Source organism: Rattus rattus, chromosome 5, assembly GCF_011064425.1.
Source record: "Rattus rattus isolate New Zealand chromosome 5, Rrattus_CSIRO_v1, whole genome shotgun sequence".
NCBI classification, from domain to species: domain Eukaryota; kingdom Metazoa; phylum Chordata; class Mammalia; order Rodentia; family Muridae; genus Rattus; species Rattus rattus.
Window position 1 is genome coordinate 63,503,502 of NC_046158.1, and position 71,310 is coordinate 63,574,811.

At 35.3% G+C, this 71,310-nt stretch overlaps 5 protein-coding genes and 1 pseudogene across 6 annotated transcripts; 3 read left to right on the top strand and 3 right to left on the bottom strand.

The window, feature by feature from the left end:
- Nucleotides 1-4,127: 4,127 nt before the first annotated feature.
- Nucleotides 4,128-5,087, bottom strand: LOC116900282 (olfactory receptor 8K3-like). Its single transcript, XM_032902036.1, has one exon. The coding sequence runs from the start codon at nt 5,085-5,087 to the stop codon at nt 4,128-4,130; it is 960 nt and encodes a 319-aa protein (XP_032757927.1).
- Nucleotides 5,088-8,487: 3,400 nt separating this feature from the next.
- On the bottom strand, nt 8,488-12,163 carry LOC116900283 (olfactory receptor 8K5-like). 2 transcript variants are annotated; one of them, XM_032902037.1, is made up of 2 exons: nt 11,240-12,148; nt 8,488-8,514 (listed from the first exon to the last, which is right to left on the bottom strand). In XM_032902037.1, exons 1-2 carry the CDS (start codon nt 12,146-12,148, stop codon nt 8,488-8,490), a joined length of 936 nt encoding a protein of 311 aa, XP_032757928.1. The 2 variants fall into 2 exon arrangements, with proteins under 2 accessions (XP_032757928.1, XP_032757929.1); XM_032902038.1 differs by lacking the exon at nt 8,488-8,514 and having other exon boundaries at nt 11,210-12,163.
- A 10,908-nt stretch (nt 12,164-23,071) lies between these two features.
- On the bottom strand, nt 23,072-23,998 carry LOC116900284 (olfactory receptor 8K5-like). The gene has a single exon (XM_032902039.1). The coding sequence runs from the start codon at nt 23,996-23,998 to the stop codon at nt 23,072-23,074; it is 927 nt and encodes a 308-aa protein (XP_032757930.1).
- Nucleotides 23,999-32,470: 8,472 nt separating this feature from the next.
- On the top strand, nt 32,471-33,306 carry LOC116900285 (annotated as a pseudogene).
- A 15,119-nt stretch (nt 33,307-48,425) lies between these two features.
- LOC116900286 (olfactory receptor 1052) lies at nt 48,426-49,364 on the top strand. Its single transcript, XM_032902040.1, has one exon. The coding sequence runs from the start codon at nt 48,426-48,428 to the stop codon at nt 49,362-49,364; it is 939 nt and encodes a 312-aa protein (XP_032757931.1).
- A 4,707-nt stretch (nt 49,365-54,071) lies between these two features.
- LOC116900287 (olfactory receptor 8K3-like) lies at nt 54,072-55,019 on the top strand. Its single transcript, XM_032902042.1, has one exon. The coding sequence runs from the start codon at nt 54,078-54,080 to the stop codon at nt 55,017-55,019; it is 942 nt and encodes a 313-aa protein (XP_032757933.1). The 5' UTR covers nt 54,072-54,077.
- The last annotated feature ends 16,291 nt before the right edge of the window (nt 55,020-71,310 follow it).

Sequence of the window (71,310 nt, forward strand, 5' to 3'; positions counted from 1 at the left end):
CTCCTGTCTGCAAACATAACAGAGTATCATTAATAGTGTTAGGAATAGGTACTTGCTCATGGGATGGGTCTCAGTTTGAGCCGGTTATGTGTTGACTATCCCCTCAGTCTCTTCTCCATGCCCTCTGTCCCCATATTTCTTGTAGACAGTATAAATTGGATTGAAAGTTTTGTAGGTTTGTTGATGTCCCTATAGCTCCACTGGGGTTCCTGCCTAGCTCCAGGAGGTGGCCTCTGTATCAGGTTCCATATCCCCAGTGCTGTGAGTAACAAGTAAGAATACTCCCATTGATTCTTGGACACCTCCCTTATCCCAGGTCTTTGTCTTGTTTCAGAGATGCCCCAACCCTGCCAGTATCAGTTGCAGATTTCCATTCAGTCTCATGATTATCTGACCATCCCTCCTGCCCCTCCCCACACTTGATCCTGAACACCCACCCCCCAATCGCCCTCCCCATCTCCTGTCCTATCCATCCCTCTGGCCCTTGAGACTATTTTATTCCCCTTTCTAAGTTAGCTTCAAGCATCCTTGCTGATGTCTTCCTTCTTATTTAGCTTCCTGGGTCTGTGGCGTGTAGCATGGATGTCCTATATTTTGTGGTTAATACCCACTAATAAGCAAGTACATACTATGTATGTCCTTTTAGAACTGAGTTACCTCACTCCAGATGATATTATCAAGATTTATCCATTTGCCTGAAAAATTGATGTTTTTGTTTTTAATAGCCGAATATTCCATTGCATAGATGTGGCTCCTTGTATTATGTTAATTTGGGTCCCCAAAATTGTTTGCATGAGAATCCACACATGTGCAAATAAGACACTAAGGGATCCTACCCTCAGTTGGTTCTGATTGACAAATAAAATTTCTGGCAGCCAATGGTTGGGTAGGGCAGAGAGAGGTAGGAATTTTAGGATTTTGGGGCTAGAGATTGAGGGATAAGGAGAGGGAGATCTGCCATGCTGGGCCTGAGAAGGTGTGGGATAGAGAGCATAGCCACTATGTAGGGGATCATGGCCCAAGAAGGCTGGAGGTCTGGGTTCAGCATAACGAAGATGGAATATAGGATTTACTAAGTAATAACTCGAGAATATCAGAGGGTGGTAGATTAGCCCTGTGGAGGCTAATGTGTGCTGGTGAAGCATCTTTTGGGTCTATGCCCAGGAATGGTATAGATGGGTCTTGAGGTAGAACTATTCCCAGTTTTTTATGAAAGCATCTAATTAATTTCAAATGTGGTTGTACAAGTTTGCAATCCCACCCTTAGTAGAGGAGTGTTCCCCTTGTTCCACATCCTCCCCAGCATGGACTATCACTTGAGTTGAGTTTTTAATCTTAGACATTTGGCCCACGTTCAGTTTTGAATGTTACAAATCCACCTGTATCAGAATCGCCAATGCTGTGATAACAGGTAAGTGTTCATTGTAATTCTCCTTGTTAAACAATTTTCTTGGTGGCTGAAGTCAATATAAAATTATTTAAGTCCAGACACTACGGAGAAAACTATGTTTCCTCTCTCTCTCTCTCTCTCTCTCTCTCTCTCTCTCTCTCTCTCTCTCTCTCTCTTTTTTTTCTTTTCTTCCTTCCTTCCTCCCCCTCCTCCCTCTCTCTCTCTTCTCTTTCTTCCTTCCTTCCTTCTTTCTTTTTTCTTTCTTCCTTTCATTTACTTATTTATTTTTGGTGGAGGAATCTTTATCTCTTATTTTCTCCCTGTGGAATTCCATTCTACAAATCCTTAGCTAGCACATTTATGAAAATTATCTTTTCAATCTTCTTTTAACAGAACTGGCTGAACATGAAAGGACAGAAATCAAGAAACTCTTCTTACCATTCCACCCCTCTCCCTCTTCCTTTTCCTACCTCATTTTCTCCTGTTCTCATTTATGCTTATGTTCTTGTTCTTTTTGTTCTTGTTTTTTTCCTCCTTTTTCTTGTCCACCTTCTAGGTCCCCGTATCTACCACCCCCTGCTCTTTTCTTTCTTCTCCCCCTCTTCCTTCTCCTCCCTTCCTCCTCTTTTTTTTTCCCTTCTCATTTCCCTTATCCCATTCCTTCTTTTCATCCTCCCCTCTGCCTTCCTCCTCTCCCTTTCTTCCCTCCTTCCTGAACCTCATCTTTCTTCCTGCTTCATTCTTCCCCTCTCCTTCTCTTTCTCCTCCTCCTTATTTTCCTTGGTATATTTCTTTTTGATTTTTTTCTAACTACTTGATGTTAAATTCTGCTAAAGCTATCTATTGTCCTTTTGACTTATGCTACTCAAGAATATTAACTGGAAGTCCTTGAAAGTTTGACTACCTTAAATATAATTTTAACTGTATCAATAATATATACTATTTGACTATATGGGATAATATAGTTTCTTTTTTTGCATTTTTGTGGTAACATGACTCTTTTAATTTTCTTTTAGTACCTACACAATTTTTAAAAATATTTATTATTTTTTATATATTTAAACGTGCTCAGATTTGTTTATATGCACTAATGTGTCAAATTCCTATGGAAGACAGGTGACTGGATCTAATATTACAAACAGTTGTATTCTCTTGGTATAATTTCTAGGAAACTGAACTAAGATCCTATGCCTGAGCAGTAAGAGTTCTTAACTGTTGCACTATGTCTCTAGTTCCTAAAATTATTTATTAATGAAGTCAAATAAAGAAGCAATACTTAGACAATTTTAAAAGAAACCACAGCTGGTGTGTGAACTAAGACATGTAACCATGGCCCTTGGAAGGTGGAAGGAGAATTGCTACATATTCTATGCCAATCTGTATACATAATGAGTTCTATGGGGAGCTGAGTTAGTGTGAGGTGCTGCCTCAATAATAAGAAAAATAATTTAAATTATAAAATATCAATTTGTGCCAGCCAATGTAACTACCTCTATTATTATTTATGCTAGTACTATTTATGTCTGTAAAAAGTATTGAATTAATTTGTTGTGTTACTTCGTAGCTTGAAGGATTAATATAATGTAGTAATTCTAAAAAATCTAGTTCTCAAAAATGTTACTCCACATGAAAAAAATAACTTCTTTTGGAAAATGTGGAAAATGACATTAAACAATTATGTGTAAAACAAAAGACAAATTCCTATTCATCAGACTCACTGTAACTCTGAGGAGCTAACACCATCAAAGGATAATTGAATAGATCAAGTAGAAATAAATGAAATATACACAATCACTTGATTTGCTATTGACAAGCTGAGAAATACACTGAAATGATCAATCAATTAGAATCAGCAAAATCATATTTATATATTGGTTAATGGTGAGACATATAAGCATATTGAAAGGATACAAAAATTATTTTAATATGGTCTTCTTACAGAACAATCTTAAAACATATACTCTAATAAGTGGTTATTATATCACTGTAGATAATTTTAAAAAGTTTTAATTCTGGGCATATAGTTAATAAATAAGACCAGCAAAGAAATACAAGTGAGCACCTCAGCTCATTTATGAACAGTTTAGAGTACTGATTTTAAGTGAAAGGTTCCCAAATGTGAAGAAAAATGGGTAGAGTGAGACAAGATCATGGGACAATAAGGATCTTTGTATTACTGAGCTAAAACTAACATTATACATTGAAATGAAAATATTGACAAAGAACTAATGTCATAAAAGTATTTGAGATAGTCATTTTGACAAAGTAATAAGAATTCCATTTTACACAAATATTATGGAGTACAAATAAAAATTACTACATTGAAAAATGAACATTAAGTTTGAGTGAAAAAAAACTATTACATAGACAAATGAATACAACAGGATTTTATATATATATATATATATATATATATATATATATATATATATATATATATTTCCCATGACACCTCATTGTGTCACTATCCTTAGCACTAGTGTGTGTGTGTGTGTGTGTGTGTGTGTGTTTGCGTGTGTGTGTGTTGTATTTAAGTGGTGGTATGTGACTGTATACTCTCTTTTGTATAAAAATCAACTAATTTTGGATAAGATTCTTTTAATTCTTTTGAATTTTTTTCACTATTAATCTATGGATAACAGTAAAAGTAATATAAATATAGTATACTGTTTAAATTCACATTGAAATTTTTTATGTTTTCTGAATGTACATGGAACAAGCATGCAACTTGGAAAATTTATATTTTATGAAAAGCCAAAGAAAATAATTTACACAAATTATTCAATGTCCTTTTCAGAGCAAATTTTACATCTTTGTTTCTTAAACTGTAGATCAAAGGATTCAACATGGGGATTACCAGGGTATAGAATATGGAAGCCACTTTATCACTTTCAAAGGAGTGACTAGAATTAGGCTGGACATACATGAATATCAAAGTCCCATAGAAGACAATGACTACTGTCAGGTGGGACCCACAGGTGGAGAAAGCCTTCCGCCTGCCCTCAGCAGAGTTCATCCTCAGAATAGCTATAAGGATGAGCAAGTAAGACACAAGGACAACAAGAAGAGAAGAAATCAAATCAAAGGCTGCCAAGATTAGAATTATCAGTTCAACTTCATGTGTATCTGAACACAACAGAGGCAACAAGGGGAGACTGTCACAGTAGAAATGACTGATGACATCGGAGCCACAGAAAGACAAAGTGAAAATCTTAATTGTGACTAGAAGAGAAACAAATGTGCAATAGAGATAAGGAATTGCCACTAGTACCCAACATAACCTTTGTGACATGATGACAGTGTAGAGCAAAGGCTTACAGATGGCCACGTACCGGTCATAGGACATTGCAGACAGAATAAAAAGCTCACTAACAATGAACACAAGAAAGAAAGAAAGCTGTGTGGCACAAAGTTTAAATGATATTGTATTTTGGTTCACAACAAAATTTACTAACATTTTGGGTCCCACGGATGTAGAATAACCAAGATCTGTAATAGCCAGATGTTTGAGGAAAAAGTACATAGGGGTTTGCAGCCTGGAGTCCACTGTGGTGAGGATGATCATGCCCAAGTTTCCCATCAGTGAGATCAGATAGATGATGAGGAAGAGTCCAAACAATGGGGCTTGAAGCTCAGGGCGGTCAGTGATGCCCATCAGGACAAATTCAGTCACCACTGTAACGTTGTGTTTCCCCATCCTGGTCTATTAAAAAACCTGTTCAAAGTATGGACACCAATATTATCAATAGCTATCTTATATGATCACCTGGCAGACTTTAGTATACAACATTAGTGTAAGCAATGCATATTCAATCTTAAAAAATTGTTTGATTATAAATTTATTGTTTTTAAATGACCATGTTTCATAGAGTTAGAGATGCATGAGTATTTTAATAGTGCATGATTTCATTTACCAAACCTTTTGACACCCCATATTCATTTTTATTTGTAATATGAATATTTTACTTTTAATATATAAGCTTCTATTACAACCAATAGATTGAGAACAAGTAAACTTCAATGTATCTCACTGTGGACAATATTTTTTCTCAATAATAGCAGATGATAATATTTTTCATTTTATGAAATACATAGACATTGTGAATAAATGCCAGAAACATATTCAAATAGATTACAGTTAGACAGATAGATAAGATAGATAGAGTAATGATAGACATATGGCAAACATAAGAGCTATGAAAATATAAGGTAAATGTTTGTAAAATTCCTAACAATACTCAGTATTCAACTGGAGGAAGCACATCTGACTATAACTTCAGGACATGGGAGGGTGATTGAAAGTCACTGTAAATCTGAGATCAGTTTGGGGCATATAGTCTAATCCTATCTCATATACTCTGAACTAACCCAAAAGAAAATGAAACAAGTACAAATGTTTCATATATTACCTCTCTTTTAGTCATGTAAAATTTATTGCTGTATATTTTAAAAATAAACAAAACCAACAATTTCAGCATAACTAACTGAAAATTCCTATACCTATTGTTTGTTCATGTCAATCATCAACCCACTGACTGATACTGAATACATGTATAAATAAAAGCAATAAACAATATCTCACAGCTGATCATTTTTATAAGAATGGGACAGTTTCAGAGGATTTTCTTATTGACATATTATCTGAATTGTTCTCCCTCTTCTCCTTTTATAAGACAGGATATCATTTTGCACCCCAACTGTACTCATACTTTTAACAAACCTCTTACCTCGCCTTCCTGAATTCAGTGTTTTCAGTTATATCTTGCCAACATTTGACCTTATGTTGTATTTCAAATGTAATTTTAGGAAAGTGCTTCAAGAACTAATTAAAATATATTATTAGCAATATTTACAAAATTCCTGGATATGATTTTAATTATTTTGTTACTATAGGCAATGAGAATTTCTTCACATTACGATAAGATGTGAGATAGGTTAGAAAAGCCTATAATTGATAAGATAGGGCTTAGCTGAATGCATAATGATCAGAAGCTGAACAGATTAGGAAGTAGGAAGCATGTTTATAGATGAGAGTTATTATTAAATTATTGAAATGATTATTTCTAATGCTCTGAAATGATGAAGGAAAATATGTTTGTGGTGAGAATTATAATAAAATCCAGGCCTGGTGAAACATGAACAAAAATTAAAACATAGAAATTAATATACATTATTTAAAATATTACTTTCCAGTTTATAAAACTGCTTTCTGTTTTCCTACTTTGTCTTCAGTATCACCAGTCTATTGTGTAAACATATGTACCAGGAAGCAGTATGAAATGAATATGCTCAAGGATTGTAAGAAGAAACAATGTAAGCCTAACTATTTGTAATTATTCAAAGCAAAATATTACATTTGGTATGAAAGTGACTACTTGCACATTTATCTTCATTAACTTTTTCAGTTAGTATATAAGTTAATGCATTACACTATGACATATTTAAACATATAAGTCATTATTTTCTGATCTTTTTTGCCATTCTTATTAGCTATCCTTCCGTCATCTCCATATAAAGCTCAGGAGGACCCCATTTTATTCTCTAATGTGTTCCCATTATTATGTGAGAACAGAAGCAGGTGTTGGTTTTCTTGTTAAGTCTGAAAACAGCAATGACCTTTCTTTCACCAGCTTTGGATGACTATGAGAAGAATTAGATATCTTTTGAAATTTATAATAGGAATTGGGTTACTGCTATGTTTTAGCTCTGTACTAACACTTTATCCTATGAAGAAATTCTAAGTTTGTTAGATCTCATTTGAAAATCAAGAATTTTTGGATATTCTATGTACCATAGTATTGGATTCTTAAAATATCTACTTCCCCTTAAATAATCATTGACCATTGATCCTTGTTTTTTTTTTTAAAACAGCAACATCTTTGGTATTATCAGAGACCACATGCTGCATAACTATTTGTAGGGAATTAAGAAAATTTTCATCATATCACTTTGGCATTCATGTTTTTATCGTTTACTGCTTTTTTACTCTCAGTTTTTGTCACCTTGAGATAAACATATACATACATAACATATTTATATAAGTAACAAAACAATGACATTTTAAGAATATATTTTAGTTTCTCCTTTAAAATATGTAAATATAAAAAGGCTCTTTAGAATTTATAGGAGAGAAGTTATATTGTAGGTACATTTGGTGACATGAAGCACTGAATAGTTAACAATAATTGGTGATAATTTTCTATGTCTTTGCTATTAAATTTAAACAATAGATATTTCACTGAAATATTGTGGGTGTGTGTGATACATGATACTCAATTTTTACCTGTAAAGAATCCTCTATCTTGCATGGCATGTCTTTCTCACATGGAAAAATTAACACAATTTATATATTCTCTCACCTTTTCATATTCTCCCTTGGGAGATGCCAAGCAATATTTTGAATAATCCCAGAACATTTCAGAGTATAAATAAATGCCTAGAGGATGTTCATTAAATGAGAGGAACTTATATTCATTAGTGTATGAAGATTTGCTACAAAAGTACACACACACACACACACACACAAAATGCATGCACACACACACACACACACACACACAGACACACACACACACACACAGACACACACACACACACACACACATATGTGTCAATTTGAAACTTCTTCTCGAGATAGCTGCATGTGAGAGAAGCCAGCCCAGACTAGAAGCCTGACATCATACATGAATTTATATTTTTATAAAATGAACAAAAATTATTAAGCACCTTAAAGTTTATTTTAACAAAACTTAAGAAAGTTACCACACCTTAGCAACAATCTTGAGTGCTTACTAAAGAAACGAAAACAAAACAAAACAAACAAAATGAAAAGAAAAACACCAAAAAAAACTTGCATAATATTTCAAGAATAGTAAGATTTATGATGATGTTATTTAATCTACTCACATTTAATGCTTCTAAGACGCAAGTGTCTAAAATACAAAGGCAGTAGCAGTGACAACCTAGTAAACTTTCAGCAGCTAACTGAGATAGAAGGCCAGCAATGACCAGCTTAAAGAAGCCATTTTTTTAAAATTTTTCATTCGATATTTCTTTACTTCAAGAAAATATTTCTTGAAATATTTTTGAAATATATTTCAAAGGTTATTCCCCTTCCCAGTTTCCTGTCCATAAGCCCCCATTCCTTCCCCCCTTCCCCCACATGGGTATTCCCCCAATACATCCTCCTTATTGCCATCCCCCATATTTCCCCATACTGGGGGTCCAACCTAGGCAAGACCAAGGGCTTCCCTTTCCACTGGTGCCTTAACATGGCTATTCTCTGCTACATATGCAGTAGGAGCCCTGGGTCAGTCCATGTATAGTCCTTCGGTAGTGGTTTAGTTCCTGGAAGCTCTGGTTGGTTGGCATTGTTGTTTTTATGGGATTGCAAGCTCCTTCAACTCTTTCAATACTTTAATTCTCCTCAAGGGGATCCTATTATCAGTTCGGTAGTTTGCTGCTAACATTGACCTCTGTATTGGACATGCTTTTATTATGGTTCTTGTATTCACCTGACTTTACTCATTTAATGAAAATAATTTTGTCACTGAGATAAAGAAAAATAAGATAATACAAATTTTCATTAGGTTGTGTAAATAGATATACACACAGTTATACACACATAAAATGTATGTGTAACAGTAATATTTAAGAAGAGTCAATGAATTTGAGAGGGTATCAGGTAATGGGAGGACTTGAGAAAGAGAGATAAATAAATAATACAAATTCAATTCACTCATAAAATTCTCAAAACATAAAAATGTATAAAAACAAAAAACATTAACTTTTTAAATTAATAAACTCTCTTTAATGCAAATATCTGGGGAAATAGCTAAGAAGGAAACTTAAGAAAATGTTCAAAGGGGTCTTTAGGAATTTTGTCATATTGATGAAAGATAGGTATTAAGGAAAGGTTTAGAGTATAGTAAGAAATCAAGATGGTCCAGCAAAGTAAGAATAGAAGATTCTCTTTTAAGGTCTATGACCTCACTAGCACAGAGAAGCAGACTATGCTTCCAGTATCAGAGATTGCTCCCCTATTGTTGAGTGGACCTTAACTCTATTTAGTCAGCAGTTGGTTGTCATCAATATGTGATTGTCAGGCATGGTTCAATTTTAAAAGAAAGCACATAGCTTGGTCTGCCTTTAGAGGACATGTTCCACTGTTATAGTGAGCCTGGCTGGAATACCCACAGAGGCATAAAATTAAGGTTTAAACAGATATGTCAGCACTTAATTTTTCTCAGCTATAAAGAAATACCATCCATAGGTCAACTTATAAGGAATAGAAATAATGTTTCCCATATTTAGGAATTTTTAACCTTGTGACCAAGTTGTCTGCTGGTATGATGTCTACTCAACATCCACCTCTCACAGATAAATGGCTAATTGTTTCTCTATTGCCTAAGACCAGAAGAAGAAAGCTATTTCCTCATGCACTATGTTTATCTCTACTGTGTAAGTGCTCTTTCTATCCAACTCAACTGGATCATTAAGTATCCACTTCTATTTTGTCACATTGGCTGTTGTTATCACTTTGGCTGTTGTCTTCATTACTTTACTGCTGAGAAAAAATACCACAACCAAGACTACTTATAAAAATGTTTATTGGAGATTTACATTTTGTGACATGAAGGTAGGAAGCATGACAGCAGACACACAGACTAGAGCAGTAACACAGAACTCACGTTTTCATCCACGAAAGGCAGAGAGCATAAAGTGGGAATCATATGAATCTTTGAAACCACAAAGCCAGCTCCTAGTCACACACCTCCTTTGATAAGGCCACACCTACTAATCCATTCCAAATAGTCCTACCAATGAGGACCAGGACTTTGTGAAACATTCTCATTAAAACCACCACAGATATTAATTGGAAATACATGAGTTTGGGAATATATCCGATATCAATAATGTTGATGCTATGATTTACAAACAGATACAAAAGACTGATTTCATGTTTGAAGAAATTTAGAAAATGTTCTTACCATTGGTTGACTTATGTTCAAACCAATGTACAAATATTCTATAGAGCACACACAAAATATAGAATTTCTGTCACCAAATTCACTAAGCAAATGAACAAAAGGCAATAGAAACAAAAATATAGCACTAAACCTAGTGGTGGTGGTGGTCTCTATGTAGAGAGATTCAACTCTGTGTATGTCAGGGGTAATATATTTGTATTATTTATAAACTGTTACAGTTATTATTCACTTATAAATTCTTCTGATGATCTTGTAAACATTCAGCAAAGACAAACAAAATTCTGAATGTACCATTGGACTTGAGGCGATCTTTTAAAAAATAACTGGAATTTCATGACTTCCAGAAAATAGAAACATACAGTATGTTTCATCCATCCTCTATAATTACTTTAGAAATAAACCATATTCTAATCAAATATAAAAGGCCTAAAGGACAGAAAATCAGACAATAAAGCATATACAGTATTCATGACAGTGATTATGCTTGCAGTAGTTTAAGTTCAAAATATAAAGTAGCAATCAAAAATTCCTGTGAACCAAACAACCAAGTTCATGCCACAGACATATAAGTAAACATTTGCTCCCATTTGTATAATATTTATTCAGTGGAACTGCTGGAAATATATTGAATCAATAGCAAGAAATGCTTAGTGAGAGGAAGTGACATTTATTGAAGTTCTGTAATTTAAGAACTATAAGGGATGCATTTGAAAGTTCTATATATTATTAAGAGGTTTTCTTTATGTCCATAAAAAGAATTATACTAATATAGAAAATTAGTATTGACTTACATTTCTTACATGTTATTAAAAACATTTCACATTAAATATTAAGTACAAAGTTTACATCGCTTAAAGACTCTTAACATGGCATTTTTCACCTCTTTGTTTCTAAAGCTGTAGATCAAGGGATTAAGCATGGGAATCACTAAAGTATAAAACACAGAGGTTAGTTTATCAGTTTCAAAGGAGTGGGTAGATTTGGGCTGTAAATACATGAAAAGTAGAGTCCCATAAAATACTACCACCACTGTCAAATGAGAACCGCAAGTTGACAAAGCCTTTTTCCTTCCTTCTGCAGAATGAATTTTATATATCGCGAGTAGAATAAGAAGGTAAGATACTAAGACTACAAAGAGTGAGGAGATCAAATTAAGTGCAGAAAATAATATGATCAACAGTTCTATATCCCTTGCATTTGAACACAGTAAAAGTAACATGGGGACATTGTCACAGTAGAAATGGCTAATGATATTAGAGCCACAGAAAGTCAATGTAAATATCTTACTAGTTATCATCACAGCTTGGAAGACACTGTAGAGATAGGGAATGCCCACCAGAACATGACAGCGCCTCTGAGACATGATTGCACTGTAGAGCAGAGGGTTACAGATGGCCACATAGCGATCATAGGCCATTGCAGACAATATAAACAGTTCACTGATGATGAAAACAATGTAGAATGCCATCTGCATGGCACAAGCGTAGTAAGAGATGACATTTTGTTCTATCACAAAATTCACCATCATCTTGGGGTAAATGACAGTGCAATTGCCAAGATCAATGAAAGCCAGGTGTCTGATAAAATAATACATAGGTGTGTGAAGTTGAGAGTCCAACTTGGTCAAAATGATCATGCTCATGTTGCCTATCACGGAGACACTGTAGATGAGTAAGAACACCCCCAAAAGCAGAAGCTGCAGCTCAGGCCTTTGTGTGATTCCAGTCAGAATGAATTCAGCGGGCACTGTTGAGTTTCTGTGGCTCATTTCAACCTTCTGAAAAGACAAAAAATTCTCAACAACTTATTCATAGATTCAATCAAGCAAATTCAAAGACAAGATAAAATGTTACATTTACGGTTCATAGAAAAATTATTTATCAAATAACTGTAACTCAGAGAGCTCCTAGCGACTAAATCTGGCTCCTGCTACATATGTGGCAGAGGACTGCCATACGTGGCATCAATGGGAGAGGAAGCACTCGGTTCTGTTGCCTCGGAGAAGTGGGATGCTAGAGGGGTGAGGATCGAATGATTGGATAGGAGAAAACAATTGTAGAGGCAAAGGAGAGGGGGGATAGGATGGGTATTTGCAGAGGAGAGACCAGGAAGGGGGTCAACACTTGAAAAGTAAATAAATAAAATCATTAATAGAAAAAGGAACAATGATTTTTAAAGTCTGATTCCAAATGTTGAAAAAGATTGGAAGCTCTACTTTCTAAATACAATCAGTTATTTAAATTTTTACTAGAAATAAAGACAAGATAAATTTGGCATTCTAATGGCTGAGAGAGAAGTGCTTTTAATATTTACTCAGTTTCTGGCAACACAATGGATAGATTCTTGTACAGAAATATTGGATATATTTTATCTTCACTAGAATACCATATTATTTTTATTAAATTTATTAAATTTTGATTTATGTGTTGAAAACAAAAACTAATTGAGTTTTGTGTTTGGACATTTAAGGTCCTGTGTAGGGCTTGTAATGATGGACTTAAAAAGTGCAAATACATCAAACTTGCAAAGCAAGCTATATGTTTGTTTAGTGCTGAGTGGTCGGCTCTGAAAACATACATACAATAACATTATACGGAATTAACAGTATATATTTAGGAATTATATATATATGTATAGTTATCATATATATATATATATATATATATATGCAATAACAATTACTAAAAAAAGAGGCCACGAATTTGAGGGAGGGTAGGGAAGATTATAAGGTAGCATTCTGTAGGAGGCAACAAACCGATAAATGTTGTAATTTAAAAGCAACAAATTACTAAGAAATATCACGAAACAAAGTTGTATACTTATGCATATATGATTTTAAACTATTTAGCTTGCAATAAGTGAATGTGAATTTGAAGTTTCATTAACCAAATTGCTAGATTGCCTAAGGGTTTATCTATCTTGTTGATTTTCCCAAAGAACCAGCTCTTCGTTATGATTTTTTTATTAATATTGTTCTCCTTGTTTCTAATTGGTTGATTTCAGATCTGAATTTGCTTGTTTCCTGACATCTAGTCCTCTTGGGTATATTTGCTTCTTTGTGTTCTAGAACTTTCAGGTGTGCTGTTAAGTTGTTAGTATAGGATCTCTTCAATTATTATATGAAGACAGTGCTATGAATTTTCTTCTTAACAGCTTTCATTGTGTCCCATAAATTTGTGCCTTTATTTTCTTTGAATTCTAGAAAGTCTTTAATTTCTTTATTTCTTCCATGACAAAGTTATCATTGAGTAGAGAGTTGTTCAGTTTCCATGAGATGTTGATTTTCTCTTTTGTTGTTATTGCAGTGCAGTCATAGTCTACGGTGATCTGAGAGAATTCAAGGGATTATTTTAATCTCCGTATCTGTTGAGGCTTCTTTTGTGTCCAATTATATGGCCAGTTTTAGAGAAGGTTCTGTGAGGTGCTGAGAAGAAGCTATAAATTCTTTTATTTTGAGGTAGAATGTTCTATAGATTATAACTTGGGATGCAGTATAATGCAGTAGCCATGAAGGGTAATCTGTGGTTGCTGACAACAATCCCAGGAATCAGCTCTCCACTAGTGTTGGGTTTTATTTTCTCACAAGAGCATGAGGCTTAGGGAAGAGGGTGGCTATACATTGTTGAGTTACCTGTGCACTTTCGTAGCTGAAGTTGTCTTTTGTTTGTCACTTTGTCCTACTCTGATTTAAAGACCTATCTTCACTCACAAATGACAAAGAAAACCCTATTTCTAACTGAAATCTTAATTTACAAGAAAATGACTATATTTTTGCATCATTATGATATGTATTGAAGTGAGTAAAATAATTAAGAAGCAGAGTAGCAATTTGTTTTTACTTTGATATTTTTAACTTGTTCCACAAATTCCTCTAGATCATTTTTCAAATCTGTCTTCACTTTCAGTGTCAGTGATTATGTCCTAATGAAAATTTCTAGGTATGTTAGCTTTTTAGTCTTCTTACTTTACAATGAAGATCTAGGTTTTTTTCTATATTTCATGTTATTGAGTATCAATGATACACAAGCAAAATAGTCTCACAAAAGATTAACCTTAGAACTCACAGAGGACAAAAGTTATGAAGAGGTAGCATAAAATTTTTAAACCATATGAATGATATAATATTTAAAAATTAATTAGTGTTCAGAATTTTCTCCACAGCTTCCTATCTCTTTAACATTGTTATATATTTTCATTTGCTTAATATTTACAGTGTTTAATACTAGAAATTGGTCAGAAGTTAAGCAGTATTTGGACACTACATCAAAGGATTAAAACCTGTGAACATTTGTCCAGGTGATGTTCATCAATAAATTAATTTTTACTTTATGCAATTGCAATGAAATACCATAAAATACTCCATTTTAAATTGGTGGTCTATATATTCATACTGAAATGATTTGTTAATTATAAAAATTGTAAAACATATGCTAATTTTTCTCACATTTACCTGAAAATCAAATGAAGCTCCATGTCTCATATTTTCATCTGGAAATCTGATATTAATTATTTTAACTGGTCAGATCAATGATAGAATTTCTTGTGTTCTTTTAATTTTATCTTCTAATTTCAATATCCAAATTTCACACTGAACTGTTAAGTTCATAGAATTTTATTTTTTTTCTTCAAAGAAAATAGTCATGTAGGTAATAACTGTTGTGAAATCAGATATTTAACTTCTGCAATATACTTGAGAGCTAAAGCTCTAGTGTAAAAGAATCATAGAAACAAAGAATCCAAGAACTGGTAAGAGAATGAATCATAGAATCTAAGTTAAGAAAGATTATAAGGCTCAAGTTGCCATAGACCTATAGCAATTTATACTCACAATTCACAAAGATTATGAATTCCTTCTCCAAAATTATTTTCTCTTTTGCTCCAGAGAAAAGGGATTTATAGTTTTCTCATAAGTGATGATGTTCCCAGAGGTGATAGCATATAATTTGTTTTGTTTATTATTTGTAAATTATCTGAAAGATTTTAAACAAAATTGCCTTGATGTCATACAACCTTTTCCCCAGTGAGAAAACAAAACCAGCACATAAAAAAATAAAAGCAACAAAAATAATCGGAGGATTTTCATGGGTACCAAAAGGGTTTATGGTCATTGATTGACTAAGTTACATAGTCAAGGATTGGGCCATTAATGGAGAACCCTGCGGTACCAGTTTATTTCTATAAAATAAAGAAGTATCCTACTGGTCATCACCTTTTCAATGGAGTTCTTAATACACAGACAATTTTGAATACATTTTATTTGTAATAAAATATTTAGTATGCTGTCTGTGTTGTTGGCTTGGGGGAAGATAAGTGTCCCATCACAGTATGATGTGTGTACTTTATCTTCAACTTCTTTTTAGTTTTAGGCATTTTATTTTATCAACAACTGAACAAAAATGCTAATTAAAAGAAAACCATCTCATTTTGTCTGCATTGCATGACTTTGGGTTTTTTAGTTGTGCATCGTACAAGAATATGATTTTTGGTGTTAGTGATAGCCTATTTTGTTGACTTAATTTTTAATTTAATAAAGTGATGATTAGAAACTATATAGTGCTGATCATTGCATTGTGTATAGGTGAGATTATCAACTTACTAATACATAAAATAATTCCAAGGAGATGTTGGGGACAATTTTATATGAATATATTCATAACTCATGACTTCATATCATCAAGTGTTTCACAAGCTGGAAGTACAAACTATAACTCTGTATATCAGCCTAATGTGTAAATGCTGACATAAACTCAAAGTATGCTCAGATGCGAGGCAGGACCAGTTGTTCCAGATTTAATGCAATGTTTGACACCTACTCCAGATTTCTTAACACAGCTCTCTGTGACTTGCACTGTTCTTTACTCTCACTCAGCATATTCACTTTCCATACTCTTTTATTATTCACCAATACAAACAGAATTCTTAGTAAACTGAATCATGTCACTTTTTTCAAATAAAATATTGATCTCTCTGAAGAAAGGCAGATAGTTTATTCATTCATTCATGTGAATAGACAAGAGCTATTTATAGAACTTTAGGCAAATATATGTGTAACACATTCATGCTTGCTACATGTCCAAGAAATATTCAGGACTGATGCTAACAATCACATTAAAAATAACTATCAAATGATTTTATATCATAATATTTAACATTTTAAGGACATGTGTCTTCATTGTCTATAATAAATCATAAGAATCAATGTGAATATATCAATATAAAACAGAAGTCAATTTTTCATTGTTAATGAACTGACTAGATTTCATTGGAAATACATCAATACCAACTCATCTGGCAGTGTAGAATAAAAGCAGGAGCAGAGTTCAGTTTGATAAACAATGACATTGTCTGACATGAAGAATAATAGAGTTATGTCAGAATCTGTTTCAGTGAATGATATTGTCTTAGATAAAATATGAATGGGTGTTCACTTTGGAGAATATGATAAATCATATTCAATCTCCTTAGGATAGAATCTGCAAACAGAGCCAACAAATGCAATTTATGAAAATGCTAATTAGAATGAGGCAGTCCGTTCCTTGGTGCATAGCTCTGCCTGCCTCCCAAGAAGCCTGCTGCTATCATGGAGAACTAGGTAAGATACCCAAGCCCAATTCCCTGACTGCTGGGACTCCTGCAACCCTAGTAAACCAAGAGTCTGCCTTGTCCTTTCTCTGTTCCATCTTCTAGTCCACGCCTATACTGGTCATTGTGGATCTGCACTCCACTCCACAGGGCACATTTCTTTCTTCCACCTAGGTGGTAAACTTTAGGGATAACCAGTTTCAGAGATCTGCTACTACAGGAGACTATCAGGTTGTAAAACACCAGAGACAATGAGATGGTTAAAGGCAGGATAAGAACACAATAAACAAAAGTCAGTGTAATATGACACCATCAGAGTTCAGCTCTCCTATAACAGCCAGCCTTGGATATCCTAACACACCAGAAGAGCAAGACAATGACCTCCAATCTCATATTAAGGAGATGATGGAAGCTTTTAAAGAGGAAATAAATAAACCTATTAAAAATACAGGAAAATAAAATGAAACAGGTAGACACCTTTAAAGAGGAAGCAAATAAATAAATGGAAATATAGGAAAATACAATAAAAACAAGTGAAGAAAATGAATAAAACCATTCGATGCCTAAAAATAGAAATAGAAGCAATAATGAAAACACAAATAAAGGCAACCCTGGAGATGGAAAACCTAGGAAAGAGAACAGGAATTACAGATACAAACATCACCCACCAAGAGAACACAAGAGACTGAAGAGAGAATCTCAAAGATAGAAGATACAATAAAATAAATTGATACATCAGTCAAAAAATGCCACATGTAAAAAGTCCCTAAGTTCAAACATCCAGAAATTTTTTGTGACACTATAAAAAAACAAATCTAAGAATAATAAGAATACAAGAGGTTGAAGATTTTCAGTTCACAGGTCCAGAAAAATTTGTTCTACAAAATGTAAAAGAAAACTTCCCTATCATAAGGGGAAATATGGCTATAAACATTCAAGAAACTTATAGAACACCAAATAAATTGTACTGGAAAAGAAAATCCTCTGGCTACATAATAAGCAAAGCACTAAATGTACAAAACAACAAAAGGATATTAAAAGATGCAAGGGAAAAAGGCCAAGTAATATTTAAAGGCAGACCTATCATTATTACACCTGAATTCTCAACAAAGACACTAAAAGTCAGAAGATCCTTGACAAATATCATCCAGACCCTAAGAAACCACAGATGCCAGTCCAGACCACCATATCTACCATATCTTTTAATCATGTAGATTGGGAAACCAAGATAGTCTATCACAAAACCAAATTAAACAATACCGTTCAACTAATATTGTCCTATGTAGGACTCTATTACAAGAAGGAAAACTACAATACAAAGAGTGTAACTATATCCTAGAAAACAAAATAAATTCATTATCTCATAGCAAAACCAGAAAAGAAAAACACACATACACCCACTAATACCACCAACATCAAAATAACAAGGATTAACAATCATTAGTCATTAATATCTCTCACTATTAATAGACTCCATTCACCAATAAAAAAACACATTCTCACAGTGGATGCATAAACAGGATTCATCATTCTGCTGCATAAAAGAAACACACCTCAGCAACAAAAATAGCCACTACCTAGAATAAAGGTCTGGTAATTGGTTTTCAAAGAAATGGACCTACGAAAGAAGCAAGATTATCTATTCTAATATCTAATAATATAGGCTTTCAACCAAAAGTTATCAAAAGAGCTGGGGAAGGACTCTTCATACTCATCAAAGGAAAGATTCCACCAAGATGAGATCTCAATTGTGAACATCTATGCCACAAATGCAAGGGCACCCATATTCATAAAAGAAATATTACTAAGCTTAAATCACATATCAGTTACATATTAATAGTGGGGGACTTTAACACTGCACTCTCAACAAAGTGACAGGTTGCCAAGGAAGAAACTGAACAGAGAAATACAACTACTCTGCAAATCAATTGGATGGTTTCTCAAAAAACTGGAAATAATTCTAACTAAAGACCCAGCTATACAGATCTTGGTCATATACCCAAATGATACTCCACCATAGGTCAAGGACATGTGATCTACTATGTTCATAGCAGCCAGAAATTGGAGATAAACCAAATGTTCCTCAACTGAAGAATGGATACAGAAACTATGCTTCATTTACACAATGGAACACTATTCAGCTATTAAAAACTTGGATATCATGAATTGTGCAGGCAAATGGATTCCATTTGAGGTCACCCAGTACCAAATGCATGTCATGTACTCACTTATTAGTGGGTGTTAGCTATAAAGTAGAGAATACACATGATACATGCCATAGATCCAAAGAAGCTAAACAAGAAGCCAGCTCCAAATGAAGATGCTTTATTCTCACTTAGAAAAGGAAATAAAATAGTCATAGAAGACAGATGGTGGGAGGGAACTGGGTAGGTGAGGGAATGAGGAGGGAAATGGGGTGGTTAAGTATCAGATGTGGGTAGAGACAGGACAGAGGTCTTGGAAGCCAGGAAAATTAACAGAGATCTGCAGTTGCTGCAGGTTGTGGAATAGTCTCATCTCTAGGACAAGTCAGAGACCTGGAATGGGCAAGCTTCCCAGGGGTTTATGGGGGTGACCTTAGCTGAGACTCATACAAAAAGGGACATGGAAAGTAAAGAGACTACCTCTTATAGTCAGGCGGGACTCCATAGTAGAAGAGTAACAGCCAGCCACACAAAAATTTTGACCCACATTTGTCCTGTCTATAAGAAATGTAGGGTGATGAAAAAGGGACTGGTAGAAGGGATAACCAATAACTTGCCCAACTTGAGACCCATCCCATGAGCAAGCACTAATCCCTGGCACTAGCAATGATACTCTGTTATGCCTTCAGATAGGAGCTTACCAAAACTGTCCTCTGAGAGGTTCTACCCAGCAGCTAACTGAAACAGATGCACAGAGCCAGAGCCAAACACTGGATGGAGGTCAGGGACTCTAATGGAAGAGTCGGGGTGAGGATTAAGGACCTCTAAGGAGATAGGAACTATACAGGAAGACCAACAGAGTCAACTAACCTGACATTTGGGGGCTCGCAGAGACTAAATCACCGACTAAAGAGCATATATGTGCTGGACCAAGGTCCCTGTGCATATGGAGAGCAGATGTGTAACTATTTCTTCATGTGGGTCCCCCAACAAATGAAGTGGTAACTGTCACTAAAACTGTTGCCTTTGAGTAGAATTTATTTCCTACATTGGACTTGTCTGGCCTCAGCGGTAGAAGATACACCCAGTCCTGCAGAGACTTGATATATCAGGGTAGAGATTATCCATGGTGAGCCTCCACCCTCTCAGAGGAAAAAGTAAGTTAAGGATGGGCACAGGTCTGTGTGTGTGTGGGGGGGGGTACAGGGGGAAAGAGGGAGATAGCAATCTGGATGTAAAAAGAATAAATATACTCTTAATGGAAGAAAAACAAAAGATTATAAACTACAGTATGGAAGAAAATATTTGAAAACCATAGATCTTTTTTTTTAAATTTTTTAAGGTTATTTATTTATTGGTTAATTATTTTCAAATGTTATCCCCCTTCCTGTTTTCTCCTCCACAACCCCCGTATCCCACTCCCCTCCCCCTGTTTTTATGAAGTGTTCCCCCACCCACACACCCACTTCTGCCTCACCACCAAACCATTACTCTGTGGCATCAAGTCTTCCCAGGACCAAGGGTCTCCATCTCATTGATGCCAAATAAAGCTATCCTCTGCTACATGCTGCTGGAGCCATGGGTCCCTCCATGTGTATTCTTTGGTTGGTGGTTTAGTCCCTGCAACCTCTCAGGGTGTGTGGGAGGAGTCTTGAGTAGTTGATACTATTGTTTTTCCTATGGGGTTGCAAACTCCTTCTTCTCTTTCAGTCCTTCCCCTAACACCTGCATTGGGGTCCCAATGTTCAGTCTGATGGTTGTCTGCAAGCATCTGCATTTGAATTGGTTAGGCTCTGTCAGAGCCTCTCAGGGAACAGCTATATCAGGCTCCTGTCAACAAGCACTTCTTGGCATCCACAATAGTGACTGAGCTGCATATGGGATTAATCCCCAGGTGGGTCAGCTTCTGGATGGCCTTTCCTTCAGTCTCTGCTCTACTCTTTGTCCCTGTATTTCCTTTAGACAGGAGAAATTCTGTATAAAAATTTTTAAGAAGGGTGCGTGGCCCTATCCCTCAACCAGGGCCATGCCTACCTTTTGGATATGATCTCTACAGGTTCTCACTCCCATTTGTTTGGGATTGCAGCTAAGGACATCCCTGTTGGTTCCTGGGAGCCTCTTGCTTTCCTGGCACCCTGGACATTCTGTTTGCTACTCCCATTTCCTGTCCCCCATTGCTACACACCTCTGTTCAATTTCCTGACCCTCTCTACATCTACATCGTCTCTGTCTCCTTCCAAAACTGATCCTGTCCCTATTTTCTCTCTCCTTCCTCTGCTTCTCCCAAATCCCTCTCACCATCTATCTCCTGTGATTATTTTGTTCCCCCCTGTTAGTAGGACTGAAGCATCTACACTTTGGTCTTCCTTCTTCTTAAGCTTCATATGAAAACGACATATCTTGAAAAGGGTTAATAACTAATATATATCATAAATCAAAACCTCTGAAAACAAGCATCTTGAGTGAAAAAAATGGACTAAAATCTTCACTAAACATTTTTTAAAACTAGACAAAACATTGATAATGGTAAAAAAAAGATTACACAAAACAAACAAAATTTAATTAGTACCATATTGCAATGTCATCTGCACCTGTTGTAATTATTGTAGAAAAGGTATGGGAATAGAAAAACTAACAGTTTCTATAGAAAATTGAATAGGGGGTTATTGAATAAAACTAAAATAAAAAGGAGTACATGAAATTTAGAGGACATGTTAATGGGGGCTCCCTGGGAAAGTTTGTGGAAATTTGGTCATATTTCATTGTGTACATATAAAATTTTAAAGAAAAATTAAAAATAAATAAGTTATTAATATAAATATACAAAATTATATTTTCAAATATTTTGAGAAACCAGATTCTTTGAATGTAACTGGAAGATGAGGATAGCTGTAAAGCCACATGTTCTACTATTTCCAACATTCAGAAGATAGCTATCAAAAAAATCAATAATGCTGAAATTATCATTGTAGAATACTCTTAAATACAAAGAAACAAAATAAAAATTATTATAATAACATTGGATTGTAAATGTAAGTATAAAACTTTAATAAACAAGCTATTTTATTTATAAAATATATACTAACTCTTCAATATCATCTTTTTTTTCTGTTTGTTTTTGTGCAATGGCCTTGAAGAATATCACGGTAATGCATTCGCAATTCAGAGTCAATAAAGCACTGTTGTCAAATAAAAAAACAGGGAGATGTGCTGTCACACATAAAGTCATTTGTGTTGACCTTCAGAGATGGTTCTGTTTGAAGAGGTTTGCTGTTTCAGCACCTATATTGAGTAGATCAGACTGGCTTTAACTGCAGGAATTATGACATCCAAAATTTCTGGTCTCCACCGGGGGTGGGGGCAGGAGTCTACACTAATGTATACATATACAAACACACAAAATAAATCACAAAAACATAATTTAAAAGGAATACATATGCATCTTTTTAAAAAATAACAGCAGAATACAAATTAATGGATATTTTGAAATAATTCGTGAAAAGATATGAATAGTAAATATTGTCACAGCTAGTCTTAAACATTTATTAGTTTATATCTGTATAAAAATGGTTTCTAAAAGAGAATGGGGGACATTTTTATCATATTGTTTTATTTATCAGTAGTACAAAAACAGTGAAGACAGGTGCTTCCCACAAATGACAAGTGGGAACAACATGGGTTATTGATATAGAATTTATCATTTATTCATCTTTAATAAATATCAGCTTGAATATCACTAAATTAAACATTTATTCTGAAGCAGGAAATGAGAGTAAGGATGCAAGATTAAATTGTTATTTCTATTTTAAGGGGAAATTAAGTAAAATTGTGAAACAATATCTCTCAATTTAAGCTATCATAAATTTTTGAGGACTTAAATGCAACTACTTTGGAAATATTATCATATGGCAGTTACATTTGTCACAGATTATTATAAGATTACTTAACACTGAATAATGAAGTCTTCATATATTCTTAAACACTCTATGAAAAGCATTTTTTACTTCTTTGTTCCTTAAACTATAAATCAAGGGGTTAAGCATGGGGATCACTAATGTATAAAACACAGATGCCATTTTGTCATACTCAAATGAGTGAGCAGATTTAGGCTGAACATACATGAAGAGTAGAGAACCATAGAACACAACCACCACTGTCAGATGGGAACCGCAGGTGGAGAAAGCCTTTTTCCTACCTTCTGCAGAACGCATTCGACATATGGTTAACAAAATGAGCATATAGGACAAAAGAATGACAAGAAGAGAAGAAATTAAATTAAAGGCTGAAAACAATATAGTCAACAATTCTGTCTTTTCTACATGTGAACAGATCAAAGGTAGTAAGGGGACAACATCACAATAGAAATGGCTTATGACATTAGCACCACAGAAGCTTGATGTGAAATACTTAATAGGGAATAGCAGAGCCTGGAAGGTACTGTAGAAGTATGGAATGCCAACGAGCACTTGACAACGTCTCTGAGACATTATTGCACTGTAGAGCAGAGGGTTGCAGATGGCCACATAGCGGTCATAGGCCATGGAGGACAAGACTGTCAATTCACTGACAATGAACATAATGAAGCATGCCATCTGTGTGGCACAGGCGTAATAGGTGATGGTGTTTTGATCCACAACAAAATTCACCAGCATCTTGGGGCAGATGGTAGTTGAATTTCCAAGATCAATGAAAGCAAGGTGTCTGATGAAAAAGTACATAGGGGTGTGTAGGCGAGAGTCCAGCTTGGTCAAAATGATCATGCCCAGGTTGCCTACCACAGTGATTGCATAGACAGCAAGGAAGACTGGGAACAGAGGGAGTTTCAGCTCAGCAGTCTGTGTGACTCCCATCAGGATGAACTCAGTTGGCGTTGTTACATTTGGTTGGGCCATCGGGTGATCCAAAACCAATTCTTCATGAAGAAACAATAAGAATTTATTAGATTTCTTTCATTGCCATGTAAAGCTTTGTACTAGTCATAGTTAGAACAGCTAGATATTTTATTAAAAACCAGATAGCATCAGGAATTTTTATATATTTAAAAAAATAAAATTTGCTTTTCTGAAATAGGAAATATGTATGAAGTACATAAAGGAATAGAAAATGATTAAACTTAAGACTCAGCAGAGTTCATGTAAGTACACAGAAAATAAAGTCATGTAAGTGAACAAATTTATTTTTGTAAAAGTCACACAGTCTATTATATAGATTTCCATTCCTTTTGAAAATTCAGGTGTAATATTTATTTTTTCCAGGTCATAGATTGTCAAATGTAATCTCAGTATCATGTAATAAATTAAATATTGTATACTAATGAGGTAGCTATGATAAATAAGTGTGGTTTGTTTTGTTACAATAACTTCCTTACAGAAGCATTAGCTCAGAAAACTAAAGTGAAACTGATTATTGCATATTTGATATTTAGTGATTTATATTAAAGTGACTAAAGTCACTGACTTTTATTAATTAACAAGACCTCCATTCACCATATAGTAATGGCTTCAAAGAACATTCTTATTACCAATATCTGAAATGAGTCTGCTATTTTGTTGATAAAATTATATTTCTATATTAAATTATATTTTGGCAATAGCTTATTTACAATAGACCACATATTTTCTAGATTATAGAAATATTTACATTTCTGTCTTATCTTACTCATCATTTCATTTTTTTATTAAGAAAAACCAAAAATTATCATAAGACTTATTTGATCAGAATCTATTCCTGAAAATACGTATGATTTAAATCAACATCTAAAAAGGTCACAGGCTCAATTCAATATTCTTTATTTCTTTCCTCACTATTAAAATAAATTGTATAAAGCAAAATTAATTAAATATTTAAAATTTTATTATTTAATTTGTTAATTATATATGATGTATAATTTTAAAAATGTTTAAATATTGAAGTGATAAAAATTTTATTTTTGTAATAAATGTAAATAATTAGAAAATATATAATAATAATAATAAATTCTATTTAACCCTAATAAATTTGGGTTCCCCTCTTATTGTATTCTGTTTGACCGCAGCAAAAATTTGTGATTTCAAAAGCATGACTTTAATAAGAACAATAACTGAGTATAACAAAGTATTCTATGATGATGTGTGATATAATGGAAAGTGATAACTGGAAAAACGAGGATTTTACTCTAGGATACAATTCTTTAGTTTGAGGCAGGGGTCATATGTAGCTAACTTATTGAAGTTAGAAGCAACTAAAAATCTGCATTTCATATTCTTTTACTTTTCTGATTTTTGAGATAGGCTCTGAGGAAAAGGCGGTATTCAGAACTGCTGGGGCATTTTTATGCATTTTCCTTGAGTTTTCCAATTATACTTGTTTATTTGTGTGTGGAAGTCATAAAATTACCATGGAGTAAGTAAGTAGGTTGCAGGCAACTTGTAGGATTCTGTTTTTCTTTCTACTGTACACATTAAGGAGTAAACTCAGGCTGTCACTCTGGGTGTCTACTGTCCTTACCTGCTGAGACTTCTTATTAGCCCTATTTCCTCTTCGGAATGGAAGTTTTCTGCTATTTCTCTTTTTATTTCAGGTATTGTTTCAGAACCTGTTTTACACAGAAACAAAAATAATAAACTGCCATCTTTGAAAACTGTGTTGGGAAGTATGTTATAGTATTTTATGGTAGAAGAAGCAAAGTACCAGGTGAAGGGACTTACCTATGTCCTAAATTTAATGCTTTGGACCACAACTTCTCAAGCTTGTTTGCTGTCTCACTAGTATTCATCTTAGGAGTTATTTCCCTTGAACATAAATTAATTTTCTAGTTCTCACCATGTATATTTTGTGGAAATTAATGTTTCAAATTTTTAAATTGATCTAGAAGGTTTTATAAGAGGTGATTGTAAGTAGATTTGTAGAAATCTATTCAAATTCTACAACTCTTAACATGTTTCTATACTTGTAATTATGTAATGACTTCAACATAAAATAACCCATTAATGTGTAACCTGCTAAGAAAATTAAACAGGCAATAAAAAAAATCTTAAAAATACATTTAATAGCATTATACAAAAACCACTGAATGTTTTAAAATATTGTGTGAGAAATGTTTAAAGTATTTATTCTTCAAGCATTGCTTAGAAAGTATTTATTATAAAAAATAATATTAGAGTTTGCATAGCATGTATGTTACAATTTTCAGACCTTGAAATCTTACATGACTGAGAACCCCATATTTTATCTGGAAATCTAATTCATGTTCTTTTTTTTAAAGGTAAGATTTTGGTAAAACAGTCACCTATTCCAAAATTCCTCTGTCATTTGAAATTTTAAATATCACCATGATTTCTCACCAATAAAATAGATGTAACATATGTGGCTATTTTATAAATTTTAACTCTTAAAAAACACTGTTTAGTAGAACGTTAATTCACAACAGGGCAGCCTTGTGTGGTCCATTGGAGGAATTCATTTCTTACTTTCCTTGTAGTGTTTATGGTCAGATATAATGGAAATTCCTACGTATCTAGTAATAGAAATCCAGGACAGTATATATCCACTTACCTTTAACAAAGAATGTGATTTTCCATTCTATTAATATTAATATGATTTCCTTGTGAGGGAAGCATTTATAGCTTTCTTCTCTTTTGGTAAAGCTCCCCAAGGAAATTTAATCTATTTAAGTCACATCATTACAATTAAACCTTCTAAGAAACTTAAAAATAATACTTTGATATTTGGTGCTAATTACCTTGAACAGCCTACAAGTTCCCCTGTGAGAAAATATATGAAACAATTCAAAAAGAGAAATAAAATGTTATAAAAGATTGTTGAAGTCTTGGAGACATCTACAATGTTAAGGTATTCTCATATTCATTTCTATGAAAAGTATGACTAAAGTACAACTATATACTTTAGGAACTGTTACAGCTAGAGAGATATTTTAATATATTATGAGTAGACCCACTATAAGAATATGGCTATATTTTCTTATACTATGGATGTAATTTAGTATTACTTATTAGAAATAAAATCTACTATTGGTAAAATAACTCAAATCTCAAAAGCACTGCATGCATGTTTTCTTTATGACTTTAAAAGTTAGAAAAAAATGAGAAAAAAATCAATAGATTGAAACACTGATATAACCTAAAATTAAGTGTTTAATTTTGATCTATGTACCCGTCTTTAAATTTAGTCAATGAATATGTTAAATCTAAAAAATAATAATTTGCAAACATGCTTTAAATTATCCTATCAAATGTCTATTGGAATTAGGAATTTTGCTTGTGGAACTGGCCATAGTACTACCTATGATTATGCTCCAAACCATAGGGACTTAGGAAGAGAATCAGGAGTTGGAAGACATTCTGATCTACCCAGTGAGTTTTCCATCATCTTGAGATATATAAGACTCTAAATAATAAAGATAGCAAAAGAAAAATACATAAGGAAAGATTCTATAAACTATCATCTCCCAATGATAAATGTTATCTATCTCTTTTCTACCTGCTACTGAATTTTACATATATAGAAACACCCAAAACATATTGCTAATTTTCTATCAATCTTCAGCTTGCTTGCAAAAAATCGTGCATGCCTTCCTTGCTTTTTTGTCTCAAGCTCTCTTGCCTATATAAAGTCATCTACTGTTGAAGATTTTAGTCCTAGGTGCTCATAGAAATCCAACATAAATATTCCTGTAGATTTGTTGATTCTGATTCAAGCTTTATTAGCTTAAAACATCAGATTGTAATCCCTGGATCTTGGGATTTTCTGTGTTAAATTTTTTATACTTCTAGCTCTCTCTATTACTGAGTTATTGTATAGAAATCTCATTTCCCTATTATTATTAGTGCTAAATGTACATATGATTTATTTTATGATTTTTAACACAGAAAATAGAAACACAAATTAAGTTTTATCAATTTCTCAAGCTTTACTTATGTATAATGGCAAATATTTTATCATTTAAGAGTCAATTATGTTCATAAATTTTCTAAACTTTCCATATTGATGAAAATTTATTTTATTTTTAATTTAAAAATTTTCTCCTATAACATGTTCTGATTATGTTTCCCCTCCCTATACTCCTACCAGTTCCTCTTCATTTTCTCTTCCATCTAGATATATCTCCTTTTTTCTCTCATTTGATGAAATTAGTCCTCTAAGAGATAATAATGAAATAAAAACTAAGACATTGAGTTTGACAAGACCGAAGAGAAAGAGCCTATTAGAAGGCATAAGAATCACAGATCTACTCATTTTCCACACTGAAGAATTGAATAAAAACAGTAAGCTAACATACACACAGACACACACACAGACACACACACACACACACACAAAATACACACATACACACAGACACAGACACAGACACAGACACAGACACAGACACAGACACAGACACAGACACAGACACAGACACAGACACAGACACACATGCAGAGGAGCTGGTGCAGACCTATGCCGGTCATTTGCATCTGGGTGATGCCTCAGGTCTTTGTGAGTTCATATAAACTTCACTTATGTTGACTTAAAGGACTTTGTTTTCTTGGTATCTTTCATCCTTTCTTGCTCTTACACAATTTCTGTCTCTGCTTCAGCGGACTTACCTGAGGTCTGAGGCAAGGGATTTTATGGAGGCATCCTGTTAGTGATGAGTAACCCCATTGTTTCTTAGTGTCCACACAGTGTTTAACTGTGGGTCTCTGTATTTGTTTTTATCTATTGTAGGAGGATGTTTCCCCGATGATAGCTGAGCAAGACAAAGATATACAAGTAATAACAGAATGTTCTTAGGAGACATTTTACTGGAAAATTACCTTAGGAGTACAATATTATGTTGTTTCTTTCCATGTCCGTTGGATATGTAGTCTTATGTTTTTGGTCACCTAAGCAGATATTGATTGGTTACTCCCACAAATTTTGTATCACCATTTTACTAACATTTCCTGCAGTTGGAAATCTCAACTTGAGGGAAAAATAAAAATGAAAAATGTAGAAACTTAATCAGAAACCCCAGAATCAAATCTTACCAACAAAAAAGGAAGAGAGTATCTCAGAATTTGAGAAATTTATACCTTGGTCAAAGGGCCATTGTTAAATCTAAATGTATAATGTATCAGGCAAAATGCATCCAGGAAATCTGCTAAACTAGAAAAAAAATATAAGAAGACTGGGACTATAGGAAGAAGAAACATAGGTCAAAAGTCCAGAAAATATTTTCAATAAAATCATAGAAAATCAAGTGGTATCCAGACATCAAGTAGATTTGAGAGAAAAGAGAGTCTTCTTAGCATATAATAGTATTTTAACTAAACTAACTATATTATATAACTATATTATAACAAACACTAAAACTATAGAACAAAGAATATTAAAAGTTACAAAGAAAAAGGAATATATAAACGTTGAAAGGTAGACTTATACGAATTACACATGAATTTTCAATGGAGACTCAATAATCCAGAAGCATCTGGAGCAATGTGTTGCAGACTCTAGAAAATTAAGGATGCCAGAAAAGAGTGCTATATCCAGCAAAACAATTATTTTACAATAATGGAGAAAAAGGGAAACATTCTGTGAAATACAAATATCAGCAATAACTGTATACAAATCAGCCCTACAGAGCGTTTTAGAAGGTAAACTCCAAACTAAAGAGGTTAAGTCCACACAGGAAAATACAGGGGCTAAATAATTCTAGAGCAGCCACCTCAAAAGAGCAGAAGTACGTGTACACTCCACCCCCCCCACACACACACATGTAAATTATAGAATGGGACTGTGAGTGAGGCAGTGAGAGAGACATAGAGATAGAGCTAGAAGAGAAAAGAGAGAGAATAATGAGAAAAACAAAATAAGGAGCAGAATCATTGGTCACTGAGGTCTCTCAATACCTTAGGGTAAAACGATGGAAAAAAGTTATTCTGAGGAAATAGACCTAAAATGCTAGCTGATGTAGCCATTTAAATATCTGAAAAAAATAGGCTTCCAACAAAAACCAATTAGAAGTGATAGGGAAAGCTCACTAAATACTTGTTCAAGAGAAAAGCTGTACAGAGAACCTTGAAATATTTAACTTTCGTCAAGTTTTAATTATTTTTTATTACCTTTTATGTTTTGGAGGATGTCTACACTAAACTTACTAATCAGATTGTATTATATAATATACCATGCTATTTTTATTTCTTTAGACCAACATTCTTCAATGTTATGAAACCAACATTTTTTGAAAATTAATTATAAAGCAAGGAATGAATTAGATGCCACAAGCAAAATGTTAGTGAAATCCTACTTTAACATTCATCCACTTAGGACCCTCTTTAGAGTAATTAAAAAGAATGAAGAGAACTAGACTCAGTATCTATAATAATTTAAAATTTCATGGAATCTGAGGATTTTGGCATTGAGAAACCATGGTTTTAAGCATGTTCAAAATGGTTTTTTGAATTTAATTATATTTATTTAATGTCTTTTTTATCATTACTGTTTACTTGGATTTTCTCATGTGGTTATTTTAACTAAAGGTTTTTCAATCTTGTTTAGCTTTTAAAACAACCAACCTCATCTTTAATTGATTTTTTTTAAAATTTTACTTTTGAGGTTAAAATTATATCATTTCTCCCTTCTCCCTCAAATGTTTTCATCCTGTTCAGTATATATAATGCTGCTTGTATACATGTTTTAAAGACTGATAATTTATTATCTATTATTATCTACTATTATCTATTATCTATTATTATACATTATTATTCCCATTTTCTCCTTTTATCTTAATTTTCTTTTATATCAACTCTACATTCCAATTACAGACCCCATTTCTCCTCTCTTACCAGTTTCACAGTTACAAATTTTCTACTGTCCCACCCCTTCCAATTGTAGGGGAGTCTCTCTTGGGTACCACCCTTCCCTGAGGCACCTATTTCCAGTAGGTCTAGGCACATCCTTTCCTACGAAGACCCAATGGGCAGGCTGAGTAGGGAGCAAGGGGATCCAATGGCAGGGAAAAGCAACTAAAAGTCTCCATTTGACTTATAGGGGGACCACATGAACACCATGCTTCACATTTGCTACAAATGTGTAGGAGTTCTTGCTCCCTTGTTGGTAGTCCAGGCTTGATGAGCCCCTGTGGTACCAGGTTAGTTGACTCTGTGGGTCTTTTTGTGGTATTCTCTGTCCCTCAGACTTGTTCACTTATATCCCCCCACTTCCGGAATTCTCTCCGTGCCCTGCCTGATGTGCGGCTGTGGGTCTCCGCATCTTCCTCCATCTCCTCCTGAATGAAGTCTTTCACGAGATACTTATACTAGATTCCTGTTTGAAAGCAAAGCTGAGTATCATTCGTAGTCACATGTGATGGGTAGGAAGTTGGACAGTCACTGGTTGGGTGTTCTCTCAGTGTCTGCTCCATCTTTATCCCTGCATATCTTGTAGGCAAGACAGATTTTGGGTTGAAGGTTTTGTGGGTGGATTGATATCCTCCTCTCTCCTCTGTAAGGCCTGCCTGCCTATATAAGTGGACACGTCAGTCTCTTATCCCACCCTGGCCTCTCTCACTCTCTCTTCCCACACCATTCCACTCTTCATCTGCTCTTTACCCAGTTCCCTCTTTCCACCAACCTACATTGAATTGCACATCCCCTCTTTAGTACGTGTGTGTGTGTGTGTGTGTGTGTGTGTGTGTGTGTGTGTCTTGTAACATGGTTATTCTGCTCTTTATGTTAATGTCCAATTATAAGTGAGTACATACTATATATCTTTGGCTCTGGATTACCTCACCAAGGACCTTACCCTCAAGTTCCATTTATTGGACTGCAACATTTTTAATAGCTGAATAGTATTCTTTTGTGTCGATATACCACATGTTTTTAGCTATTCTTCAGTCGAGGGTCATCTAGGTTTTTTCCAGTTTCTGGCTATTACGAATAAAGTTGCTGTGACCATACTTTAGCAAGTGTTCCTGGGGTATAAGGGAGCATCTTTTGGGTTTATGGCCAGGATGGCTGGTCTCGAGGTAGAGCTAGTTCCAATTTCCTGAGAAACAGCAAAATTGATTTTCAAAGTGGTTGTACAAGTTTGCACTCCCACCAGCAATGGAGAAGCATATACTCTCACTTGATTTTTTTTTTTAATTTATGGACCATTGGAACTAGAGCTAATTTACCTCAGATTAGTATCTCTCCCGATGGCTCTTTGCCCACACTCCCAGCAGCTGCCCCTGGTAGTAACTCCCAACTACCCAGTAAAATCAAGACTCAACACACTGTAACCCAACCCAAAAATCAGGTTTATATGTTCAGTTATCAGTCCACAATACATACATATAGTAAATTCACTGCCAATTAATAAAGATATAAACTGCTTCTTCTTCTTCTTCCGGAAAACACCAAATGGCGGATGACGCTGGTGCAGCAGGAGGGCCCGGAGGACCTTGGGGCGCAGGATTAGGAGGCCGCAGCGGAGGTGTGGAGGATTCAGCAGCGGCCTTCGGGGCCTCGGGGAGGTAAAGCTTGAAGACAAGGAGTGGATCTCCGTCACCAAGCTGGGTCGCCTGGTTAAGGACATGAAGATCAAGTCCTTGGAGATCTGCCTGTTCTCCCTGCCCATTAAGGAGTCTGAGATTATTGACTTTTTCCCGGGTGCATCTCTAAAGGATGAGGTTCTGAAAATCATGCCAGTGCAGAAGCAGACTAGGGCTGGCCAGCGGACCAGGTTCAAGGCCTTTGTCTCTATTGGGAACTACAGTGGCCACGTTGGTCTTGGTGTTAAGTGCTCCAAGGAGGTAGCCACTGCCATGGGAGGGGCCATCATCCTGGCCAAGCTTTCGATCATCCCAGTGCGGAGAGGCTACTGGGAGGAACAAGATTGGCAAACTCCACACTGTGCCATACAAGGTGACAGGCCGCTGTGGCTCTGTGCTGGTGCGCCTCATCCCCGCCCCCAGAGGCACTGGCATTGTCTCTGCTCCTGTGCCCAAGAAGCTACTGATGATGGCCGGTATAGATGACTGCTACACTTCAGCCAGTGTCTGCACTGCCACCCTGGGCAACTTTGCCAAGGCCACCTTTGATGCCATCTCCAAGACCTACAGCTACCTGACCCCTGACCTCTGGAAAGAGACTGCGTTCACCAAGTCTCCTTATCAGGAATTCATTGACCATCTTGTGAAAACCCACACCAGAGTCCTGTTCAGAGGACCCAGGCTCCAGCTGTGGCTACCACATAAGGGTTTTCATACAAGAAAAATAAATGAATCAAATCTGTTAAAAAAATATAAAGATATAAACTGCCCACCTAGACAAGATAAAATTGACCTAGTCCACCTGGATCTGGATTATCCTACTCTGTCATCTCTGGGGTTGCCAGAGTCCTTGGCAAGGAGCTGTGATAGGCCAGCCACAGCTGGACTTGTAGAACCATGATTTACCAGGTAGCTGGAATGACAGTGTTCATGGCTAGCAGAGATCTGATGTGAGAGATGCTAACCTGAGATAAATTAGCACTACTTCCAATGGCCCATTGGAGCTGGAACTTCAACCACCAGTGTACTTGCAGGAACCAGTTCCACCACTTTTTTTTATTTTTTTACGGCAAGAACACCCACTTTTTAAACTGGGTTATTTGGATTATTAGTGGTTAATTTCTTGGGTTTTTAAAATAAATATTGTAGTCTTTGGGTAGTGGTTTAGTCCCTGGGAGCTCTGATTGGTTGGCATTGTTGTTCTTATAGGGTTGCAAGCCCCTTCATCTCCTTCAAACCTTTCTCTAATCCCTCCAACTGAGACCCCTTTCTCATTCAATGGTTTGCTGCTAGCATTTGCCTCTGTATTTGCCACGATCTGGCTGAGTCTTTCAGGAGACAGCTATATCCGGCTCCTGTCAGCATGCACTTCTTGGCTTCATCAATATTGTTTAGTTTTGGTGACTATATATATGGGCTGGATCCCCAGGTGGGGGCAGGCTCTTCAGTCTCTGCTCCAAACTTTGTCTCTAAACTCCCTCCTGTGAATATTTTTGTTCCCCCTTTTAAGAAGGACTGAAGAAACAGCACTTTGGTTGTTCTTCTTCTTGAGCTTCATGTGATCTGTGCATTGTATCTAGGGTAAATAGAGTTTTTGGGCTTATCAGTGAGTGCATACCATGTGTGTTTTTTTGTGATTGGGTTACCTCACTCAAGATGATATTTTCTAGTACCATCCATTTGTTTATGAATTTCATGATGTCATTGTTTTTGATAGCTGAGTAGTACTCCATTGTGTAGATGTACCACATTTTCTACACATGGACAGACCCATGGCTCCAGCTGCCTGTATAGCAGAGGATGTACATGTTGGGCACCAATGGAAGAAAAAGTCCTTGGTCCTGCCAAGACTGGAAACCACACCCCCCTCCAGTGTAGGGGAATGCCAATGTAGGGAGGCAGGAAGTGGGGTTGGTTGGGGAGGGTGAACACCCTTATAGAAGGGGAGGTAGATGGGATAGCGGGCTTATGAATGGGAAACTAGGAAGGGAATAAAATTTGAAATGTAAATAAAAATATCCAATAAAAATGTTTTAAGTAATAAAAATTAATAGAAAAAAAGAAAAATATATTTTGGATATAAGCCTTACATCAAATGTAGAGTTGATAAAGATCATTTCCCAATCTGTACACTACCATTCTGTCCTATTGCTTGTGCCCTAACAGAAGCTTTTCAGTTTCATGAGATACCACTTATCAAAGTTGATCTTAGAGTCTTAGCCACTGGTGTTCTTTTGATGAAGTTGTTTCCTGTACCAAAGAGTTCAAGGATGTTCACCACTTTCTCTTCTATTAGATTTAGTGTATCCTTTTTTTTTTTTTTAATACTGAGGTATTTGTACCAATTGGGCATGAGTTTTGTGCAGGGTAATAGATATAGATCTATTTGTGTTATTCCACTTCCTGACATCCAATTAGACTACAACCATTTGTAGAAGATGCTTTCTTTTTTTCATTGTGTGGTTTTGCTTTCTTTGTCAAAGTCAAGTATCAGTAGGCATATGGGTTTATTTCAGGATATTACCATGACCAATCTCTTTGCCTATACCAATTCCATGTAGTTATTTTTTTCTTATTACTATTACTTTATGGTACAGCTTGAGAATGAAGATGGTAATACTTCCTGGAACTCCTTTACTATTCAGGATGTTTTGGGCTATCCTGAGTTTTTGTTTGTTCCATATGAAGTTGAGAATTGCTCTTTTAAGGTCTGTAAAGAATTTTGTTGGAATTTTGATGAGAGTAGCATTGAATCTGTAGATTGCTTTTGGTAAGATGGCCATTTTTAGTATGTTAATCCTACTGGTCCATGGATATGAAAGATCTTTTCCTTTTCTTATCATCTTCAATTTCATTCTTTAGCGACTTGAAGTTATTGTCATTCTTTCACTTGCTTGGTTAGAGTTACACCAATATATTTAATATTATTCGTGGCAATATCAAAAGGTGTTATTTCCTAAATTTCTCTCTCAGCCTGGTTAGTATTCATGTAAATAAGGGCTATTGATTTTGGGGGGGAATAATTTTGTATCCAGTCACTTCACTGAAAGTGTTTATTAGTTGTAGAAATTCTTTGATAACTTTTGGGAATGCTTATGTATATCTTGTCATCATTCACAAAAAGCTATACTTCTTTCCAATTTGTCTTCCATTGATCACCTTTCGTTGGCTCATTGCTCTAGCTAGAAATTCAAGTACTGTATTTAATTGATAGTGGGATAGTAGGCAGACTTGACTTGTTCATGACTTTAGTGAAATTGCTTTATGTTTCCCTCCATTTAACTTGATGTTGCCTATTGACTTGCTGCATATTGCTATGATGTTTTTGTTTGCACCTTGTATCCTTGATTCCTCCAAGACTTTTCAGAGGAATGGGTGTTAGGTTTTTTAAAGGTTACATACAGCATCTAATGAGATGATTATATTACTTTTTTAATCTCAGTATTTTTGTATGGTGGATTATACTGGTGGATATGTATGTATTGAACCATCTCTACATCACTTGGATGAAACCTACAAGATCATGATGGATGATGTTTCTGACGTGTTCCTGGAGTCAGTTTGTGAGTATTTTACTGAGTATTTTTGCATCACTATTCATAAGAGTAATTGCTCTGAAATTCTAGTTCTTTTTGAGGCTTTGTGTGGATTAGTAGATCAGGTATCATGGTGACTGTAGCCTCATAGAAGGAGTTGGGTAGTTAGTGTTACCTCTTTATATTTTGTGGAATAAACTGAGGACTACTGGTATTTTAGCTTTTCTTTGAAAGTCTGGTAGAATTCTGCTCTAAAACCATCTAGTCCTAGGCTTTTTTCTGGTTGGGTAACTTTTAATGACTGTTTATATTTCCTTTTCTTAATGATGCTTTTGGTGTGTTCCTAGATTCATTTTGGGAGTATTTTATTGAGTATTTTTACATCAATGTTCATCAGAGAAATCATTATGAAGTTCATTTTTTTCTAGTTTTTTTTGTTACTTTTATCTTTTGGATATTTTATGTCTTTGCATTTCAAATGTTATCCTCTTTCCCCCTCTCCCATAACCCCTCCTCCTTCCCCCTGCTTCCATAAAGATGCTCCCACTACCACCTACCCACTACTACACATCCCCTCCCACCTCAACACTCCATAATATTCACAGGACCAAGGGCTTCTCCTCCTATTGATGCTAGATAATGCCATACTCTGCTACATATGCAGCTGGAGGCATGTGTCCCATCATGTGCACTCATTGGTTGGTGGTTTAGTCTCTGGGAGCTCTGGTGGGGTCTGGTTGGTTGATATATTTTGTTCTTCCTATGGGGTTACAAACCCCTTCAGATCCTTCAACCTTTTCTCTCACTCCTCCATTGGGGTTCCCATGTTCTGTCTAATGGTTAGCTGCAAGCATCCTCATCTGTATTAGTAGGTCTCTTGCAGAACCTCTTAGGAGACATCCATATGAGGTTCCTGTCAGCAAGCACTTCTTGGCATAGTAATAGTGACTGGGTTTGGTGGCTGCATATGAAATAGAATACCAGGTGGGGCAGTCTCTGGATGACCTCTTCTTCAGTCCCTGCTCCACTCTTTGTACCTGTATTTCCTCCCATGAATATTTTGTTCTCCCTTCTAAAAAGGAATAAAGCATCCATATTTTGGTCTTCCTTCTTCTTGAGTTTCAAATGATCTGTAAATTTTTTCTTAGATATTCCAAGCTTTCGGGCTAATATTCACTTACCAGTGAGTGCATACCATGTGTGATCTTTCGTGACTGGGTTACCTCACTCAAGATAATATTTTCTACTTCCATCCATTTGCCTAAGAGTTCTGTAAGTCAAGTACACTATCAATAGTACCAAATGACCACCAACAGATTGGGAAAAGATCTTAACCAATTCTACATCCAATAGAGAGCTAATATCTAATATGTACAAAGAACTTAAGAAGTTAGACTCCAGAGAATCAAATAATCCTATTAAAATGGGGTACAAATATAAACAAAGAATTCTCAAGTGAGAAATACCAAATGGCTGAGAAGCACCTAAATAAATCCTCAACATCCTTATTCATCAGGGAAATGCAAATCAGAATAACTCTAAGATTCCACCTTACACCAGTCAGAATGGCTAAGATCAAAACTCAGGTGAGAGCAGATGCTGGCAAGGTGTGGAGAAATAGCAACACTCTTCCATTGTTGATGGGACTGCAAGCTGTTACAACCACTCTGAAAATTACCCTGGTGGTTTCTCAGAAAATTGAACATAATAGTACCTGAGGACCCAGCTATACCACTCCTGGGCATATGTCCAAATGATGCTCCAACATATAATAGGACATATGCTCTGCCATGTTCATAACAGCCTTATTTATAATAGCCAGAAGCTGAAAAGAAGCCACATGACCTTCAACAGAGAAATGGATACAGAAAATGTGGTACATCTACACAATGGAGTACTATTAAAAGCAATGCTTCTATTTTCTTAAGGGTTAGAGGGGTGTCTAAATACTTGGGCTCCTCTCAGTCTATCTTTGGTAGCTGGTATCAGTCTAGAAAACGACAATCTAATTAAGATTTTCCAATTTTTCTGAAGTATAGGCTTTTGAAGTAAGACCTAATGATTCCTTGAATCTCCTCATTTTCTGTTGTTATGTCTCACTTTTCATTTCTAATTTTGTTTTGTTGGATACTGTCGCTCTGTCTTTTAGTTATTTTGCTTAAAGTTTTGTTTATCTTGTTGATTTCTTTAAAAAAAAATCCAGCTTTTGTTTCACTGATTCTTTGTATTGTTTTCTTTGTCTCTAATTGATTTATTTTCTGCTCTGATTTTGATTATTTCCTTCCTTCTACTCCTCTTGGGTGTGTTTGCTTCTTGTTTTTATTCCTAGAGCTTTCATATGTACTTTTAAATTGATTGTATGTGAACTTTATAATTTCTTTACCGAGACAATTATTGTTATAATCTTTCCTCCTAGCACTACTTTCATTGTATCTCATAATTTTGGTATGTTATGCCTTTATTTTCATTGAATTCTAGAAAGTGTTTAATTACTTATTTTCTTTTTTACCTGACCCAGAGACTTGTTAGAATTTTTTCCGTTTCCATGAATGTGTCACTTCACGATTTTTCTGTTTTTTTTGAAGTTCACCTTTAACCCATGATGGTGTGATAAGATACAATGCGCTATTTCAAATTTCTTCTATCTGTTGTTGCTTGGTTTGTGACTATGTGCTCAATTTTGGAGAAGCTGCTGAGGAGAAGGTATATTTTCTTGTGTTTGGGTGAAATGTTCTGCAGATATCTGTTAGGTCCATTTGGTTCATTATGTCAGTTAGTTTTTTATTTCTTTGTTTAGTTTTTGTCTTGATGAACTGTTGTCGATTGTTGAGACTGGGGTGTTGAAGTCACCCACTACGATTTTCTGGGTTTTTATGTGTGATTTAAGCTTTAACAATGTTTCCTTTACAAATGTGGGTGCACTTTTAAATGGGCCATAGATGTTCAGAATTGAGATATCATCTTGATAAATTTTGCCTTTAGTCAGGTGTCTTAGTTAGGGTTTTACTGCTGTGAACAGACACCATGACAAAAGGCAACTCTTAAAAGGAAAACACTTCATTGTATCTGGCTTACAGGTTCAGAGTTCATCATCAAGGCAGGGACATGGCATAATCCTGGTAGGCATGGTTCAGGCAGACCTCAGAGTTCTATGTCTTCATCTGAAGGCCGTTAGTAGAATACTCACTTCCACAAAACTAGGAATAGGGTCTTAAAGCCCATACCCACAGTGACACACCTATTCCAACAAGGCCACACCTCCAAATAGTGCCACTCCCTGTGCCAAGCATATACTATCACAGTATGAAATATCGTTCCTGAACTCTTTTCATTAATTTTGGTTGATATTCTACTTTTCTAGGTAGCAAAATGGCTACTGTAGCTTGCTCCTTAGGTCTTTTTTCCAGCTCTTTACTTTGAAATCATTTCAATCTTTATTGCTGAGGTGTGTTTCTTATATGAAATTATATGATGGGTCATCCATTGTTTAGGCCATGTCTTTTTATTAGAGAATTCAGTTCATTGATGTTGAGAAATATTAATGGCCAGTGACTGTTAATTCCTGTTATTTTGAGGTTGGTGGTGTTAGTTTCTCTCTCTCTCTCTCTCTCTCTCTGTCTTGCTCTCCGTCTGTCTCTGTCTCTCTCTCTGTGTGTATGTGTACATCTGTATGTATGTGTGTGTGTATGTGTGTGTGAATGGTGTGTGTGTGTGTGTGTGTACGTGCACATGTGCCTGTGAGCAGAATTGGGAACTTCCTTTTCTTTCTTTTTTTTTTTTTTTTTTTTTTGGTTTTTGTTTTCCTTGAATGGAATCACTTATTTCCTGTATTTTCTTGGGTGTATTTACCGTCCTTGCATTGGAGTTTACTTCTAATACTTTCTGTAGGGTTAGATTGTAAATGTTCTTTAAATTAAGTTTGTCTTTTTGTCTTGAAATATCTTGTTTTTTCCCTGTATGGTGAGTGATAATTTTGCCGGGTAGGGTAGTCAAAGTTGGCATCTGTGTGTGTGTGTGTGTGTTTGTGTGTGTGTGTGTGTGTGTGCGTTTGTGTGTGTGTTTGTGTGTGTGTGTTATTTATTTGTTTGTTTGTTTATTTGTTTTTAGTAGTTGCAACATATCTGTCCAGTTCCTTCTAGCTTTTATATTCTGAGTTGAGAAGTTGGGAATAATACTGATATGTATGCCTCTGTATGTTACCTGGGTCGTTTTCTCTTGCAGCTTTTATTATTCCTGGACAATTTTATTTATTTTCTTCTCTTCTTTAGTTGTATTTACCTATGTTTATTTAAGGGATTTATTTGTTTCCTCTTTAAAATTCTCTACCTGTTTGATTGTAGTTAGTTTCTTGTAATTTTTTATTTGTTTTTTTTTATTTCTTTAAGCGATTTATTCATTTCCTCTTTACAGTCCTCTATCATCTATATAAGACCAGAGTTAAGGTCATCTTCTTGTTCTTCTGTCTAGATAATGGAGATCCAGGGGGAAAAGGCCACTTAAGGCATCTGACTGTGCACCAAAGGCCTAGAAGGCAGGGGAATGGGTGCAGAAAGAGTAAATCGGTACAACAAAGGGCTACTTTCTTATTTTCATTAAATTATTTAATTTAAATTATTTTCTACTTTGTACTTAGGTCTTGGGTTCTTCTGTCTTTTGTAAGACCTTAAACTGTGGCATGTATTTATTTGAGAGTTCACTGGCTCTATCCCCTAATTTTTATATGAGTTCTTTGAAGATTTCATAAAATATGTCTGGACCACATATCCCTGCTCACAACTTCCCCCAGATCAAGATCCATTCTACCTTTCCTGTCAGGCATATATATATGTGTGTGTATATATGTATATATATATATATCCTATTAAAAAAAGAAAAAAAAACTTCAAGTCTAATTCACATACACACACACACACACACACACACGGTTTGGGGCAGGGTGGGAGAGAGAGAGAGAGAGAGAGAGAGAGAGAGAGAGAGAGAGAGAGAGAGAGAGATTTTCATGCATGCCTTCCCCTGGAGTATGGCTAACTTTACAGGGACTGCTGGCTCTCTCCTTATAACAGATATCAATTGACAATGCGTTTTCACCTGTAGATGGGACTTTATGACTAACTTTCTGCTATTGGTTGGAGTTTGTTCTGCCTTGAATTTGCAACGTAATTACCTATGATATCACAGTTACCAAAATTCATATGTGCAACTGTCCTGTTGGAGCCAAAACAGTCTTTTATTTTTTGGTAGTTATTCAAAAACTATGAATCTTTAAATATTTCACTACTTTCAGAAATTAGAAATTTATGTGTATATTTCTGTAAAGTATGTGTGAGAGAGAAAAAGTTAGAGATACAGATAGATAGATATCTTCTGTCAGAGACAGAGAAAATATCTTTAACTGTCAAAGAAGGTTTAAGGTAGAGATAATGTGAGTCACCTTATATCTATGAATAGAAACAGCAGTGGTGTTTACTCTAGTAATGTCTGTCCTTACGACACTGAGGTAACACACCTCATTAACACTCAACTGTTTTCAATTTCTGGTTCTGTAACTTTTTATTGGATTCAAAATGCTATGTATGCTGTTCTTTCTAAATTTGTAGTTAATTATACACTTTGGGGACTATTTGAACCATGGGAAATAATTATGTCTCTTGAGAGTGCAATGCTTCTTAATGTTTCACTTGCCAATCTACATGCTTTGTAAGCTGCAAGGTTTACCAGCCAGTGATAGACTATATATATACATATACATATATGTGTGTGTGGGGGGGTTCTAGTATCTAGTTTGTTCCCCTGTAGAAAAATACGTTAAGTTTCATTCATTCATTCTTGTGGTTATTGTGTATTACATTTTCATTTAATATTTTGTTTGACACTAGGCCACCTATACTTACCTATACTAATATGTTTAATAATTTGTATATCATATAGTTATCTAAGATTAATTTTTAGTAATGGGAAGAAACCCTGGAGAAAATTCCAGTTCCTTAAGGTTTAACCTATAATTTAATATTAGGTAAGTTACATTTATATAGTAAAATCTTTATTCTCATTATTTTGATTATTCCATATTAAGTATAGTATTTAGAAGTATATTTGTACTGTCTGAAAAGTCATATGTTGATTATAAAGTTAGAAGTAATTAAATTAATGTTAAATTATTTCATCCTATTTTTTTTACTTTCCCTAAGCTGCCATAATCTCAAAAAAAAAACCAATTTAATTTCCAAATTACATTTGTAGCTCAATTTATTCCAAAGTACTTGTGAATTAAAACTGTCTATCATGATAGATATTCTGTGTAAAATTTATTACTTTTATTACTGCTCTAAATGATGTGTCTGAGAGTTAAAGGAGAATTTACTTATACAACTTTCTAAGGTATTGAAAAACTATGGCTTATCCTGGTAGACTGTTTGCCAATCACATTGGCATTTTTATCTCTTTGTATGGAACTAGTTCATAACTTGAAATTTTGACTAAGTCAAATTTAAATAAGTCAAAACCTTAACTTATTTCATTGTATTTAATAGTATGCTTGTAGTAATTGAATATTGTTAAAGAAATTTTAAATGTGCTTTTCTTTTACATTCAATTGTAGTATATAATGATATTGGGAGCAGGAGTGAGGAGGGGAATAGGGATGGGAACAAGGTGAGGGGAGAGGAGCTATAGGAGAGGACTGGGAATGAGAATGGCAATCAGTGGAGGTTATCTCCGGTGTAATTTGAGACCTGTGGCACTGGAGGTTCTAGAGAGTCTATGGTGGTGACCCCAGCTAATATATTCTACTACTGGGGGACACTGAGACTGAAGTGGTCACCTCCTGTAGCCAAGTGGGAATTCCAGAGGAGGAGGAGAACATCAACTACCCACAATACTATAAACCCAAAGTTTGTCCTGCCTACAAAATTTTCAGGAATAAAGAAGGAGCCAACCAATAACTGGCCCAACTTAAAACATATTGCATATGAAATAGGCAGTCACTGACACTATTAGTCATATTCTGCTATGCTTAAAGACTGGAGCTTACATAAATACTCCTAAGTCTTACATTTTTGCTATCATTATGGTATTTCAAAGAAGAAGTGAAAAGTCATTAAATCATGCAGCCTAATAATGTATCAAAGAAAAAAAAAACCTGAAAATTTCACTTCACATTTTCCCCCATCCCTGTCTTTCTGCTGGAGGTGGGTTCAATAAGTTCCCTCTACTAAGTGGAGGGCATTTCATCTATGGTTCTCCCGTTTGAATCCTGAGATTCTCTCACTTCCCAGGTCCTTGGTACATTCTACGGGGTCCTCCCAACCTCCTTCCTCACGTCACCTGTTTCCATTCTTTCTGCTGGCCTTCAGGGCTTCAGTTCTTTTCCCACACCCAATAACCAATTATGCTCACCTCTCCCCCCAACCTCCATCTCCTTTCCTTCCCCTGTGCCTCACTCGCTCCCCCTTTGTGGGTGCTTTCTTCTCCCTCCAAGTGGTACTGAGGTATCCTCAAATGGACCCTTCAGCTTATTGGGTTTTTGAGTTCTGTGGACTGTATCTTGGGTATTCTGTACTTTTATTTTGGCTAATATTCACTTATTAGTGAGAATATACCATGCATGATCTTTTGAGTCTGAGTTACCTCATTCAGAATGTTATTTTCTAGTTCCATCTATTTGCCTGCAAAACTCAGGATGTCTTTGTTCATAGTAGCTGAGTAGTATTCCATTGTGTAAGTGAATCACATTTTCTGTATCCACTCTTCTGTTGTGGGACATCTGGGTTGTTTCCAGCTTCTGAATATCATAAATAAGGCCGCTAGGAACATAGTCAAACATGTGCCCCTGTGGCATGGTGGGGTATCTTTTGGGTATATTCTCAAGAGTGGTATTTCTGGGTCTTTAGGTAGGTCTATTTCCAATTTTCTGAGGAACCTCCTCCAGATGAATTTCTAGAATAGCTGCACCAGTTTGCAATCCGACCAGCAATAGAGACACGTGTTCCTCTTTCTCCACATCCTTGCCAACAAGTGTTGTCAGCTGAGGTTTTGATCTTAGCTATTCTGACTGGGGTAAGTTAGATTCTCAGGGTCATTTTGACTTGCATTTCTCTGATCACTAAGGACTTTAAACATTTCTTTAGCTGCTTGTCAATGGTTTGAGTTTCCTCTGTTGTGAATTCTTGATTTAGTTCTAATCCCTTTTTTTTTAAAAAATTGGGTTATGTGTTTTTTTTTTTTTTTTTTTTTTTTTTTTTTTTGGTGGAGTTAGTGAAGCTTTTTTTCCCAATCTGTAGGATGCCAATTTGTCTTATTGACTATATCCTTTGTCTTAGAGAAGCTTTCCAGTTTTATGAGGTCCCATAAATTCTTGATCATAGGGTGTGAACCCCTGGAGTTCTGTTTAGGAGAATTTTCCCTGTGCTAATGAGGTCAAGGCTCTTTTGCACTTTCTTTCCTATTAGATTCACTGTATCTGGTTTTATATTGAGATCCTTGATCCACGTGGACTTGACCTATGTGCAAGGTGACAAATATGGGTCTATTTTCATTTTTCTACATACAGATATCCAGTTAGACCAGCACAATTTATTGAATATGCTCTCAATTTTCCATTGTATACTTGGGCTTCTTGGTCAAAGATCAAGTCTACAGAGGTGAATGATAGCATCAAACCACTGAACTGAGAACAAGACCCCCTTTGGTGAAATTAGAGGAAGGATTGAAAGATTATTCCATTAATCAACCTATCTGTCTCTGCAACAATAACATGCAGTTTTTGTTTTGTTTTGTTTTGTTTTTTGTTTTTGTTTTTTTATCACTATTGCTCTGTAGTAGGGCTTGAGGTCAGGAATGGTGATTCACTGAGCCATTCTTTTATAGTTAACAATTGTTTTCACTCTTCTGTGTTTATTGCCTTTCCAGAGGAATTTGAGAATTGCTCTTTCCATGTCTTTGAAAAATTGTGTTGGGATTTTGATGGGGCTTGCACTGAATCTGTAGATTGCCTTTGATAGGATGGCCATTTTTGCTATGATAATTCTGCCAAGTTTGTGACCATTATCTTTTCTGTAAAAAATTAAATAAAGTAAGTAATTTAAACACTCACATTGGGTTTGTCTAGGTATGTATTTCTGACATACTTGCCCATCTATTTTATTATCAACACTTATTGTGTACCTGCTGTAAAGCTGAGAAAAGATAAGTGAATCTCTCAACATAATACAGTAAGTTTTATCAACATATTGGAATCCCAGGGTAGCATAATGTCAAACCATCTCTCTGTATTAAAATTGCAATTATGGGGTTGGGGATTTAGCTCAGTGGTAGAGCGCTTGGGTTCAGTCCCCAGCTCCAAAAAAAAAACAAAAAAAAAGTTGCAATTATATTAAGTAAATTAAATTATTAAAGCTGACATAAAGATTATCATTTATCATTTATTTTATCTCTTCATTCTGTAAAATATTCTTTTTCTTCATCTACTAATATAATGTGGAAGATTGAGACAAATGTAGATATATAAAAGCAAGTTCTATTTTATTCAAGGGACCAAGCTCATAAAATAAATTAAATCAAGTACTGAATAATTGAACTTATTTATTTGTGGTGGAGGCTTAATTATATTGTGGTAAAGACTTAATTAAAACAGAAGTTTTTTTCTTATTGAATATATTTCTTTATTTCCATTTCAAATGTTATTCCATTTCCCAGTTTCCTGTCCATAAGCCCCCTATTCCCTCCCCCTCCCCCATAAGGGTGTCCCCCCCATCCACTCCCCCTTATACCCCGACATTCCCCTCACTAGGGGTCCAACCTTGGCAGGACAAGGGCTTCTCCTTCCACTGGTGCATCAACAAGGCTATTTATTCTCTGCTACATATGCAGTTGGAGACCTGGGTCAGTCCATGTATAGTCTTTCAGTAGTGGTTTAGTCCCTGGAAGCTCTGGTTCATTGGCATTGTGGTTTTTATGGGTTTGCAAGCTCCTTCAACTCTTTCAATACTTCCTCTAATTCCCCCCAAAGGGGTCATATTCTCAGTTCAGTGGTTTGCTGCTAGCATTGACCTCTGTATTGGACATGCTCTGGATGTGTCTCTCAGGAGAGATCTATTTGCAGTCCCTTTCAGCATGCATTTTTTAGCTTCATCAATCTTATCTAGTTTTGGTGGCTGTATATATATGGGCCACATGTGGGGCAGGCTCTGAATAGCCATTCCTTGAGTCGCTGCTCTAAACTTTGCTTCCATATCGCCTCCTATGGATATTTTTCCCACTTTTAAGAAGGAGTGGGAGCATCCACATTTTGGTCATCCTTCTTCTTGAGCTTCCTGTGGCCTGTGGATTGCAACTTGGGTAATTGAGTTTTTTGGCTAATATCCACTTATCAATGAGCACATACCAAGTATATTTTTCTGTGATTGAGTAACCTCACTCAGGATGATATTTTCTAGTTCATTCCATTTGCCTATGAATTTCATGAAGTTATTGTTTTTGATAGCTAAGTAGTATTCCATTGTGTAGATGTACCACATTTTCTGTATCCATTCATCTGTTGAAGGGCATGTGGATTCTTTTCACCTTCTGGCTATTATAAATAAGGCTGCTATTTACATAGTGGAGCATGTGTCTTTGTTGTATGTTGGAACATCTTTTGGGTTTATGCTTAAGAGAGGTATAGCTGGGTCCTCAGGTAGTGGAATGTCCTATTTTCTGAGGGACTTCCAGACTGATTTCCAGAGTGTTTGTACCAGTCTGCAATCCCACCAACAGTGGAGGAGTGTTCCTCTTTCTCCATATCCTCGCCACCATCTGCTGTCACCTGAGTTTTTTATCTTAGCCATTCTGACTGGTGTGAGGTGGAATCTCAGGGTTGTTTTGATTTGCATTTCCCTGATGACTAAGGATGTTGAACATTTCTTTAGGTGTTTCTTAGCCATTCCATATATCTCAGCTGAGAATTCTTTGTTTAGCTCTGTATCCCATTTTTAATATGGTTATTTGGCTCTTTGGAGTCTAACTTCTTGAGTTCTTTGTATATTTTGGATATTAGCCCTCTATCACATGTAGGATTGGTAAAGATCTTTTCCCAATCTGTTGGTTGCTGTTTTGTCCTAACAACAGTGTTCTTTGCTTTACAGAAGCTTTGCAGTTTTATGAGGTCCCATTTGTCGATTCTTGATCTTAGACCATGAGCCATTGGTGTTTTGTTCAGGAAATTTTCTCCACTGCCTATGTGTTCGAATCTCCTCCCCACTTTTTCATTGCCTTATTTTTACTAATTTCAGGGAAAGTATGTTTCACAGTAGACTTTCTGGAATCTGACTCTTACAGTCTTTCCACACCCTCTTCTGCATTGTTCTCTGCACCATAGATGTGGGAACTTTGGATTGAATATTCACTGAGACTGTATCCTCCATGATCAGTTGGTCTCCTTTTGCTATAAAGAGAAGCTTTTATGATGAATTGTATTTACATATAGTCATAAGATTAAAATTTAAAATATATTAAGGAGGTACTATGATTAATCAAAGTGACAGTAGTAGATTAATTGCTAAATCCATGATCCCACCGACCCAATGAATTTGAATAGCTTTATAGAATTCAGAATGATATTCTTCCTGTTTAGTTGGCCTTAAATCTGCTTAGACTTCCAATGATTATTGCCAATATGTGAGCAGGTATTGTACCTTTATATGACTCTTTTTGTCATGCTGATCACTGTAGTGGATCACAGATGTCACAGCTATATAAGACTATGTATTGCTTCACTTCTTGGCACTTGCACAGAATTTCTAGTAGTATTTAACCTAGACCAGAGAAAGGAACCTTTTGAATACTAGATGCAGCTCATTCTGTGTCCCAAGCATGTGATACCCTCATCAGAAGTGCCTTACTTCTAACCTCTTAGAGCCAGTAAAAGGCAATAGCAATGGTCTGTATTTTTATTTTTTTGGAATTTTTTTGGGCTAACATAACCAAGAGGAAGTTTCTCTTACTAAGAACTACGAATTTTATTAGTATATTTTTTGTGGGGACCATTGTCAGAAAGAAGCAATATTATATTATTTTTTTAAAAAATTAGGTAATTATAAAATAATATGGTTTCTTGAGGTTTATCAGAACATCTTTTATCTATTATTTGATTCTCTGCCATCCCTCCCCTTTTGTATATAAACAAAGCAACATTTATGTATTATTTAGTTATATTAAACCATATAATGTCTCTGCTTGAATTTTATAAACACCAAGTTATTTTTGTATACTCTAAACCCCTGTCTTTCCTTCCTCAGGTTTGATAAAATGGGAATGGCTTCTGAGAATTGTACAGTTGTTACTGAGTTCATTCTTTTGGGATTGACTGATCGAGCTGAACTGAAGATAATGTTCTTTGTTTTATTTCTGGTGGTTTATGCTATTACCTTGTTAGGGAATCTGGGCATGATTCTCTTAATCTGCATTACCCCCAAACTCCATACACCAATGTACTTTTTCCTCAGTTGCCTATCATTTGTAGATGCCTGTTATTCATCAGTCATTGCACCAAAAATGTTGATTAGCCTCTTGGTAGTAAGAGAAACCATCTCTTTCTCTGCTTGTATCATACAACATTTATTTTTTGGAGTGCTTGTCACCACAGAAGGCTTCTTGCTGTCAGTGATGGCTTATGACCGTTATGTAGCCATTGTCAACCCATTGCTCTATATGGTATCCATGTCTAAGGGAAAGTGTACCATGCTGGTTATTGGGTCAGTCATAGGTGGAACTATTAACTCTTTGACACACACCCTAAGTCTGTATAAGCTGTCTTTTTGTGGGCCTAATATAGTGGGTCACTTCTTCTGTGACATACCATCGCTGCTGATACTCTCGTGTTCTGACACTTCCATGAACGAATTTTTGCTCTTGATCTTCTCTGGAGTTATTGCCATTGGTACTCTCTTGGTTGTGGTCATATCCTACTTATTCATTGCTCTGGCCATTTTGAGAATACGCTCAACTTCTGGACAACAAAAAGCCTTCTCCACCTGTGCTTCTCACCTGACTGCTGTGACTATATTCTATGGCACCTTAAGTTTTAATTATATTCAGCCAAGCTCCCAGTATTCTGTAGAACAAGAGAAGGTGGTGTCAGTGTTTTATACACTTGTGATTCCCATGTTAAATCCAATGATTTACAGTCTCAGGAACAAAGAGGTTAAAGAAGCTGCAAAAAGAGCTATAGAAATGAAATTATTCTCATGCTAATTCCACAGTAGTACAATTTCTGTCATATTTATCAGCCGGTCTTTACTCAGTAAGATTTACATTTAGTCAGTAAATTCTAGCTTTTTTGTTTAAAAATTTATAATCTCAATATTTATTTTTTGAGATTAAGAAGCACAACTCACAGTGGTGACTGAATTCACCCTGCTGGGCATCACAAATCACCCTAAGATATAGGCATTAATTTTTGGATTGTTTCTTATCTATCTGATCTCCCTGATGAGCTGCTTAGCCATGATCCTAATTACCGTGATGGACTCCAAGCTGCAAACATCCATGTATTTCCTGCTTGACATCTAGCTATTAGAGTTCTTGTTTATTCAAGAGCTGTTGGAACCAAAATGTTAGAAATACTGTAGATCAAAACCTAGTATCCTTTAGACTTTGTGACTTTTGGACTTAGTCTTCTATCTTTTTTTCACTGCTTGAGAGATTTCTTTATCCTGTTTTCAATGCTGAATGAATACTATGTTCCACTGTAAGCCTCTTGCTTTGATGATCCTCATGTCAAGATTATATTTGTTACTGGTAGCAGTCCTTATCATATTGCACAATTGTGACTGTTCTATTCACAATTAAGATTTTTATTTTATCTTTATGTGTGTACAATGGCATCATTCCTTTCTACTGTAATGGTCTTAATTTGTTATATTTGGTCTGTCCAAATATATACAAGATTGCAGTGATAATGTTCCTCTCTCTAGATTATAATTTTATTCCCTCTATTCTAGCTTCTTGTAATTCATATAATAGAAAACTTATCATTTTTATCCTCACGTTATTGAGGATTATTTCACTTTGCTTGGTGTTCTCCATGTTCATCCCTGGTATCATATCTTGCATTTTAATAATTAAATTGTACTCTATTTTTTGTAAAAAGTAACTTTCTTGTTCATTCATTCATGATTAGATATTTTATTTCTTTTATATCCTGACCACATTATGGCACAAGAACCATGAGAGCACATATTCACCTTTGAGAACTTAGCTGCACTACTTTTGATAATTACTTGTAAGTGGGAATGTTGACCTATACGACAAGTAACTAAATTGCAGCTGAAAACAAATTGATCCTGAAACTTTATAATTTTTAGGCATTACATCATTAGCCTTTCAAAACTTTGCTGGTAATTAATAATTTCTTGATGTCTCCTCAGGGAGAGTCTCTATGGTTTAAAAATGTGCAAAATTAGATCTTAGAAACCTGAGCTAAGAGCCACAGTGGGAACGGAAAGGAGGAGTTACACACACCAGGTAACAAAGTGTCCCACAGAGCCCTGTCCTTTAAGCCTAAGGAAATGTGGACATTCTTTACTAAAGGTTCACCATCTAGAGATGCTTATTTGTGTTTCATTGTCTATTCTTTCTCATATTCCAAGATATCTGGGCAGCAATAATATCTGTTCATTTCCTTTTTTCATGTTCGCTGTGGGACATTTTAACTGAGGTTGAGGGAATGTATTAACTATATTAACTATCTCTCTCTCTCTCTCTCTCTCTCTCTCACACACACACACACACACACACACATACACACACATACACACACACATACACACACACACACACACGCACACACACACACAACACACACACTCAATTTTCTTGTTAGTGGATGACCTAGATGAGAAGACTTGATGTCATTTAAAAAAATGGAATTTGAGAACAAAAGTATTAAGTCAATAGCATTTTCTCACCAATGCTCAATTATATTTGTTTCTAGATTATTAAAAATCCCATACAAAGATGATCATAAACCCTGAGTGGTAAAGAATCTTGCATAAAGATAAGAACTATCCAAAGAATGAAATTATATATATAGAAGTGGTGGGGGTATTAGAACAATACATGACAAAATCATATTTATGAAATTATCATAATGAAATCCATTATGGTAAAGTATCTTAAATAATTGAAATGATAACAAGTGATTTCTCATAGAGGAAAAGTGTAGATATAATTACCTTTTAATCTTTAAAATGTTTACAATGTATTAATTAATTATGTGCAAGTGCATATGTGCAAAGATCAGAGGACAAGTTCATGAATCAGTTTTCCCTTCCAACCTGTGTCCTTTTTCTCAAATTCAAGTCCCTACACTCAATAATTTTACCCGAGGACAGATCTATCTGCGCCATTGAGCCATTGATCCTTTTGTAAAGATTCCTTTGTTTCATTATGGGTGTGAAAACCATTACTTGACAGCCAAGAGATACTCAAAATATCTTTGTGACAATGGAAAGCTTCTTTTTGTACTAACTACAAGTAATTTTCTGAGATTAGAGTTTTGAAAAATAGCATTTGAGTGTCAGTGAACAAAATAATTTATACTAAATAATGTTTTTCTTTTCTTTGAGTCCTAAATTTCTTAAGATGAAAAATGCATATCTGTCCTCATGTATAAGAAAATTGATATTAAGTGTACCTAAATTTTTACTTTTATATCATTGCAAATTAAACCAAGGCAAAAGGAACTGAGATCAAGTGATTATCACCTATGCAATAATTGATAATTTTGTATGATTAATATACAAAATGACTACATAGTGAAGGGAATACTATCAGGAAACCACACTATAAAACAACCTGTCAAGTGAGTGAAGTGTCAATTAAATACAGTCAGCTGTACACAGAAGAGTGACTGCTGGGTGATTTTGTTCTTATTTACTCAGAGGCTGCACTTTCTTCCATGATTACAATTCATATCATTTTATTTCTGACTTTTCTCAGAAAACATCAACATGTACACCTTCTACAAAAGTAAGAATTATTCCCCTCCTATAAATTTCTCTCTGGTACATTGGAATTATTCAGGCATGCCTTATTACGTTGAGTTCTATGTCAAATTTGCAAGATTTGTCTAATTTGGTTGTTCCTGTGAACTAACCAAAGAAATATTTACTGACCCTTGTTTTTATCCATGCAAATGCTATCATATTGCACTTTCCTTTGGTTTTCTGGTATGTACTCTACTCTAAAGATTTATCCAGTATAAAGCTTTAAACATGGGTAGCCATGATGAGAAATGCTATTACTAAACAGTTACTATTATAATATACTACCTCTTAATTAATGTGGTATCCTGAAAATTCATTCATAAGTCAATTTTAATGAATTCTTTTAATTAAATTCAGCATTCTTCATATTTTTCTAGATTTTAATGGTTTGTATTTGATTCACTGTATAAAAATAAGTTATATTATAATAAAAGTGTTCTTTCAAAAAATATTACTTTATAGGAAGGAGACAATATAATTTTTCAGGGTATTATACTATTTGTTATAGTTTTCCTATACTTTGTTTTTCCCTTTTATTAACAATAAATTATTTTCTCATTGAATACATCTTTATTAAGTTTATTAGTAATGAAACAATATTAATTAAAATTATAGGAAATTAGAAAAATAACCTCTGGGCATTTAGAGATACAGACCGTGGTAGTTTGGAGATACCTTGTTTCCATGGCCTTTATTCATCTTTTCAGATTTTCCAAAGAAAATAAGATTCTATTGTACATGATATGTACACATATTTATAATGAAAATTCTTTCAGGTATGATAGTATATTCAGTGACTGTTTGAAACTGTTATGTTCATGGTCTTTACTAACCATGTGTGGGAAGCACAAACTTGTTTGATCATTTACCTTTGCTTCAGGTTTTGAAAAGTCCATGCAGGGACCTATTGATTTTATATATGCCAAAAACTTAATTTGCACATCTCACTGGATTTTCCCAAAGGAATATTTGTACATGCTATGTATTGTGTAAGCAGGTTGCACATGTACCCTTATTTACATGCTGTTTAGTTTCTTTAAATCAAGACAATTCTGTGTAATGCGTAACATAAAACGTATGCATAGATCTGACCAAAATGGATTGTGGCAACAACACTAAATGATCCATTTTAATGTGTTAGGATTTAGTACATCTATACATAAAACCTGAGTTAAGTGCATCTGTAAAAAAATTAGTAAGTATATGTATATGCTAAGTATTGATATTTGCATATGTATTATATTTAGTAGGTATAGCTAGATGAATTATTATTTATATCCATCATATAGTAAATCAAAAATATAAAATTGTTAAATGAAAAAATATGGTCATAATCATATCAACAGTAAAAACATAAGAAAATAAATTTCAACAATGTTTGTGCAAATCAATCCAACTAAAGCAATTTCAAGAATTCATTCTATATTCTCTCTATACTATATTATACACATTCATACAATTTCATATGTATTAATTTAGACATGGGTATCTGGCTGCATAGCAAAATTCTCACATCCTGAGAGTATTAATAGGAATTAAGACTGAATGACTCTTTGGCTAGATGTTAGGTATAGGAAGATGTTCTATAGATTAAAATACTTAATATTGAATTAAACTGGCTCTTCTCATTATAGTTAGAAAAAGAAAATATTATTTCGAAGGAGTTACATTATTTTCCACTTAAAACTTTAATCAAGAACCAAAGATTCAATTCTGTGTCTTTCCAGCCACATGTCTTCATTTCTGTGTGCATTTATATACATAGGAGTATGTGTCCATCTTTGAAATAGAGTAATTTTAAAAAGTAAATTAAAATAATTGGAGATATTTTATTGAAACTACTTTGAGTAATATGATATTTGAAATCTATTCACAATTCAAATGTCTCTACTCAAGACAGGACTTTCTGTAAATGTGAATGGAGAACCACACCTCCACAATGGTGACTGAATTCATCCTGCTGGGCATCACTGACCGCTCTGAGTTGCAAGCCCCATTATTTGGACTATTCCTCAGCATTTATCTGACCTCCCTGATTGGCAACACAGGCATGATCATCCTGACTGTGGTGGACTCCAGGCTTCATACACCCATGTACTTTTTTCTTAGACACCTTGCTACTACAGATCTGGGTTATACAACAGCTGTGGGACCAAAAATGTTACAAAATTTTCTTGTAGATCAAAACACAATATCATTTTATCTTTGTGCTATCCAGTTGACTTTTTTTAGTATGTTCATTGCTTGTGAAATTTATATTCTGTCTGCAATGTCCTATGATCGATATGTGGCCATCTGTAAGCCTCTGTTTTATATGATTATCATGTCAAAAAGACTATGCTGGGTGCTTGTAGTAATCCCTTATCTTTACTGTTCAATTGTGGCTCTTCTAATCACGATTAAGATTTTCACTTTGTCTTTCTGTGGCTCCAATGTTATTAGTCATTTCTATTGTGACAGTCTTCCTTTGTTATCTTTGGTTTGCTCAAATACACAAGAAATAGAAGTGATATTGTTGTATTTATCTGCTTTTAATTTGATTTCCTCTCTTCTACTTGTTCTTGTGTCCTACCTACTAATACTTATAGCCATCCTCAGGATGAACTCTGCTGAGGGAAGGCTCAAGGCTTTCTCTACCTGTGGATCCCACCTGACAGTGGTCACTGTCTTCTATGGGACTTTAATATTTATGTACATGCAGCCCAAATCCAGTCATTCCTTTGACACTGATAAAGTGGCTTCAATATTTTACACCATGGTTATTCCCATGTTGAATCCTTTGATCTACAGTTTAAGGAATAAAGATGTAAAAGATGCTCTCCACAGGACACGGAAAACAATACACCGTGTTTTCTTTTGAAATCAATACCAAGATTTGATACCCTCACTCTTTGTTTTCCATACAGATGTTTAAGAATTACAAAGGATGAACAGAATTACTTGTTAACATTATTTCTGTTGTCAAAAATCTAAATTCTGTATTCATGAAGAAATCAATAGAACTCAACCTCTTTTACTGAGGATGGCTGGATTGCATTTCTAATAGTAGAAGATATAAGGTCACAGAAAATATACTTAGAAGTGCATAAAGATCACAAGATTCAGTAGTATAGCTTTTTTCTTAAAAAACACAAACAGAAACAAAACAAAACAAAACAAAACAACAACAACAACAACAAAAACCAGGTACTATAGACCAGGGCTTAAATGGTGATTTTATACTTGATTTATTAAGTTTTCTTAATGAATAAATGTTTTACCTTTTTTATGTAAACATCTTCATTAGCCTTTTGCGTCCAATCATTACTATGAGTGGTGTGAAAATCTAAAATCATCAAAAAAAAAAAGTCTAAATTCAAGAGAGGGAAAACTAAGATCTGAGCATTGTTTGTAACTCACCATAGACCTTGCTTAAATGTCTCATCTCATGAAGGGACTTTAGGATCCTTCCCTTTTTGTTGTCATCAACCTTACTTTCATTGCTGATGCCCCTGGTGCTTGTTAATTTGCCATATATTGTCACTCAAACAATCTGTAGCTTCTTTGTATTGTCTATTTTTTCTTTTCCAGTGCATATGAATTTCTAAATGAATGCAACATTTCAGATAAAAGCTTAAAATCTGCTATAAAAACTTGTAAAAATGCTTCTTATATTTACATTTATTGGCTTGATATTTATTTTTATTGCTTGATCTTATTTGTACATTATAAAATTCTCTAAATTAAAATAATAATAATTGTTTAAATGCTGTATTTTCTTTATTCCTGTACATAAAACCTGAATCTATTAAGTAGGTATCTTTATGCTCTCTGGTGAAGTGATATGCTTTACTTAGGCCTGTGAAGCAGAGCGTACAGTATTACTCTCAGTACAGACTTTGATTGTATCAAACTGATAAACAAACATAATGTCACAACTAAAAATGTACTGTATTCCTAACCAAAGTATAAAATATATATCGCAGAAATATATCTTCATGTATTTGATAGGAACTTCTATTACAAAAGTACTTCTTATTTACGTTTCATATTTTTTTGTATATTGCACCATATATGTCTGTGTCACCTATCAATTGATTACACAATAAGTGTTTGTGGAATAATAAAAAGTATATTATTAAAAGGGGATTAAAGGAATTGATGACTAAATAATTGAATTTATTAGAATAAAATCATACTTAAATACTGAATATAAATGGTTTGTATTTTGAAAATATAAATATAAATTTGAAAATATAAACAAACTCAAAAAAAATTCACATAGTTATCTCGTTGGATGCTGATAAACATTTCACAAAATATAACATACTTCCATGTTAAATGTGTTGGAGAGATCAGGAATTCAAGGCCTATATATTAACATAATAAAATTAATACACAGCAAACCAACAGCCAATACCAAGTTAAATGGAGATATACTTGAATCAATCCCACTAAAAATAAGGGATAAGATAAGGCTGTTATTCTCCATGCATCTATTCAATATAGTACTTAAAACTCTATACAGAACAATAAAACAACAAAAAATATCAAGGGGATTAAAAACTGCAAAATGAGAAGTCAAGGTATCACTAGTTGCAGATGATATGAGAGTATACATAAGCAACCCAAAAATTTAATCAGAGAACTTCTACAGCTGATAAACAACTTTAGCAAAGTGGCCAAATAAGAAATTAACTCAAACAAATCAGTAGCTTACTTTTATACAAATGATAAATGGGCTGATAAAGAAAATAGGGAAATATCATCCTTCACAATAGTCACAAATGATATATAAAAAATATCTTGGGGTAACTCTAACCAAACAAGTGAAAAATATGTATGACAAAAACTTCAAGTACCTCAAGAAGGAAATTTGGGCAGCATGACACAGCTATACATACTATAAGACAAAGAATTTTTATGTCTTTTATACATTTATTTGCTTTTTGAGCAGAATAATAGATTTATAGTCATTCTATCCCTAAAATTTAAAATTATTTAAAATTAAATATCTAGGCCATGTGCTGTAGTTTTAACAATCGTATCTTCTTCCCAGTGAAAGTCTCAGTACTTTCAACTTATTCAAATTAGAATGTTATACAGAGATACACCACAAAAAATTACTGAATAAGTTGATTTAATCATTACATCTACCTGCTAACATAAGCATCTGGGGAAAGCCATGAGCAGCTTTCATGTTTCACCATTGTGTAGAGATGCATGGGGACTTGCTAATGAACTTGTCATTTGCCTTCCTTCCCCTCTGGAATCAAGCATTTACTTAGAGAAGTAATTTGTTATGTTTAGGGACTTCAGAAAACAGAAAACATGTAAACATATTTCATTGAGCTAATCTTAAGGGACAGACATGTGTAAACCTGTTCATTTATCTTCATAGGGTCATCATATTGGCTGTAGAACCTTGTAGATTGTTCTTACTGTTAGGTTGAATGAAGAATTTGACTTACTTGTTAGTCTAAATTCAGAGTCCAAGTGTCTGTCAAACCATTCAACCTTTTGATCAACACTGAAATATTTTTTTATTGGAACTCATGCTTCTGATCTAAGAGTGCTGGATCTGGGGCAGCGATAAAAATCACTTATATCCAGTGTGTCGACAGAACAATTGGTATAGGCTGCTAAAGGAAGAGATTGTAAATAAAGTGGTATTTTTCCATAGAGAATAGAGAGGGTTTTAAACTGTCATAGAAGTGGCAGAACGGAAGAGATATCTGATGAGTCTCACAAACATATTTCTTTGTTTCCAAAAATTGCTTACAAGATTACTAAAAGTAAAGAGTTCTTTCTTTCTTTCTTTCTTTCTTTCTTTCTTTCTTTCTTTCTTTCTTTCTTTCTTCCTTCCTTCCTTCCTTCATTTCCTTCCTTCTTTCTTCTTCCTTCCTTCCTTCCTTCCTTCCTTCCTTCCTTCCTTCCTTCCTTTCTTCTTTCCTTCCTTTCTTTCTTTTTCTTATGTTCTTTATTTTTTGCATTGTTATCTCCTGGAAGGTAGGAAAAAGTTCCTGCTATTTTAGGGTTAATGATTTTGTTCACACTTCAGAAACAAGAGACATACAGAAAAATTCATGAAGCCAGATCTTTTAAAACTCAGGAATAGCGGGTTGGGGATTTAGCTCAGTGGTAAAGCGTTTGCCTAGCAAGTGCAAGGCCCTGGGTTCGGTCCCCAGCTCCAGAAAAAAAAGAAAAGAAAAAAAAAACCAAACAAACTCAGGAATAAGCACTTTGATAAAGTAACAGCATATTATCTAAAAGGCCCTGAGTTGGATTCCTGGGACACTTTCATTGATAAGGACTACTTAGGTGCTGAAAATTGGTAGAATAACTTATTGAAATTTCAGAAGATAATTAAGAAATGTTATATAATGTAATTTCTAAATCAAATTCTGAGAGTTTGAGAAGTAAAATTACAGTAGTAAAATTATGAAGATTAAAAAAATTCAGTAGTTGATAGCTTCTTGTGGTTCACCAATTGCATATTTCTACTTGAAAACTAATTTGAAATAGTTTGCAAAGTTAAAACATCTCATCCACAACATTTGAATGAGAGTTGCTATAACTCAGGTATATGAATTCTAAAAATTCAGATCCTTTCTTTTCAAGCAGTCACAACAGATTTACATTTATTTTTGTTAATACAATATTATTTGATATCACATGCCCTAATCTTTAAAATACTCAATCTTACTGACATATAATCTTTACACATAATTATAGGGTATACTGTGAAATTCAGTCTACATATAAGGATTTATATTACATTGAAGAGAATTTCCATACTGTACAAATTTATTACTTTTATGTACTACACACTAATGTTTACTATTTTTCAGTTATTTAACAATATACTCTGTTTTTTTCTAATTTTTCAATCACAAATTTTAATGTACTTACTATATGTAATTGAAGCTTAATAATCACTATTAAGCTAGGATTTATTGAAGAAAATTAAGCAAACTGTTAAAAGCAGAAAAGCAGCACTATTATTGGGATTTGTTATATATATAACTGTTTTATTTGTATTGTAACATTCAATTTACAAAATATAAAAAATAAATTAGTTATTTTTAAAATAACCAAAAAATGATTAAACAAAAACTAATCAAATGTGTATTAGTAAACAAAATCACATAGTAGAGATGTTCAGCGATAACATTACAGCTTTACATAGATTTTAGATAATTTACTTTATTGAAAACTATATAAAAATACTAATAAACATATTCCCAAGTTAGCCTATAGAACAGTGTAGAACTTATATCAAAATATATATATATATAAAACTATATTATAGATACATTATAAATATATATAATTAACCTACAATTGCCTAGGAAGATTTTGTGTTATATAAAAATAAAAATACTTTGGATTTAGTGTTCTAACATTCAAATTCGAGCAATTAATATTTAGCAGAAACTGTCCAACTGACGAAGCACCCAGAAGTTAGTTGGAGTGGTGGTTGCAGGTTATCATATAAAATGGGACATAAAGTGAGAGTCAGTCTTGAAAATACTGTTAGCGTTAAATTGAAATTCTTAAAAACAATTGAAGTAATTAACCTCTAATGGAACTGTCAGAAAAAGATGCGGGAAGGACATAATAGGATGTAAATTAACTAGAAACAGAACAATATGGCAAGACTGGATGAATTGGCAAAAGAAATGGATTGTGTTTAAAAATGATAGATATTTGTACTAAGATAACAAGGAATACATGTGTTTGCAGGAAACTTAATCAAAGAAGTAAGAGGAATCAATGAGAAAAGTCCAAAAAATGCAAAGCTAACAACCAAATAACCCAGTCACTTCTGCTCCACTCCTCAGAGCTGCTTATTTTTATAACTGAAAGAGGAGTGTTGTGCGTATGTGTGTGTGTGTGTGTGTGTGTGTGTGCGCGCGCACATGTGTGTGTTTGTTTGTGTGTACAAGAATGCATGTGTTCACATACATAGTACTCTCTGATGTTTCTCATTTTTATATACAGATAGGGAAAATAGTATGATTTAATATGTTTTAGATTTGTCTTTCTAAATAAAATGACTCAGAATGATGCCAATGTTGAACCCTATCATCTATAGCTTTAGGAACAAGGGTGTAAAGTGTTCATTGAAAGAATCCCTAAGAAATCCATGCAAATGATTCAATCTTATATGAATTTTTAGCGATAATTTTTTAACTTAAAATGTCCTTCCCTCTTAAAAAAAAAATCACTGTTCTTCAAAGATGTTCTTGGTAAATGTCAGAACCTAAAACTTCAGATTTATGTTTTTTAAATTGTTTTATCCCATCTTTATTTACTTAAATGAGAAAATAATAAGTAATTTACGAGGTAAAAATTATATTTCAAAGATAGAATACAATATATTGCAAAGGTAAGCAGAGAGCTTAATATATGGCTTATGGTAGAGTTATTTCATCACAAGGACAAAATCCTGAGTTCAGTTCTTAGTATGAAAATGTTGTAATTGATAAACAAGAAAGAATTTTAGCATAGACTGGAGGTTTTCGAGAATAATTTCTTAGGGATATCAATATCTACCAACAGACAACTTCTGACCAACTTTGTAGATAGTTAAGTCCTTCATTGTTTTTTGCAAAATGTTTTTCATTCATCTAACTTTAATAATTGAGTATGGATTTATTTTATTCTTAATAATAAAGTATGTAACAAAAAGCATTATTTTCCAGAAAAAGATAAATATTGAAATAAGTGTTCAGTACAACCAGGTATTGGATATGTGAAAAACCAAATGAAATTGATATCACAAAAGAATCACTTATGTTCCTTTCGGGTTTTTGTTTCTTTTTTTATTGGCTATTTTATTTATGTATATTTCAAATGTTGTCCCCCTTCCCAGTTTCCCCTCTACAAACTCTTCGTACAATTCTTTCTCCCTCCTGCCTCTATGACAGTGCTTCTCCCTTTCCACCTCAGCGTATAGAATGCCCCTAACATTGAGCAAGGTGCCTATGCAGAACCAAGGATCTCCCCTCCCATTGATGCAATTCCAATTCTCTGCTATGTTCACAGATGCAGCCAAGGGTTCTTCCATGTATATACTCTTTGGATAGTGGTTTAGTCCCTGGGAGTTCTGGGTGGATCAGTTAGTTGACATTGTTCTTCCTATGGGGTAGCAATCCATTTCTGCTCCTAAGCCCTTCCCCCAACTCTTCCATTGGAGTTAACATATTCAGTTCAGTGACTGGTTGCAAGCATCTGTATCTGTATTGATCAGGTGCTGGCAAAGCCTCTCAGGGACAGACAGTAGTGTCTGGGTTTGTTGTTTGCAGATGGGGTGAACCCTTAATTTGAGCAGTCTCTGGATGGTCGTTCCTTGAGTCTGTTCTACTCTTGTCCCTATCTTGTCCTTTGTTTTATTTTATTTTATTTTTATTCTTTAGTCCAAACTTCCCCTCCTGATTTACCCCTTAACTCTTCCACATCCTATTCTACCTCCCCCCATTCTCCTAGAGGATGTCCCCACACCCAACCACACCAGGCCTCCACACACTCTGGGACCCCAAGTCTTTCAAGGATTAGGTGTATGTTCTCTGCCGGAGTCCAGACCTGGCAGTCTTCTGCTGTATATGCATCGGGGCCTCATATCAGTTGGTGTATGCCTGGTTGTTGGCTCAATTTCTGAGAGGCCCATGGGTCCAAGTTAATTGAGCCTGCTATTCCTCCTGTAGGGTTGCCCTCCTCCTCAGCTTCTTCTAGTTTAAACCAAATCAACCACAGGGGTAACCAGATTCTATCTACTGGTTGGGTGTAAATATCTGTATCTGACTCTTTCAGCTGCTTGTTGGGCCTTTCAGAGGGCAATCATGATAGGGCCTTGTTTGTAAGCACACTATAGCATCAATAAATAGTGTCAGGTCTTGGGAACTCCCCTTGAGCTGAATCTCAATTTGGGCCTGTCTTTGGACCTCCTTTTCATCAGGCTCTTCTCAATTTTTGTTCCTGTAGTTCTTTCAGACAGGAACAATTCTGAGTCAGAGTTTTTGACTGTGGGAGGGTAAACCCATACCTCCACTTGATGCCCTCTCCTTTTACTGGATGTAGACTCTACAAGTTCCCACTCACCACTATAGGGCATTTCATCTAAGGTTCCTCGTTTTTGATTGTTGAGAGTCTCTCACTTCCTGGGTCTCTGGTTCATTCTAGATGATCCCGCCACCTCTTACTTTTCAATGTTGATTGTCTCGATTCTCTCTGCTGACTCTCAAGGCTTCATTCCCTCCCCAAATGCCTGATCATGCCCCCCTTTTTCCCTTCCCTGTCATTTTTTCCTCCCAGGTCCCTCCTTCCCTCCCCCCTCCTTTGATCTCTTTCTTCTTCCTCCCAAGTGGGATTGAGGTCTCCTCACTTGGGATCTTTGGCAACCAGAGGGTCATGCCTATCCCCTGGATATGGTTTCTACAGGTTCTATCTCCTCTTTGTTGGGTATTTCAGCTAATGTCATCCCCATTGGGTCCTGGGAACATTTTGTTTCCCTGGAATCTGGGATTTTCTAGTGGATACTTCTTTCCCTTGACACATACATCCAAAACTGTTTACATTTTTGTTCAAAAACCAATGCAACATATTATTTGCTCAAAACTGTGTCTTAACATAAATCATATTTGTATATATTTTGAAATAATGAATTATAGTAAAATTTCCCTTAAGAAAAATCCATTTGACTATATTCAGAAGATGTCATGTATTCACAAAGGTCCTTATGACAAAAAGTTTTCAGAAAATTGATAGCTAATCTCATACATGTGCATGTATATTGTACAGGCATAGAGTCAAGTTTTATTGAAAATGAAGTAAGAACTTTGGTTCAGGGATGACTCATAAGAGAAACATGTTTTCAGAGGAGGATGAGAAATGAAAATGCTCCAGACCTTATATATCAGTGTGTGATCACATTAATGGCCCTGCAGTTAAGTAAGGTTAAGTAGTGTCCACATACCTGAGGATTTCTAGATCAGAGGGATGTTACCTTAGTCTTGTAGGCTAAGCCATTCTAGGTATTGTGTTTACTTACATACTTTGGTATGTAAACTCTGTTTCTTTTGGAAACTCAGCAGTATTGTTTATTTCCTTGCATTTCTTAATCCTTGGAGCCTGTTTATACTTGGTACTATTCACTTATAGATTTTAAAAGATGATTGTTAGTTTTATATTTACTGTAACATATCTTGGTTCATACATGTTTTCATTCTTTTTCTTTTGTGATTATTAATGATCAAAACAAAATCATCCAAAAGAGCTTCCTCATCTCAAAATACTTATGATCAATCAGCATACTTTATTTCCCACTCAAAATAACATTGCGATGAACACTTTTCAATCAAATTAATATTTTGAAAAGTGATCTTAATTGAGAACTTGAGTAAATTAAGAGGTTCCTGGGTCATTAGGAAAACAAAGTTATAGGTGTTTCTGAAGACTTAACTAGATATGACTAACACGTAGAAGAGCAACTGAGGGAACAACCTCTGGCCTGAAAGTAAGCAGAACCTTCTGATAACAGGTACGAGCAGAATAAAATTAAAAAAAGAAGAAAACACCAGTAGCATGGGTCATTCAATTTCCTGTGCCAAATCAACTGCTGCTATGTCTGGTCATAAGAATCCAGCTTCTTCAGCCTTTCAATACAGGCTTTTCTCTCTTGCTTTACTGCTAACTTCCAGACTTTTATTCTATTGTTGTCATCTAGTATTTTGTTCTGTCTACTCCATTTTCTTGTATTTAATACCTATTATTCCATTTCACTTAGAAGCATGAAAGTAAAAATTCTTGAATTACACAGATTCCACTCATCATAGACAATTTCATCTATTGCATTATACTGTGTGAATATATGTATTGAATTCTATACCTTACATACCTATAGAGTCTCTCTCTCTGTCTCTCTCTCTGTCTCTCTCTCTGTCTCTGTCTCCCTCTCTCGTGTGTGTTCTGAATGTCATGAGATATACATAACAATATAGATCTTATTTTTCCAATAATTTATTCTTTAATTGACTTTACATTTACATTGCAACCCAATCTCTCCTTCCAGTCTTACACTTACCGATTTCTTCCCCAGTATCACCTTACCTCAGAGAGTGGGGAACATCCCTTGATAACACTCCACACTAGGATATCTAGTCCCATCAGAAACACACACACACACACACACACACACACACACACACACACACACACTCCACTGAGGTCCAACTAGATTGTCCAGGAAGGGTATGGGAAGATTTATTATCGTGAAACCTTCAGCCTACCTATGAATTTTTGACATTGTTAATCAAAAAATAGTACCATTATTCACAAACAGGTAAAAAATGCTAAAATTTATGTGGATATACGAAATTAAAGATAATGAAAGCAATCTTGAACTGAAAAAATACCATATGCCATTCTCGATTTTCCTGACACAACTACACATCTATACTATTTCAGTCAGAGAATTATATTGATGAAACTGAATAGAACTTTCGCTATTGAGGCATTATCTCCACTCCTTACATAACCTGGGCATTGACCCCTTTGCTGTTCATACATGTAGAATTGTTTGTGGATGTTAGAAGAGAGTCTGAGGTCTCATGGAAAAGGAAACACAGACAATTGTGAGCAGATTATAGGGGTTCTGGGAACATGAATTCAGATCTTCTAGAATAAAATGATTTTCTTCAGTGTTTTGCCACTTAGCTAATGACAGCTCTTTCTTTTAAAAAATGCCATTGAATATTTTTGATTGGCAGTGTTTTTGCCTGATCAGTACAGTTTATTAATAGACATGCATTGAAATGCTAAAGATTATATTTATATTTTTATATCTCAAATAATCTTAGAAATTGTAATGAAATTTTCTCAAATTTAGTTGACACATATATGTTACTTGACCTTTTCCCCTTAATGCTTTTAATATTCTTTGTTTTTTGTGTGAGTTTGATATTTTGACTATTATGTGACTGGAGGAATTTATTTTCTGGTCCAATGTATTTGGAATTCTGTAGGCTTCCTGTTTGTGCATATGCATTTCTTTAATTAGGTTGGGGAAGTTTTCTTCTATAATTCTGTTGGAGATACTTATTGGCCCTTTAAGATGGGAATCTTCACTCTCTTCTATATCTATGTTCCTTAGGTTTGATCATCTCATTGTGTCCTGGATTTCTTGGATGTTTTGGGATAGGAGCTTTTCATATTTTATATCATCTTTGATGGTTGTATTGATGTATCTATGGTATCTTCTGCCCCTGAGATTCTCTCTTCTATCTCTTGTATTTGGTTGTTGGTGCTTGCATCTATGACTCCTGATCTCTTTCCTAGATTTTCTATCTCCAGGGATGTCTCCTTTGTGCTTTCTTTATTGTTTCTTTTCCCATTTTTAAATCCTGGATGGTTTTGTTGAATTCCTTTACCTGTATGGGTGTGTTTTCCTGTACTTCTTTAAGGAAATTTTGTGTTTCCTCTTTAAAGGCTTCTACTTTTTTTTTTTTTACCTGTGTTCTCCCGTATTTCTTTAAGGGAGCTATTTATGCCCTTCTTATAATTCTCTGTCATCATCATGAGATGTGATTTTAAATCCAAATCTTGCTTTTCCTGTGTTTTGTGATGTCCAGTATTTGCTTTGCTGATGATGCCAAGTAGTCTTGTTTTTTTTTAAACTTAAGTTACTTTGCTTGCCTCTTGCCATAAGGTTGTCTCTGGTGTTAGATTGTCTTTCTGTCTCTGACAGTGGCTTGACCTTCTCTAAGCCTGTGTGTCAGCACTCCTATAGACCTGTTTTCTTTAATCCATATCTCGGAACACTGAGGTGCTCCTGGGTTTGTGTGTCCTGTAGCTTCCAGGCAGGTCACTTGAAGCAGAAGAGTTGGGTGCTACCTCTGCTTTCTAGTTTTTCAGAGCTCCAAGCCACTGGCTTTCAGCTCTGGGCTCATGAAGAAATCGGAATGGTCTTGCCCTCACCTGCTCTTAGGTTCCCAGCATCCAGAGGGCACTAGACAGTTTCCTCTTGGGCCAGGAATGTGAGCAGAAGTGGCAGTCTCCCCTGATCCCTCAGGATTGTCTGCTGAAATGCAATTTTTAAATTGTGGATATTAGCACCTGTGTTATTAGTGTTTTGTTCATAAAGTCATTTCCTGTGTCAACATTTTCAAGGCTATTTCCTACTTTTTCCTTTGTCAGGATCAGTTTGTCTGTTTTAATGTTTTAACTTTGACCCAGTAGTACTTGAGTCTTGTAGAGGGTGACAAATATGAATCTATTTGCATTCATCTACATGCAAACATACAGTTACGTCAGTACCATTTGTCAGAGATGTTGTATGTTTTCCAGTGTGTATTTCTGGCTTTTTTATAAAGAACAAAAAAGTCAGGTTTTATATTCTGTAGGTTTTTGTCTGTGTTTTCAGTCTGATTCCACTGATATCCATGTCTTTTTTTAATTTTTAGAATTTTTAAATTCATTCACACTCATATATTCTCACTATAGTTTCTCCTCCTTTCTAGCCCTCCAGCCCACCACCTCTCATCTTTATCAATTATACTTCTTCTTAGTTAGCCTTTACAAAAGGGCAGATTTCCCAGTGTTATCAACTAAATATGATATATCATGTGGCAATAAGACTCAGCATATCAACTCTTAAGGCTTGATGAGGCAACCCATTAGAAGGGAATGTGTTCCCAATAGCAATAAAAAATATTAGAGACCTGTTCCCACTGTTAGAAATCCCATAAGAACACGAAAGTAGGAAACCATAACATATATGAAGAGGACAGAGATCAGACTCCCTAAATACAATTAGTATTTATGAGCCCCTATGAGACCTGGTTAATTGATTCCGTGGACTGTTTTCATTTTTCTTTTTTAATATTAGATATTTTATGTATTTACATTTCAAATGCTTTCCCCTTTGCTGGTTCCTTCCTGTCCCATACTCCCTCTCCCTGCTTCTATGAGGATGCTCTTCTTCCCATTCACCTACTCACAACTCAACAACCTGGCCTTCCCCTGCACTGGGGAAATAAACTTTCACAAGACCAAAGGCATCTTCTATTGATGCCAGAAAATGCCATCTTCTGCTACATAGTGGCTGAAGCCATGGATCCCTCTATGTATACTCTTTGGTTGGTGACAATTCTATTAAAAAAATGGGTACGGAGCTAAAAAAAAATGAATTCTCAACTGAGGAATATCAAATGGCCAAGAAGCACCTAAAGAAATGTTCAACATCCTTAGTCATCAGGAAAATGTATATCAAAACAACCCTGAGATTCCACCTCATACCAGTCAGAATGACTAAGATAAAAAATCTCAGATGGCAGAAGGTGTTGGTGAGGATGTGAAGAAAGAGGAACACTCCTCCATTGGTGGGATTGCAAGCTGGTACAACCACTCAAGAAATCAGTCTGGAGGTTCCTCAGAAAATTGCACATAGTGCTACCTGAGGATCTAGCTATACCACTCCTAGACATATACCCAAAGATGTTCCAAAATATAACAAGGACCCATACTCCACTATGTTGACAGCAGCCTTATTTATAACAGCCAGAAGCTGGAAAGAATCCAGATGTCCTTCAACAGGAATGGATACAGAAAATATGGTACATCTACACAATGGAGTACTACTCAGCTATTAAAAACTATGACTTTATGAAATTCTTAGGTAAATGAATGGAACTAGAAAATATTCTGAGTGAGGTAACACAGGCACAGAAGAACACACATGTTATGCACTCAAAGATAAAGTGGTTATTAATCCAAAAGCTTGGAATACACAAGATACAATTCACAGACCATTTGAAGCTCAAGGAGGAAGACCAAAATGTGGTTATTTCAGTTCTTCTTAGAAGGGGGAACAAAATACTCATGGTAGGAAATACAGGGACAGAGGGTGGAACAGAGACTGAAGGAATGGCTATCCAGAGACTGCTCTACCTCAGGATCCTTCCCATATTTAGCCACCAAACCCAGTCACTATTGCTGATGACAAGAAGTGCTTGCTGACAGGAGTCTAATATGGATGTCTCCTGAGAGGCTCTGGCAGAGACTGGTACAGATGAGGATGCTTGCAGCTAAACCATCACACTGAGCAGTAGGACACCAATAGAAAAGTTGGAGAAAGGACTGTGGGCTGTTTTTTTGGGTATCGTTGACCCTTCTGATTTCCTCTCTTCTGCGGAGTTCCCCAGCTCTACATAATGCTGGCTGTGAGTCTCAGCCTCTGTTTCCATCACTTGCTGGATGAAGCCTCTATGATGGGGATTATGTTACATTCTGGTCTTCAAGTGTAGCAGAATATTATAAAGAGGCATTTTGTTGAGCTTTTTATTTATGCCATGTTTGGTCCTATTCTAGGTTTCTAGGCTATCAACCCTTCCCTTCCTGGCCCATCAGGAAGTGACAAATATGTGTTACTTTTCATGGGATGGCGTTCTTCAATGTGTCTGTATTTATGCCACTACCATGAATTTTTTTAAATTATTACTCATTTTATCCTTTAAATTTCCAATGATATCCCCCCTCTCCATTTGCCCCTCCATAACTCCTGCATCCCATCCCCCACTCTCCTCCTCCCCTCTGATGCTGAGGATGTTCCTCCACCCACTCACCAACTTTAGCATCACACTATTCTGGGGCATCAAATCTCTACAGGACCAAGGGCTTCTGCTACATATGTATCTGGAGCCATGGATCCCTCCACATATACTCTTTGGTTGGTGTTTTAGTCTTTGGAAGGTCTGTGGGTTCTCATTAGTTGATATTGTTCTTTCTATGGGGTTGCAATACCCTTCAGATCCTTCAATCCTTTCTCTAGCTCTTCCATTGGGGTCTGCAGGCTCAGTACAAAGGTTGGCTGTGATTATTATCCACCACATGTATTGGTAAGATGCTGGTAGAATCTATAAGGGTACAGCCATACCAGCTTCCTGTCAGCAAGTGATTCTTGGCATCAGCACTACTCTTGGGATTTGGTGTCTGCAAAAGGGAAGAATCCCAAGGTAGGGCACTCTCTGGATGGCCTTTCCTTCATTCTATGTTCCATTTTTCACCCCTGTCCTTCCTTTGGACAGGAACATTTCTGGGCTAAAAAAATTTGAGCTGGATGGGTGGCCCCAACCCTCAGTTGAGGCTGTGCCTATCTACCGGAAGTGGTCTCTACAAGTTCTATATCCCCTTTTTTGCATATTTAGCTAAAGTAATATCCATAATGTTTTGGGATCCTCTTGCTTTCCTGGCATCTGGGACTTCCTTGTGGCTGCCACCATTTACCCGTACCCCACTGCTACATACTTTTATTTGATTTCCTGACTCAGTACTTCTTTCTTGTCCCTTCCAATACATGATCCTGTCCCCCTTTTCTCCCTATCCCCTCTTCTTCCCAGGTCACCCCCTCACTCTTCCTCCTGTGATTATTTTATTTCCCCTTCTATGAACGATTGAGGCATCCACACTTTGGTCTTCCATTTTTGTTCATCTAATGATCTATCCTCCAACTGTTCTACATCCTATATCTATCCCCGCCCTGCCCCTGGGGGGGCTCCATATGGATGCCCCCACACCCCACCCCACCAGACCTTTAAACTCTCTTGGGATTTCAGTCTTTTAAAAGGTAGGTGCATCTTTGGTGACTGAAACCAGACTCTGCAATCCTCCGCTGTACATGTGTTGGGGACCTCATATCAAAGGGAGTACACTGCCTGGTTGGTGGTCCAGTGTCTGAGAGATCTCAGGAGTCCAGGTTAATTGAGACTGCTGGTCCTCCTACAGGGTAGTCCTCCTTATCTTCTTCTAGCTTTTTCTTAATTCAAACACAGGGGTCAGCAGCTTCTTTCCATTGGTTGGGTGTACATATCTGCATCTGACTCTTTCAGCTGCTTGTTGGTTCTTTCGGAGGGAAGTCATGATAGGGTCTTTTCTATGAGCATTCCATAGCCTCAGGAATAGTCTCAGGCCTGGGGTCCTGCACTTGAGCTAGATTCCAGTTTGGGCCTGTCACTGGATCTACTTTTCCTCAGGTTCCTCTCCATTTCCATCCCTGCAGTTCTTTTAGACAGGAAGAATTATGGGTCAGAGTTTTGATTGTGGAATGGCAAACCCATTCCTCATTTGGTGCCCTGTTTTTTCTGATGGAGGTGGGCTCTACAAATTCTCTCTCCTCACTGTAGGGATTTTCATCTAAGGTTCCTCCCTTTGAGTTCTGAGAGTCTCTCAAAGCCCAGGTCTCTGGTACATTCTAGAATGTCCCACCACCTCCTATTTCCCAAAGTTGCCTGATTCGATTATTTTTCTGCTCACCCTCAGGGCTTCCGTCCTGTTCCCCTACCCAATACCAGGTCATGTTCTCTTTCCCCCCAGCCCCTCCATACCCCCATCTATTTTCATTTTTTTACATACAGAACCTAGTTAAACCAGAAGCATTATTGAAGATGCTTTCTTTTTTTTCCATTTTATGTTTTTGGCTTCTTTCTTAAAGATCAAGTGTTACAGAAGTGTGGGGTTTTATTTCTGGGTCTTCAATTCTATTTCATTGATCAAAGTGTCTGTCTATGTACCAACAACATGCAGTTTTTATCACTATTGCTCTGCAATAGAGCTTGAGGTCAGGGGTGGTGATTCCCCTAGCTGTTCTCTAATAGTTAAGATTTGTTTTCCCTATTTTGTGTTTTTGCCTTTCCTGATGAATTTGAGAATTACTCTTTCCATGTTTTGAAGAATTTTATTGGGGATTGCATTGAACCTGTAGATTTACTATGGTAGAATGGCAATTTTGTTTTGTGTCAATTCTGCCAATCTATGAGCATGGGAGGTCTTTCAATTTTCAGAGATCTTTGATTCCTTTCTTGAGAGACTTGAAGTTATTGTCATACAGATATTTCACTTGTTTGGTTAGAGTTACCCCAAAATATTTAGTATTATTTATGGTTATTCTGAAGGGAGTTGTTTTCCTAATTTCTTCCACAGCCTGTTTATCATTAATAAAAAGGATTCATTTGAGTTAATTTTATATCTGACCACTTTACTGAAGTTGTTTATCAGATGTATAGTTCTGTGGTGGACGACCCGGAACTGAAGGTAACCGGTCAACAGTGCTCTGCACCCAAATCCTGTGGGAGGGAGAGCTAAACCTTCATGCCTGGGAAGCCAGAAGAGACTACACT

Bases quoted from the DNA above. Each gene is read 5' to 3' on its own strand.
- LOC116900282 (XM_032902036.1), bottom strand. From the start codon at position 5,087: ATGGGGAAACACAACGTTACAGTGGTGACTGAATTTGTCCTGATGGGC.
- LOC116900283 (XM_032902038.1), bottom strand. From the start codon at position 12,148: ATGAGCCACAGAAACTCAACAGTGCCCGCTGAATTCATTCTGACTGGA.
- LOC116900284 (XM_032902039.1), bottom strand. From the start codon at position 23,998: ATGGCCCAACCAAATGTAACAACGCCAACTGAGTTCATCCTGATGGGA.
- LOC116900286 (XM_032902040.1), top strand. From the start codon at position 48,426: ATGGCTTCTGAGAATTGTACAGTTGTTACTGAGTTCATTCTTTTGGGA.
- LOC116900287 (XM_032902042.1), top strand. From the start codon at position 54,078: ATGGAGAACCACACCTCCACAATGGTGACTGAATTCATCCTGCTGGGC.